At 39.4% G+C, this 72,089-nt stretch overlaps 1 protein-coding gene across 2 annotated transcripts; it reads left to right on the forward strand.

Moving 5' to 3' along the window:
- Nucleotides 1-360: 360 nt before the first annotated feature.
- braf (B-Raf proto-oncogene, serine/threonine kinase) lies at nucleotides 361-33,131 on the forward strand. 2 transcript variants are annotated; one of them, XM_084710518.1, is made up of 20 exons: nucleotides 361-554; nucleotides 11,894-11,995; nucleotides 12,086-12,373; nucleotides 13,931-14,034; nucleotides 15,587-15,689; nucleotides 15,774-15,922; nucleotides 17,714-17,833; nucleotides 17,977-18,136; nucleotides 18,891-18,930; nucleotides 20,540-20,659; nucleotides 22,427-22,563; nucleotides 22,657-22,774; nucleotides 25,582-25,666; nucleotides 25,778-25,954; nucleotides 26,045-26,091; nucleotides 27,005-27,123; nucleotides 27,251-27,382; nucleotides 28,684-28,818; nucleotides 29,712-29,865; nucleotides 30,756-33,131. In XM_084710518.1, the coding sequence occupies exons 1-20, from the start codon at nucleotides 399-401 to the stop codon at nucleotides 30,776-30,778; spliced, it is 2,469 nt and encodes an 822-aa protein (XP_084566644.1). In that variant the 5' UTR covers nucleotides 361-398; the 3' UTR covers nucleotides 30,779-33,131. The 2 variants fall into 2 exon arrangements, with proteins under 2 accessions (XP_084566644.1, XP_084566645.1); XM_084710519.1 differs by lacking the exon at nucleotides 20,540-20,659 and having other exon boundaries at nucleotides 362-554.
- Nucleotides 33,132-72,089: the final 38,958 nt, after the last annotated feature.

The following is a 72,089-nucleotide window of genomic DNA, read 5'->3' on the forward strand; positions in this document are numbered from 1 at the left end:
GTAGGCATCAGATGTATTATTTAATAACATTTTGTATTTTTTTCAAATGTATTTTTGTCGTCATTTTTGTTTTTTAATATCACGATTCTTCTTCTTCTTAATAAAAATAATAATAATGTTAATATTATTACGAATAACAACAACAACAACAACAACAACAACAATAATAATAATAATAATAATAATAATAATAATAATAATAATAATAATAATAATGGTGAATTAAAATCAGCAATTTTAGTGCTAATAAGTTGGTAGTGAGGAGTAGCTGTGTGCCAGCCATCAGTCCAGCACAGAGGCTGTGGGTCTCCGTCCTGCGTCTCTGTCTCCCCCTCCTGTCCTCAGCAGCAGCCTGCGTTTCCCTCTATTATTTTCCACTCAGTTTCTCGCAGTTTAAAATGGCGGCGTTGAGCAGCGCCGAGTCCCCACCGCCCGTCTTTAACGGAGACACCGCGGAGCGGGAGCCGGGCAGGGAGCGGGGCCTGGAGGAGCTGGGTGCCGGCCTGGACTCGTCGTGCACGTCGGGGATCCCCGGAGGTCCGCAGGATGAGGAGGTAAGCCGGAACGGCGGCGGGGTAGCGGCTCTGAGCTGGGCAGGGGACACGGGCTCGGAGCGGAGGTAATTGGATGTAAATGTTCAGGAAACACCGGCTGGAACATGGATCGTGGGGGATGCAGTGCAGGGGGAGGACGATGCACGAAATGTGACCGATTAATGCGAGCGAGCCTCGGCCTCCGCTGAGGGGAGAAATGCGACAGAGTGATGGGAGCAGGAGGAAGCTTTTATCGGCGGAGCCTGTGTTTATTTCGGGCCTGCTGCTTTATTCCACTCGCTCCTGGCTTCGTTTTCCAGGCAGGCTCACTGCAGCTGCAGCCTGCAGAGCACACACACATACACACGCACACACACTCACATACACACACACGTACACACACACACCGCTGTGTGTTGACGCAACAAAGACACGCAATTACACCGCTTTCTAACGCACTGTAGTGGATCCTAATGTGGCCAAAGTTTGATTTTCACCAACCCGCTGAGCTCCTCCACCTCTCTGGGCTGATGGTGCTGATGGAGGTGGAGGCTAACTCAAGTCGTGCTTCTGTTTTTTTCAGGTGGAATTTAGCCTCACAGGCTACTTTTAGTCATATTAACAGGCTTTACCATCACCGCCCCCACGTCCACAGACACCCCCATCAGTCCCCGTGTGTCCCCATCCTTTCATTCAGTGTCCATGTAGCCTAGCCTGGACATTTGTCTCCAGTGTGCAGGTCAGAGGCCTCACTGCTGGACCATGACAGAGGCTCCATCACACCAGCAGTTGATTTACAGTCACAGGCAACATCATCTTTTAAAGTTCCTACCCCTGCACAATAATAGAGCTAAACTATCATCTATTTCTTATATAAAATGACTAATGTCTCATTTTGTTACCTGTCTGTTTCAGGCTTATGTGGCCCCATTTTAAAGGGATAGTTTTGATTATTTGAATGTGTTTGTATGAGGTACTTATCCATAGTCAGGATATTACCTACAGTAGGTGGATGTCAACACACCCCCAGTTTGGAGAAGCAGCAGGAGTAATGATGCAGGAAGCTAAGCGATGTACTACTGTGGACAGGGTCAGCAGCAAAATGTGTTTTATCAGTTCAAGTGTGTATTATATTTAGCCAGACACCCTTTTCCAATGGGAAACCACAGCTATATAAGCAGCTATATAATTGCCCTCTCTCGCTCAACCAAACTCCATTGGTGAAATCAGAAATTTTACCTCACAGACCACTGGAGTAGCTGGTCCACTGCTGCTCTGATCACTTAGCGTGTTTATGCTACTGTGGATCTTAGTGAATCTGATCTAAAACACTGCAGTCAGACAATAACATAAACTAACCAACTGGTTGGGCCAGTGGTAGACCAGCTAGTCCTGTGTAATGTGAGGTAAAATTACTGATTTTGTCAATGGAGTTTGGTTGCTTTGCAAGTAACAATATTTGGCTTATATAAAGGCAGTTTGCTGTTGGGAAAGGCTGTCTGATGACAAGGTAAAACAGTGATAATATTCAAAATATAGCAGGGTTTGACATAAATAATGGCCCTATGGCCTGTGGCCGCAGAAAGATACTCTGTGGCAACCATATATTCCATGTAGGTGGCCCCCTGTGGCCACCAAAGGTTATTCCACACTGCAAGCCATCACCAATGCAATGTTAGAGTTCTACCAAGATTCATTTGTGCCTTTTAGTTGAACATCCCAAAAAACAGTGAACAGTACTCGTCGTTGTCTAGCTGCTAATATGTGGGGACTACTGAAGTAAGCTTTATCAATTATATGACACCAATTCTTTCAGGTGACGATATTATATTTGCTGATATAACAAAGTCTACCATGATTTTGATTTGATTCAGGGGTCTGTGATAAATATCATGTCTATTTGACACATTCGATTCCATTTATGTCAACTTACAAAAAGCAACTGAAGTGTGATTTTATGACGGAAATCTTCCAGACATTTGTGACTCAGATATTCAATCAGAATTTCAAAATAAATCTATATCTTAAAGACCAAGAAAAGACGAACATTCCAGAAGAATCAGAAACACAAAAGGTGGGCTATGAAAAAACAAAATTGTTACAAAAGTTATGCGACATAATGTGCCATGGTGTTTGCTACCAGTTTCCTCAAATAGATGAGAGGCCAGGCTTGTTCTTCATCAGAAGCAATAAGGAAAATGATGGAAAAAACACACCACAATTCACAGGAAACACAAGTGTCACAGTTAAGGAAGTAAAGCTGTGCTAATTAGCCTTTTCTGTATTGTCTTTATATATCTTTAGATTTAGGCCACTAAAAATGCATTTTGGCCACCAAATTTAGGGATTTAGAGGCTGTTGTGGCTAGCGTTTAAAAAATTTAGTGTCTGTACACATAAATTTAAACTGATATTGATATTTTTATAATTTGAACTATCCTTAGTCGAATAATTGTTGTCATTTAGATTTTATTTCTTATTAACATGTCAGTTTGACAGTGGAGTAATTTTCTTGTTTTCAGAAGCCTTAGCAGTGTTTTCCAGGGGGGTTATATAGAAATGCTGATATACATACAAATGCTGATAACACATTTAAAAGGCAGTCCAAATGCTACAAATGTATGCTGCAGAGGTTGAGATATCCTGACTTTTAGTGTAGTATGGTCCAGGAACACTGGATCCTACATTTCTCACTAGACGCTCCCTGTCTGGTAGATGCCTTCAATTTTCTAACTCCACAGCCTCACTTTGTAACACAGACTATTCTTATAAATTTGTATTTTTTGAGACCAACCTGGGATACCCCCTAATGACATCACTATGACATCACTGGGGTTATTTTGTCAGATTTTACAGAGCATGTTGGGTTAAATGTTTGGCCTTTCCCTTAAATGTAAGTTTTGGTTACTAATGTATCAAATAAATCATGGTCATCATATCAGTCTATTGTGTCTGCATATAAAACTCATGACCTCATCAAAGGGTTGTTATAGTTTTGAGTTTTGCTTTTAAAGGCCTCCAGTGTATTATGTCCTCTCTCTTATCCTTTGATTAAACATTAAATCATAACTCCAGCTGTTTCAGCTTGGCTGGGATTTCTAACCAGTTGCTGCCTGGATGGAAGGAGAAACACATCTAGGATAGCTTCAATCTACTAGAGGCTGTATTGGATCATAACAGTTTGTTGACTTTGCTCTTCTTCATAAATTATTAAAGGGCCATACATAGTGTTAGCTTTGCATGTTTTAGCCCATAAACATGTTGTCAACACTTCACCACTGGCCATTTTCCAAAGCATTGTTATTAACTTGATGTCCTTTCTTCCAGAGAGCCATTGGCTTTAATTCTTTTGAGTTTGATATGAAAATCTCAAAAAATGTTTCAAGTGGATAATCTGTCACACTCAGCTGTACATATATGTGTGTGTGTGTGTGTGTGTGAGACATATATGACATCCTCAAATGTCTTGATATTCAATTTATTGTCATAGTGGAGATGGACTGAGATGGACCAACCAATAGTAGTTCCTGACTGATCAGTACTGAAATATGGATAAGCCTACTGCTATTGGTATTCATGTACCATTACATAAACAGCGCACAGGGTAAAATGTTCAAAAGTGCTGTCTCACTTTGCTAAAGTTACTGATGAAAATTCTGCGAAATGGAGTAACTCAGGAAACACTTCATTAACTTCCTTAACAGTAAAAGTATATTATGGCCAGTAGTATCAATATGTAACAGTATTGATAAGCAGTTTTACTATCAGTATTGGTAAATGAAATCCAAACTGTACGCATCCCTAATAGAGGCCCAAGAAAACCAGAAAATATGTACATTTGAGAAGCTGAAATCACAAACTATGGACTTTTTTTTTCTTAAAATGAATCAAAACAATGAATTTATTATCAAGCTATTTGCCAATTAATGTAATAGTTCACAACTAGGCTGATTGATTAATTATAGAGATGCACCGATTGCAATTTTCTTAGCTGATTCCGATTTCCGGTTTTTATAAGGGTCTGACCTGCCGATTCCGTCTTTTCCGATTTTCAGTCTTTCTAAGAACTGTAATTGACAGCATTCACAAACATTTTTGCAACTTTTCTTGTAAAAATTAAATTGGATGTTCATAATAAGACACTGGCTATTAAATATTCATTAAATACTATTTAAATTTTCTTCAAAGTCCTCCAGGTTACAGCCAGGGCTTATTATAGTTTTAAGATTATGAATCAGCTGAATGTGATCTCACGAGATTTCGCGGGACGTGATTTCACGTGATCTACTGTGGAGGCAGATGTAAACAAACCGGAGACGGACGCTGTGCAACAGTTTGCTGCAGTAAAACTTTGCCCTGAGAAAAATAGATACAAACATTAAATGAGTCTGAATGAGAAAATGTTTGAGGAGACACATCAACACAGGTTGTTTATTCTTCAGCCAGAACAGGAAGTGCGATTTTAAGTGTCCCTCTGTGAACAGCAGTCTGCTGCTGGCTAACATTAGCATGAAGAGCTACAAAGTTTACAGCTGTTTTGCGACATTGTCAGCTGCTCTGTCACATTGTAGACTGTCTGTCTTCTCTTTATCCTGTCCTTCTTGGAATCTGTTGCATCAACTTCATGCAAGCATGTGTGTGAGTGTGTGTAGCTGTTATCAGTGCTGTGTTGATATCACGGTCAGTTTGTCTGCTGCGCGTTTGACGTGACCATCGTGCAGAACATGTACGTGACAATGACGGGCACACAATTGGATATGTGACGCTGACCGGCCGGTCACCGGTCAGGTCCGGTCACGCTGAAAACCAGCCGGTTCCGGTCTCTGGCTGGTGATCGGTGCATCTATAATTAATTGACTAATTGTTGCATCTCTTTTGTCAGTAAATAGTAGAAACAGAAATATACAGAGCGAGTTTGCACAAAAGTGTGACTAGAGAAACTATAGCCTGAGAATGTTTTGGTTTTTGTTTATGAAGATAGTTGGTGGTAAATTTTCTGTGCATAAATGAGGCTAATTGATAACACAGCAGCGCAAAAGTCCAGGAAATTTTTACCAGAACTAAAATGCTCCTTTCAACTCATTTCTCACAGCATTGCATATTCATTTCATATTTAAAGCCCTGAGAATATTACGCAATCAGTAGTGCGATAAACTTTTCTTGCTCTTTATCAGTATTTTCTCTCTTTTTCAGTATAGCTGATGCAATGTCTGATTGGATGTTTGTTACCATGGCAATGATAGAAGCTTCAAAGCATTAGTTTGAGCCCATTTTTATTTCCTGTGCTTGACCCGGGACTTTTGGAGGGGTTGCAGGAGCTACGTATTGACACTGGTGCATGCAGCTGAAACTGAGATAAAGTTCCAAAAGTCAAGTTTCTGGAAAATAGTCATCCCGGCTTAGAGACCATTTTAATGGTACTCAGGGTTACATCTTTGATAGTGTTTCCCCTATCCTGGTCCTCCGGCCTGCATGTTTTAGATGTTTCCCTGCTCCAACACACCTGATTCAGATATCAGCTCATCATGAAGCCTCTGCCTGATAGCCTGAAGCCTGATAATAAGCTGATCATGTGAATCAGGTGTATTTGAGCAGGGAAACATCTGAAACATACAGGGCAGTGAGCTCTGAGGACCAGGATAGGGGAAACACTGATCTAGAATGCTTCAACACCAAAAGTTGAATGTTGGCTTTCAAAACGGTCACAAACGAAGTAAAGCTGAGTTATGTTTAGGATTGTAAAATCCTGGGATCTTTCAAGGTGGAAACTTTAATGGGAAGTAACGAAAATAACAGGAATATAATGGAAATACAGGGGTTATTTGCTCAGGCCGCATTTACCATACTTACCACCGGGCGGCTGATGTGATTTGTTTGCACAACTCAAATTTACTGATGCACCTTTATGTTGTCAGTGAATCACATCCCCTGACACAGATAAAAGAATTGTGTAAGCAAAAAGAAATGGTTCCTTAGATGGATGTGGTTGCTCTGCTTGGTCAGTTGTTGGAGTGTCCATGAACGCATCAACAAGCCAAGTTTTCGGAACTGTGTCTGGAAAAATAAAATGTGACTAAAGGTTCACCATGCTGGATTATCTCTTGATTGATTTTAAAACTGTGCCTGCCAATGTTGGGGATTGACTTAAAATATATCCACAATCAGTATTCATTCATCAGTGAAACAAATTCCTTATAAATAAAAGGAATGATGAGTCTAACTGAAGATAGACAGGTTATACCATGCATTTAAAAAGTAACTAAACCTTGTCTCTGACTGCATGACTCTGGATTAGATGTGAATCACATGCTTTAATCTCTTGTTTCTGTAAGACCTGATCAGATATAGTGATACATTTTTTGAGTCTTGTTTTGGGTCAGTTGGGATTCTCTTCTTGGGCTTCATGGCCTTATGTTGATTTTATTTAGGTACTATGTATGATACTTTTTTATTAGGATTCCCCAACACTTGGTACTTGTGGTAGGTCAATACTGGTGTGTTCACACAGAAAGTGTAGCAGATTTTCACCTCGTGCAGACACTGTGTTCAGTTCGGCCTCTGACTGAGCTGAGCACTCCAAGTCTTTCTGTCCTGTCACTCCAGTCTCTCTCAGTTTTCCCCTCTCCTCTCTGTACATTCTGAAAGTACATTGGATGAGATCAGAATCTGATGTGACTCAGGTTGTTTATTCCTCCAAATGTCTGACTCTAACCCTGGCTCTGTCCCTCCACTCTGAAATGCCACTGGCGACACTATGTTAAGCTACAGTTATTTGGGGACTTGTTTTGGTGCTTTTTAAAACATTTAATAGCTGAATAGCACAGGGCAACCAGCACTAGCTACATGTCACTTCTAACTTTTTACAGTGGCTGTACAGCGGTTATAGTGTCAGACAGAACAACCAATAAAAAAGGCACACTGGCTCCCACTGTAAATTTAGGGAACATGACAGTGCCTATAGTGAACATAATGCGACTGGCTGCTGGTTGCTGGAAGTGTTGCTTGATGTACTGAAATTTCAGCATTTTTTCCATACTTTTTGTTAAAAACAGACTAGTATTAGAATTTCACAAACTTCAGTACCTGTGGTAGGTCAATATTGGTGTGTTTACATAGAAGTTATAGCGAATTTTGCGTCATGGAGACACTGAAGGTGTGTGTTTGTGTTCAGATCAGCCTCTGACTGAGCTGCACACTCAAGAGACTGCATGTCTTTGTGTCAGTTCCCTCCAGTCTCTCTTTGTCTTCCCCTCTCCTCTCTGTACATTCATGAAGTAAAGTCCATCAGTTAAGATTAGAATCTGATGTAACTGGGGGTGTTAATTTCTCCAGAAGCTCCAGTTCTGCCCCAGGTTCTCCGGAGCTCAGCAGCTGTCTGCTGGCCAGCGGCAGCTCTGTCCTACACACACAACTCTCTGCAAAGCGATACATGCTAACTTTTCGCTCAAGTTGAGTATTTTCAACTCACACTTTCAGCTGGTGGGTAACACAGTGTTGCATTGTATTATAATGTAAGACATTGTATTAAGCTTGTGTTATTTTTGGGTCTTGTTTTGGGGCTACTAGCACTAGCCACGAGTCACTTCTAATCTATGGTGGGTCTGTAGTGTTGGCACACTGACTCACTGTAAATTTAGAGAACATTAGCGTTCCTTCTAGTGATACGTGGAAGAATGCAAGAATTTTTTTAAGGAAATAAATAAATGTAAAAACCTCAAAATACGGCAAAATTTCAAACGAAAATAGATGAAAACATGACATCACTGAAATGAAACTCAACAAAAAGTTTTGTCTTTCCTGTATTTTTGTCTCAGTATCTGCCTGTTATATAATGACAATGCATGTAGTGTGTACATATGTCATGATTATTGGTAGTTATGAGCTAAACTGTGATGGCAGACAGTCTGCAGATGTAAAATGAAAAGACTGAAAATAAATGCTTCACAAACACTGCAGTAGTGGCAGGTGCTCCGGGCTAATGGTTATTGAAGAAGTGCAAGTGAAGTGTCGACAGGACCTGCTAGCACCAAACGTCACCAAACACTAAGTCAATACTTGCAGAGTCTAATATTTTCTGAGGTGATACAGGGTGTAAAAAGTTTGAGAAACACTGTTCTGCTCATGTTTTGGTAGAAATATCCTGTCGGGAAAATCATGGTTTGTAGCTTTGGAGCTATTCATGAAATGATATGCATTGTGCAGGACAGATCTATAACCATAGATTGGCAATTTGTCCTGTGCATGAAATTAAAATGAAATAGTTCAGTTTGCAACAGTGTTCCGTGTGTCCAGGGTTAATGCCACCTGTGGAGTATAATTGTTAAGACTTTATTAATATCTGCTGAAAATGTTCAAAAGGTACTGATCAACACACTGAAATCATTTCATTTTCAGTTTTCAGAGTGTGACGATCAAACACGGTTTTAATAATAATTAAAATTTGAATCGGTTCTAACAATTCTCAGAAATGTTATGCAGATTTATTTAAACTGGTAGGCCTAACCTCATCATTTCATCCCTAACCATTTCGGAGTTTTTCCTCAGATTCTTGAATGTCTTGGTATATCTTACAGAGTACTTCTAGCAGCTCTGTTCAGACTGTCTGACTGTAGAAATGTCAGTTGAAGAGGACATAGCTCAATGACACTACAATAGAAGAACCATCAAACCTTATTTTTAACAAGTCGTTCCTACTGAAGTTTTCCATTGTAATTCAGTTCTTAAAAATAGTTCATGCAAACCACATAGTTAAACTCACAGCTGGTGATCTATGAGATAACACTGTACTGCTCACACACCCAACAGTGGTAAGCTGGCAGCAAATATGACAACATGTTAGCTCACTAGCTGTAGAACTGGCTCGCCTACCCCACCCATGACCTTCTGTTACAGGTTGCAGGTCATAGCAGTCTGTGGACAGTCTAGGGGCTTTGATGGAGTCTGTATCAAACTGTCCACTTACATCTGGAGAATATGATTTGTGGGCCGGGGCATCTCTGTAGCTGCTATAATGGTATGTTGTGACTCCTTTTACAATTATCAAAAAATTGTAACTCCTGTGATTTAGACATTGGCCAGCGATTTTGTTAATACTTGGCTTAATTGTGTAGCTCCAGTTCGTGAACAACTCCGTACGTCCCCATGTTATGAAAGACGGTGAGCTCTGATTGGTCTGTGTCCAAAATGAGATCTAGCATAGAGGACTGCATTGGGATTGGGATAAAACAGGGCCTGCAAGACCCAATGTAAACCTCACAAAAGCAGACAGTCAAAAAAGAACTGCAGGGTTTTCACAGGAATTCCTTTATGTGTGAGTCTGTGATCACACTGTCTTGAAATAAACAGGTTTATTAAAGGCCCAGTGTGTAAGATTTGGTGGCATCTAAAGATGAGGTTGTAGATTGTAACCAACCATATACTTTTCACCTCACCCTCCCCTTCCCAGCATGTAGTAGAACTTATGGTCTGGAGCCAGTGTTTGGTTTGTCTATTCTGGGTTACTGAAGAAATGTGGTGGTTCAACATGGCAGCCTCAGTGGAGGAGGACCCGCTCCCTCTGTAGATATAAAGAGCTCATTCTAAGAGAGAAAAAAGACAACAATTCTTCTTTTTAGGCAACTGCAATCTAACAAAAACATACTTATAAATATTATATTATATTCCTACCATACTCTGCCAATAAATAAACCCTTAAAACTGACACACTGGACCTTTACATCATGTGAATGGATCAGACACAGAACTGTGAACTAGATGGAACCTGAGTATAGTCATTGGTGTTCCCATGAATTAGTGTTAAGTGTTGTCTACGGATTTGGCATGTCAGAATGTCCACAGTGTAACATCACGATGGAAGGTGATATCATTTTACTTTCTTTTATACCATGTTGATGTATGTATGTCGGCTATTAATTACTATTTGGGCAGTACTTTATGCTGTTTTCCCCTCATCTTTGCTTGCTCTGACTGACACTCCTTAAAATACATATTCATCAGTTGTGTGTTATGATAGTAGAGGCCTCAGTGGTTGATGACTGTCAGCCATCACCGTCCATCAGCCCAACCCTACTACAGATACACATACAATGTACGGTGGCTCATAATGAACAAACGTAGCAATCATTCAGCCAAATGATAAAAATCAATACTTATGGTAAATGTAGAGGAGGAGAAAGTAATTTTGGTACATTATTATATGCCTTGGGAATGGGTGGTTCAAATTTTGCTGCAGTTGGTCTAACATTGTGGGGGTGGGTAGTAATGGTCAGAAATTTAATAGGGAGTGGGATTAAAAAAAACAGTCTGACAAGTCTGTCAGCCAGGTCATGGCAAGAACTCATGACCAGGGTTTGAATGGACCATCCCAAATTCTACTTTCGGCTGTCTGGCTGACATAACAATCATTGTTTTGAACTGAAATTCGTTTTTCCATATACATAATAAGTAAGTTTAAGAACTTTGTTTCAGTAGCATCATTCATTGGCTGACTCTGGACCACCATGGAAGGTCTGCTAGTTGTTCCCTGCACTCATATCTGAATAAAAACTTGACCCAAGGTGTTTGGCTGCAGTTAGTTTTCATTATTCTTTCACTGGTTGTGTTACCTTGTCTTATTAATTTATAACTGCAGGTGTAACATAGAGATCATGCAGGTGCCAGCAGGGTTGGGCTATCTCTACCTAACTGACATATGACCATGTCCACAGTGAAACATTGTGATGAGCAGTGGTATCATTGCTGGGTCTAAAAGGGTCTTTGTCTTAGCACCATTGTCATTTCTTGTCCATTACTTACTTGTGTTTAAAAGGAAATATTAAACATAACATGAAGCTATAGTTTAATCAATAATAGCTACAGCCTCTTTTTTATTTTCTCTCCCACATGTCAATAACTGAACTTAGGCAACAACCTTATGATAACACTGAGGAGACCTCAGCCTCAAATACAGAAGACTTTTAGATCATGGTGTTACGATGGTAGAAGACTCAGTGGTCAGTGACTGACCCTAGGTGCCGCCTCACATTTTTTGAGTTTTTACACTTACATTTAAAATCATAAATATTCCATGACATGTCACTGTAATATTTTTGTAATGATACATTTCTCTGCTATCCGAAAATTGTCCCAGGCTCTGTATCTTTGTGTCCTAGGTGCTATTTTTATTTTCCCCGGGACACCCTTAATTTCGAGTCCTGCTTTTGAAAGACATGTCTGGTGTAGTGTGATGTCGGCATTAGTTAGAATCTTTTGGGCATCAACAGTGCCCTGCCAAGTCAATCTGTAGGTTTCCAACTGTGGTTGTTGTTCATTTAATGAAAAAAATATAAAATTGTTAACATTGTTTTGTGTCCTTTACCACAGATCTGGAATATCAAACAGATGATAAAGTTGACACAAGAACACTTAGAGGCTCTTCTGGACAAGTTTGGAGGAGAACACAATCCTCCTTCCATATATCTAGAGGTAAGATCGGTTTGGCTTTAATGAATATATGAAATAAATCTTGTGAATGTGACTTTAGTTTTTGAGTCTGTGCTGTGTGGTCTCCATCAGGCCTATGAGGAGTACACCAGTAAACTGGACGCCCTGCAGCAGAGGGAGCAGCAGCTGCTGGAGGCCATGGGCAACGGTACAGACTTCTCCTGCTCTCCTTCTCCAGTGCCAGCCCTTCTAGAGGTCAAGATGGGAGGTTGCGGGGTTGGTGGGGGGGCTCAGGCTTTTCCCTCTGCTCCCAACACCTTGGCCGTCCTGCAGACCCCTACTGACGCCAGCCGAGCCAACCCTCGCTCCCCTCAGAAGCCCATCGTCCGGGTCTTCCTGCCCAACAAACAGAGAACAGTGGTATGTGTGACCGTCTCTCTGAGGAAAGATGGTGGACATGATTTAAGGGTTTTGGACTTTGTTTGTATCATTGTTAGAAACAGGGTTGTTTTTCTGTGTGGATAAACCCCATAGTTCAGCCTGCATATAAAACGCGGACTAAATGTAATCACCATAGTGTGAAATACAGTTTTTTTGGTTTGTATCACTTCTTAAAGGAGAAGTGTGTGATTTCCAGCGGCATCTAGCGTTCAAACCTTAGATTGCAACTAAGAGGATTTACCCCGACACCGCCCCACTCTCACCAAGAGTACGGTGGCCGTCAGCGGACAAAATGGCGAACAAAAGCTATCTCACAACAAACTACAATTATGTGTGTAGGATGAATTACCTGTCCAGCAGAAAACAGGCAACCTCGGCGTCACTGTGAAAACGTTTGTCCTCCATCAGCAATTTCCATCGTGTAAACGCTATGCCGATGTTGATTCGTGTTTTTGCCGTTTCCTGTCATGCTTGTGTTTACTTTCTTCGTCTCTCCGCCTCTTGGATGATGGGGATTCACTGTCCGCTGCTTTTTGTTCTGGTACAGTGTATGTATGATCCTCCATTTGTCAAAACTGTGCCAGTCAAGGTTCACAACGCTAAATGGTCTGCCAGCAATCACCCGCGTCTTCTGCATCAGCCCACATCCTCCTCCTCAAACCCCCACAGAACAAATACAGATGTAGTGGTATCTAACAATTTTGTCTGGAGGTAAAGTTACTGCAGCTAGTAAGCTAGAGTTAGTTAGCCAGACATGCTAATGTTCACAGCGTATGTTAGAGCAGATGAAGACAGTTTAATCTTTGCCACACGTGTGTTTCACATTTTTGAGAGACAACAAAAAGACACCACCGCCCAGACTCATGAAACACAGAGCATCACTTTTCTCAGAGCCTCCTGCACACCTTCAACATGGAGAGAAATGGAAAGCTTGACAGCTTTAGTTATGGTTGCTAAGCTATGATTGGATGGTTGCTGTTTGGAGGCAGGGCTTAGCAAAGTGCAACCTCTGTGTGTGACATTTTCCACAGATTGTAAGACTGTGATATTTATTGAAACTTAAGCAATGATCCAGTCCTTGACTGATATGATCTGAACCATGAACCATTTTGTGACCTGTTGTACTCCTAATTAGAAACAAAACATATTTATTTTAATTATGGTTGTAAAAAATTTGCAAGCGAATCTATATTTCAAATGGTGTCATTGCTGACCACCATAAACTAATTTGATATTGAATGCATGTGATGGTACTGGCATTTTGAATCTAAACAAAATCATGACAGAGTTTTTCATCGTGGTTGAACTGAAGGGAAAAAAGAGGAGATTAAGGTAGTAAAAGCCCTGCTACCAGTACACCTGAATAAACTATGTTCACCAACACTGATAGCTACAAGGAACATTCTCTCTCCAATGCTGCAGTTGAAAGTTTCACCATCCTGCCCTGGTGTGGTTGTGTCAGCTCATTTCCTCTCTGATGTCAGCCGACTCTGCTCTACCATGTCAGCTGAGTGAGTGTTGTTGTGCTGTGTTCAGGTCCCGGCCCGCTGTGGGATGACTGTGAGAGACTCGCTGAAGAAAGCTCTGATGATGCGAGGCCTCATTCCAGAGTGCTGCGCAGTCTACAGGATACAAGACGGGTGAGTGTGTCACATACTAACACTCTGTACTGCAGAAAGAGGACCAGAACACACTGTGCAGGAGACAAACTAATCATTTCTTTAAACTGATGCACAGGGATGGAAAGAGTCCTAGAATACTGGTCTCAAGTACAACCCCAATTCCAAAAAAGTTGGGATGTTGTGTAAAACATAAATAAAAACAGAATGCAATGATTTACAAATCCTTTTTGACCCATATTCAATTGAATACAATATAAAGACAGTTTTTTGCAAATATGCCCTCATTCTATGCCTGCAACACGTTACAGAAAAGTTCCAGAACTGAGGACACTTATTGTTGAACTTTTGAAAGTCTCATTCTTGCTTGATATACAACTTCAGGTGCTCAACAATCCGGGGTCTCTGTTGTTGTATTTTGTGCTTCATAATGCACCACACATTTTCATTGAGAGACGGGTCTGGACTGCAGGCAGGTCAGTCTAGTTCTACTGCAAGAATTAACCAGAAACCAGGACAAAATTCAGACAGTTAAACAAAAAAGTGACCAACTAAATGGTGTATTGACACCACAGAGAGTGCAACGGGCATTCTAATGCCATATACATTAAACAGGCTGACACAGGCCATTTGAAGCTGTTAATCAGAAATGCTGCTGAAATCTGTGGCACTTTGCACTGTGCACATAACAACAAGTCACTAAATAATTTTTCAGACTGAACAAGATCGCAGTCTCTGTGGGTTTATGATATGATTTACCCAGAACTGACATTAGCTGCCGGCCTGCTACACAGTATTACTAACGTTAGCAGTGCTAGCAGCAGCAGCTGCTCTGCTTGCAGGTTAATGTCTGTGTCTGTGCTGAATGTGGTCACATGTTGCTCCAGTGGAGTGAATATATACCAGATTATTCTGACACAGTCTACATTCAACATTATTTTCATTTTCTAGATTAAAACACTGCCAAACCACGCTGGTTTTACCAGCTGTCATCTGACCGACTTTACTGATAAAAAACATTGGAGGTTGGGTGGGCCATCAGGGCGTATGTGTTAGATGAGAGGGGCTTCCCTCTGATGGGGCTGCAGCCTCTAATAGTGGCAGGCAGCTGCAGAACATCTTAGAGGCAACAGTTAACTGGAATTGTGCATGAATAAAATGATGATAAATAGTTCAACCGACTAGTATTTCGGGTACTGACTAGCAGGGGTGTCGATGTTTAATCATATAGTCGTCATATTGTTGCCCTTTAATTTGTAGACCATCTAAGATTGTTGTGATGTTACCCAGATACTGTCATGTACTGTAGCTGTAGACTGGCTTGTGTATGTGAACCTGCTGCCACATTATATGTATTAAAACTACAACTGTAGCCCGATAGAACCCTGCATGTCCTGTCTGGACGGTATCTGTCTGTACTTATAAATGAAACCTTGACACTGTAGCTGTAGGATGTGCTGGTTTTCTGCTGCAAACCATCATGGTTACGTTTGCACAACTTCCCATGAGCTGGTTAACCCAACAGCAGTGTGTGGCGGAGAGAGTTCCCCTAACTCTCCACTTCCTTTTTCAGAGAGAAGAAGCCGATTGGCTGGGACACAGACATCTCCTGGCTGACAGGAGAGGAGCTGCATGTAGAAGTGTTGGAGAATGTGCCGCTCACTACACACAATTTTGTAAGTACAGTCAGACCTACATATAAACATACACTCATAATGGTATTGTTTTGCCTGACCAGGTCCTGTTTGTGTGTTTGACAGGTGAGGAAGACCTTCTTCACGCTGGCTTTCTGTGACTTCTGCAGAAAGCTGCTCTTCCAGGGTTTCCGCTGTCAGACCTGTGGCTACAAGTTCCATCAGCGCTGCAGCACGGAGGTTCCCCTCATGTGTGTCAACTATGACCAGCTAGAGTAAGTTAAACGCACACACAAACACACGCACACACACAGGGATGAACCATGGTGCTGTCACCAGTTTGACATCAGATCTACTGTACTGTACAACTCCGATTCCCCTGCAAAATTGGGATGCTGTAAAATGTTAATAAAAGCATAATGCAGTGATTTTTTAAACAAACTGTGTTTAACAGTTTTATGAATGTTTCTAAGCCCGTATAGTAATATCCTTTTATATCACATGTCTGCAGCCTGCGGCTTCAGAGCCTAACACGGCTCTTTAGCCCCTTTCCAGTGGCTCCCTGTGACTTCGGCAAAAAATTATATGGAATGAATAAAGGTTATATTCCAGTGTTTCCTCTACATTCATTTAGGAGTGGCGGCCCACCACTCCTAAATCCTTGCCGCCGCTCCTTCAAATTTCTTTTTTTTTTTCTTTCTTTTTTTTTTTTTTTATTGTTGACGCAAATACACCACCTCCGCATCTCTCCACCTTCAAAACAGACTCCTGTCGGGTACTTGGAAGCACTAAGGTAAACTGCAGATAACTATCTTGCTCAGTATGGAAATAGACTTGCGCGTGCTCATTTGCATGATGCTAGCGTTGTTTGGGGGGCGCGGTCGTCAAGCACGTCAAGCACCTAGGCGACAGGGCAGAGTCAGAGGAGCGAATTTCAAATGAACAATAAAGCAGCGAATTACCGGCCGGAGAAGAGGTAGACATAAGTTATTAGCTTGAGATAACTTGACATAGATTTTACAAGTTAAACAGACGTTCACAATATGTTGATGACCAGCTAACGTTACGTAACTTATCGGTAGTTTAAGTTAATTTGGCCCGGTGCCAACTCAGTGTCGTTCACGTGAGTAAACTAATTGATAGTATTAGGCTAACGTTAATATCTACACGCCATTATGTAACAACTGACTGCATTTTTCAGATGAGTTTATTGAAATATTTCTCTAAGAAGAGAAACGGAACGCCTGCCCCCGCTGCTGAAAAAAATCCTAGAGGAAACACTGTATTCTAAACATTTTTAATTTTCATTTATCATTGTTGCAGGCCTTTGAAAAGGTTGAGACAACTCAAAATTCTGAAAAAATTTTACCAACAATTAATATTTTGTTGAGGTAATTTACTTTTCGTCTTTAGATAAACTCTTTGAGTCTTAGAAACCCAAAAATGATTCCAGTGGATGGGTCGGTTTGCTGGTGTATGACACTGAAGTGCATTCACGCTGCATGTTTTATTGGTGATGCCCCAAGTTTTTCAACAGCGTCAAAAAAAACCCATCACCCATCTGTTTCATGTCAGACTTTAGTCAGTCTAAAGCCGGTATTCCACTGCATGATACGACTCAACTCTACTTGCTTCTTGTACCAGGCACTTTGTTTTCCACTGCAGACTGTACTCCCTCAAGACAGAGCTGATTGTCATAGTGTTGCTAAACTGTACATTTACTGCCAGATGGTCAGTTTTCATTGCTTCATCTTTCTCCTTCATCACTCTCACTCACTCAAACATACACCCACTACCGTACGCTACTCCCAGTTTGCACACCTAAGTTTGAACTTTTTGGAGCATTTCCAGCAAAACAAATTGGTTTGGAACTTGGAAAGCTGCGACCAAAAGATCTATTTTGCAGGTCGTTGTTCATTGTGCAACACACTCCATTAATTATGTATCTTTGATCGGAATAGTTCTGCTAAAAACTGGCAGAAATGCGGGCTGGTTTGACTCCAGCCTTGAGTCAAGTTGTGCTTTGAATGAGTTAAATTAATTAAGCAACCTTTAATGTTCTGCAGCTTGTTGCTAGTGTCCAAGTTCTTCGAGCATCACCCGTTCACCCAGGAAGAGGTTTCCTCAGAGGGGACCACCCCCGTGTCTGAGGCTTGTCCGTCACTCCCCCCATCCGACTCCACTGGGTGAGTCCCCCACCTTCAGAGGAGGAGTCCTTTGAGTCCATTTTTGAACAACACAACATAGAGGTTCATGCATAAACATGAGCAGAAATGTCTCCTAAATGTCTGTTTTATCATGTTTTTACTAACACATTTCTTCTCTCCAGGTCTATATGCCACACCACTGTGTCCCCATCCAAGTCCATACCCATCCCGCCCAGTTTCCGGCCCAACGAGGAGGACCACCGCAACCAGTTTGGCCAGCGGGACCGTTCGTCCTCCGCCCCAAATGTCCATATCAATACCATCGAGCCTGTCAACATTGATGTGAGTCTGCTGGACAGAAGCTGATGTCAGTCATTAACACTGTTAACTGTTAACATTAACATTAACCAGAGATGAAGAGCTAACCAAAACACACTGCAGGTCTGTTTGGCTGATTGTTGAGCATTTAGCTCACCTTCAGAGAATTTGATCTGTCATTAGGTGCCATTTCATCTAAAACTTGAAAAGAGCAAAAAATTAGTTGACAATACTCTATCCTCGGGCTGGGTGATATGGACAAACTTGAGGACAGCTTGTGTTTTAATCAATTTTTTATGCCTCTTTGCCAGCGACAGCCTTGCCTGGAGGATAGAGATTCCCAGATTGATTGGCCAGTGATGATTGTCCTTGATATTCAGTAACGTACATTATCAAGAGATTGGAATTAATGTTGTCTTGTCGCTGATTGTGAAAACCAATCAATGACCCAACTGAGATGGTGTCATTGTCTTTGTATATCAATAACTCATCCCAAGCTATCAGTATTGGTCGATATGACTTATAGACAATCGGCAGTTAGGATCAGCACCAAAACAATGTGATTGGGGCATCTCTACCCAAGGCCTTGTGTTTTTGGGTTGTCCATCTGTCCTATTTCCTTAAGGGAAGCAAACATGCACCTCCAGCCTCTACACTTGATGTGAAAATAGTTACTGAGGGTGCTGCTACAGTAAATTGTACAGTATAAAGTGTCCAGTATGGTGAATGTTGTTTGTATAAAATGTTCTTATTAATTTCTCTTCTTCCTTCCTTTCAGGACCTGATTCGAGATCAGGGCTTACCGAGGTCAGATGGAGGTAAGGATCACAGCAGGAAATGTCTGACTCATTCTGTGGTTTTTTTTCCCACCATCCCGCGTCTGCGTGCTCTTGGTCTTTTGTGTGTGTGTGTGTGAAGTTCAGACCCTAGAAGTTAAGTCAGTAGCCGAGGACACACACAATTTCTTCAGATCTGTGGGTCAGGGTTTCTGGAAGAACAAAACTTCCACTTCAGCAGACCTCGTTTCCTTTGTTCAGTCTGACTTTGAGCTGCTCCGCCGAGTCAAAGCTCCTCGTCCGGAGTGTTGGGAGGAAAACATGTAGCTGATGAGATGTTCAACTTCATTACAAGAGTGAAAATTAAATCATCATCTCTTTAGTAGGTTAAAACAGCCTGTCTGAAACTTTAGTGTGTATCCAGTAGTACGCGAGATGCATATTATTTCCAAATATCACATTATGTAACCACTGGACGCTACGCCAGCATTAATATCTCACAATGCAATGCAGCAGTGACAACAACAACATAACAGACAAAGGCAGACAGTGACTGAGGCAGCTCTATGGAACGTCAGAAACACTTTCATTTTAATATGGGTCAGGAATATATTTTTTAAATGAATACATTGTTGGCACTGGTTACCACAGTTACACGTCTCCAGCCGGCTAATAGGCTCTGAAGAAGTGATATGATACCTGCTGACCAATGAATTTGACAAAGATACGTACTACTGTTTATTAAACAGTTCACAACTGAAACAATAAATGTGTAATGTGTGATTTTGGACACAGGTGTCTTTAGTGTTCTCTGGTTCCTGTCCTTCGATCTATGAAATACAGGCTTCAGGACCTATAAAAGTGATGCACAGTCACACCTTAAGTTAGCTGATGTTACTTAAATGTTAGATAAGTAGCGACATCAGTTGTTAGATAGTTACACCTTATAGCTAAAGTTGGCAAAACACTAGCAAGCAAGCTAATCTACAATCAATGGTTAGCTAGTTTTAGGATTTTGCTGAACTATAGAGCCTGACTGACACTGGATTTTGAGGCTGATGCTGAATAATGATCGATTATATATTGATATATTTATGCTATTTATACAGGATATATACATAAATACATTTTTTGTAATGGTCCCTCAAATGTGGTGATGGAGGCAGAATATTTAACAGTTGAACAATATATATATATATATATATAATATTTAAATAAAAACAATTATGTACGTAAAAAAAAAAAAAAAAAATACCCCCACAAAAGTTTATTAGCGTATACTGGACAACATGTACACCAATACAGTATAGACTGATACAACTATGATGTCAGGCTCAAAGTTTTCCCTGCTAACACACATGAGATTGACATCAGTCTTCTTATCTCTTGTCCAAAAAGAAAGCAAATCAGATTATGTCCCAAAATGTTGACACTGACATTTCTTTCAAATATGCCAAGTTAAATGTGGCTGCGTGAAACCTGCAGATACCCTGACAAACAGAGCTAAGCTAACGTGCTAAAAGTTAAGTGTGGCAGGTGGACTCTCCATCCATCCAGACGCTGAGTTGTAGCCATGGTCAGTAGGTAGTTGGAGGTCAGAGGGGCAGGGTGAGTAGCAGTGATGGTCTGTCTGTTTCTCTCTGCCCTGCAGCCCCCCCGACCCACCCCGCCCGCTGCTTGAGGAAGCACCGAACACGGACCTCAAGCCCCCTCCTATACTCCTACCCCAATGACATAGTGTTTGATTTTGAGCCCGAGCCTGTTTTCCGAGGTAGTTAGGCCTCTGTGTGTTCCTGTGTCCTTCACCCCTCCTCACCTCCACCTCCCCCCACCCTCCCCCACACACCACCACCCCACCCAGCCCTGTGTCACATCCACTGTGTGTCCCCCTCTTTCTCTCTCTTTATGTCCTCACATGCTCACTGTAGCACACACCTGACAGCTCCCAGGTTACACACACTTCTCACCTCCACTCTGATCACACACGACGACGTCTCTGGATGGTGCTTTGATTGATGAAACACTCCTTTTGATCAAGTCATGTTAACTCTTGTCAATAAATGAAAAATCAATAATAAAATTAAAATGAAATATCTAGTGCAGTGTGGAAGCACGCACATAACTGCATTTGTTTAGTTGGCTGATAAATTTAAAATAGAACATAATCAATATGACTTTAAGTATTTAAAGGGTAAGTTCACCAAAAAAAAGATAGTGTGTTTGATAGTGTTTTGTCAGTTGTGACTTCAATTCTGATCAAAAATGTGATTTGCGATTTAAATTGCAATTCTTTAAATATATATACTGTATAATATATTGTATATATATGTATTCATCATAAATTAAAGTTGCAATGTGTAAGATATGGCCAGAACTTTGATCAAACGTTCAAAAAATGAACATTATCAACAGAATATGAAGAAGTAACAGTTATGATCTTATGTTAAAGACCTTGCAGAGATGTTAGGGCTCAACAATAATGATTTCTCGCACAGGGCAAGTAAAATGCCACTTAGGGCTAGTAAATCTAGCAAGTGACTTGTTCAACCAGGCAAGTGGTACAAAAGGATTTAAACCAACAAACTGTTTTGATAATTGATTAATCAATAAAGTAATGTTTCATGCAAAAATGGCAGAAAATGCTGCTTTCAGCCTCTCAAATACAATGTATATAATATATTTATCTCTCTGTGATCATATGAAATTGGATGTCGTTGGAATTTGGACTAACAAACCAAGAATTCACCTTTGACTTTGAAAAACAATCACAGAATATTATCTGACTTTTTTTAAGTATTGAAGCCCTAAATTAAACATTACAAATAACTTAATTCTTTGTTGTTGTTATTTGGTGACTGCTAATAAATAAATAAAGGGGCAACTGTCTGACTCATTTGCCAGACCAGACAAGTGGAAAAAAAAAACAAAATGTGAACCCTGGATTGATGGTTTCTGAAGTTAACATGTTAGCATGCATTTCTCTCTTTTACCAAACTAAAATTAGCTTAGTTACCGTGTTTCTTTGTCATCCCCTGGAAACAGAGTCCTGGTCGGAGCCGCTGTAATTGACCTCAGTACTGTATTCTCTGTCATCAGACTGGTCTCTGTTGGTCTCGGACGCTGTGTTCGGCCCCAGTCGATCTGCGTTCACTGATTAGCCTTTTCCATCAACATTTGTCCAAAGATAGTTACACATATTTCATATTTTACACATTGCTCCTTTAAGCCAAAAACTGAGCAGGTAATTTGAAATAATAAATTTAACTAATTGAAAGTGTTGTTGAGCTAAGCCAGGCTAAATCCTGGATCCTGGCATTGAGATGAAATCATTAACTGCCATCCAGCCAAGCACCCCCCACTTCTCCTCTGCATGTGACCAAACACACAAACACAGATACAGATAATCAATCCCTGTCCTCCTCTCCTTTACTCCTCTGCTTTCTCTCACCTTTTTTTTTTTTTTTACCAGTGCTTCCTCTCCACCTCACCTCTTCTTTTTTTATTGTTTCCCCTCTTTCCATCCCTGATCCCCCTCCAGGCTCCACCACAGGGCTATCGGCCACGCCTCCCGCCTCTTTACCTGGCTCTTTGACCAATGTCAAGGTTCCGCAGAAGTCGCCATGCCAACAGAGGGAGCGCAAGTCGTCGTCCTCGTCTGAGGACCGCAATAAGATGGTGAGAGTTTGTCGTAGTTGTTGTATTCCTCCTGCAGTTCACTGCGTGTGTGTGTGTGTGTGTGCCTGTGCTGACTGAGTGTCCTGTGAACAGAAAACCCTGGGGAGGAGGGACTCCAGTGACGACTGGGAGATCCCCGAGGGTCAGATCACTCTGGGTCAGAGGATAGGCTCTGGATCCTTTGGAACTGTCTTCAAGGGAAAGTGGCACGGTAAGACTAATATTATAGTCTATTGATTCATCAGTCAAATATTTTAATGATTAAACATTAAGTTTATAAAATAGGCTTGGGTATTACAGTATAGGGAATGATTTATGATACCTAGTAGCAGGTACTGAAAATCAGTCTTATTGAAGGTAGGTATTAAAAACCTTTGTTTTATTGAGTGAAAATAAAAATATAAAATTATTGGGGGTAGAAAATAAATAATTTGGTGGTCATTTCTGCTCTGTAGCCTAGGCCTCCTTGCTAATTAATTAAATGTAACTAAATATGGGATCATGAAAATATTGACACATATAACTTTATTTTGACATGACTTCTTCCAAGTATAAAAGCAGTCTGTTAGCCACATGATGGATGTGTGAACTATATGATGTGTTCTGTGGTAGCAAGTGTCATCAGGTCCCTAAGCAAGAATCTATGGAATAATGGGGCGTTTTTTTTCCTCTATATTCATTATGACTGGGTTAAAAAAATTGATTAAACAATTCAAATAGATTTTCCTTTGCCTGATCTAATATCCATTCAAAAAAAAACAAAATCGGTCTTTTGGTAGATGTCTTTTCTCCTGCAGACGTGTGGTACAGTCTGCAGTTTTAACCCTGTTAGTCTAATGAGTTGTTGTAGCGCGATGTTGGTTAGGTCATGTTTAATAAAAAGTACATGATTAATGTAACTGCTTTGGGGTCAATTCTTAATGTAGACGTTAATATTTTTAAAAATTCACCAGGTTAGAGAGTTCCTTGTACAGTTTACAGCATTAGTTCTCTGATAATATCTTTCATATCCAAGCAAAATTGGTATTGAAATGTCACAAACCAAATTGATGTCGAATTGAGCTGAATTGTGACTCGAATCGAATCGAGACCTTTTGAATTGAATCAGAATGGGAAATCTGAATTGATATCCAGCTCTAGTATTCATTTATCTACGGACCATAAGCATTTAAACCCAGCAAGACTTGTATAAGAAGGCTTATTGCATATTACACATGTATAGACAGGCGCTGACTTGAGTTGAACATTGTGAGGACAAAAATTGTCGGCCTATATTACATGAAGGTGTGAGGCAGTGAGGGGTAGGGATTAATGTTTTACTGAAAATTACACATTTTCTATCCTGGAAACAGAAGCACACTATCCCAGTGTTTGTGGGTTCTAAACCTGATCACTTTAGTGTTCTGTCTGCTGATATTATTATTATTGAGGCAGAAGAACATCATTAATCAACATTATAATAAACATAATATAAACTGTGCAGGGTCCATGCAGCTTGACCTTCACTGCAGCTTCATGCGAAGATGAAAAAAACAAATCCAGCCTCATGGGAGTGAGATTTTACAATTCTTCATATTTTAATCTTAAGAAAATGAATTAAGTCATTTCAAAGCAGGTGTGAGACATCATGTTGTGTGTCTAATTCATGGTAGAGACTAAAGTTACTGTATTAACTTGATTAATGATCAGAGTGTTTGAATTCATGGCATTTTGTGATTTCTATTAGTTAATTAGTTAAAGTGCTTGGTGTGCTCAGCTGGTAACACATAACAAAACACACACTACCCTGCATGAAAATTAAATAGAATCATATATGTAGCACATGCTATGACTGTATTTTCCTTTCCTGTCAAATGCCAATTAAATGTGTTAGTCTATGGCTATTTTACAACTGCATTTTTTCCTGCTTTGCCTCAAGACTGGGGGGTCGCTGCAACACCACCTTCAACTTTGGGAGGGTATAAAATCCAGTGGCCCCTGTAGATGGAGCCTATGCATGTGTACTACAAAGACTACTATCACCATTTGTTTTTTTCACAAAAATACCTGGAGCCCAAAGTGATGTCTTCAGATGTCTTCTTTTGTCCAGAACCCAGAGACTCTTCATTTACTGTCATAAATAACAAAGAAAAGCAGCAAATTCTCACATTTAAGAAGCCGGAAGCAGCAAATATTTATTCTTTCAATCAACTAATTGATTAATCGACTGATCATTGCAGCTCTACACCAACTCCATCCCACATCCACAGTCAGAAATACTCACCAAATATTTCATCTGCCTCTGAAAATAGACATGCTGCAAAAATCCAAAATACAGATGTAAAATGTGACACAAACTGAGAATAAATTAATTAGAGTTGAACGATTTTGAAAAAATATCTAATTGTGGTTATTTTGTGTATTTGTGATAGTACAGGTAAAGATCATTTTTCCATCATTGTTCTTATTTTGATTGGGAAAAAAAGTCTGTAGAATCTGATTTGTAGGACAGGATTCAGAACATTCATTAGTTTAAAAGGTTTTAGACACACATTTTGCCTTTAACAAATATTGTACCTACTGCCATTTGAAAATTGTAGAAAGCCATATTATGATTTTGATAACATTTTGATTAATTGTGCAGCCCTAAAATGAATAAATTAAATGGTAAAGTAAATAAACAGGGACATTTACACAAATACATATTTTATGTATTGTGTGATTTATTTTATATGGATTTTGGCACTTTTGGTCGTCCATACATGTCCTCCTGTTTGATTAGTAGCAGAGAGAGTGCAGAGGCAGAGGGGTTGTTTACTTGAATATGTTAGTCTGGTCTGTCTGACTCATTGATCCTTTCTCAAACTGAGGTATGTAACAATTCCAACAGTATTATTAAAAAGTACACAACCAAAAGAGTTAGTTCAGTAGTCATGGGTAAAAGAAATAAACCAGGTCCATCCTCTTGTTAAGAATGAACAAATCAGTGAATGTGAAAACATCTTTGTTCAGTCTGACATGTCCTCGGCCTCTTCCCAGGTGACGTGGCGGTGAAGATGTTGAACGTCACTGCTCCCACACCACAACAGCTCCAGGCTTTCAAGAATGAAGTGGGAGTCCTCAGGTAACGTCTGCCCTCTGCACTTAACATTAACATCATATCCTCCTTTAAGAAAGCGAGTCGCAACTGCGGCGGTCCTGTATTTTCATGAACCTTTGCGTGTGTTTGCACCAGGAAAACGCGTCATGTGAACATCCTGCTGTTCATGGGCTACACCACCAAGCCTCAGCTGGCCATCGTGACCCAGTGGTGTGAAGGCTCCAGTCTGTACCACCACCTGCACATCATCGAGACCAAGTTTGAGATGATCAAGCTGATCGACATCGCCCGGCAGACCGCTCAGGGCATGGAGTGAGTCCCTCCACAGATACAGCAGCCGTACAATCACATTTCACCGTGTGTGTGCTGTCAGTCTAATAACTTTCTTCTTTTCCTCCTCAGTTACCTGCACGCCAAATCAATCATCCACAGAGATCTGAAAAGCAACAGTATCCTTCTGAAACTGTCACCCAATCACATCATCTCTCTGACTGTCATCTGTTGACGATGTTGGGATTTATTTTGTATGAGCTACTTATCCATAGTCAGTGTATGAGAGGCAGCAGGTGTACTGCTGTAAATCTGTGTATCAGTTAAATGTATGTTGTATTTAGAACATTACCACCACTTTGTCTTGCTGTCAGACAGACTTTTGATGGGAAGCCACTGTTATATGAGCCAAATATTACTTTCTGCAAAGCAACCAGACTCATTAAGCAAAAACAGTGATTTGCTTGAAACAGGAGACAGAAGAAGTCAAACAGAAGACAGGAGCTGCTGGTCTGCTGCTGCCTCCATCTTAGTGTGTTTGTGTTGTTGTGTGACTTTAGTGTCTTAAAGGTTAGTTCAAATTTACCAGAGTCACACAATAACACAAGCTCTTCTACTTACTCTTCTTTGTCTTCTTGCACTTCTGTTTTTTACTCTTCTTTTCACCCTTCTTCTTCTAACTCTTCTTACTCTCCTTTGTCTACTTACTCTTCTTGTTCTTCTTCCTCTTCTTCCTGTTCATCTTCTTTCTTTCCTTCTTCATCTTCTTACTCTTCTTCATCTTACTTTTCTCATTCTTTTTCTTACTCTTCTCTCTTCATCCTCTTCATCTTCTTACTCTTTGTCTTCTCCTTACTTTTCTTCTTCTTACTCTTCTTTTTCATACTCTTTTTCTTCTTACCAGCTGACAGCAAGTTAGCAGTTTGTAGTATGTTTCTCTAAAGTGGGGGTGTGTCGACTGCCATTGACTGTAGGTGACACACTGATTATGGATCAGTTCTTCATACAATCACACTTCAAAGAAACTCATAAAATGATCCCTTTAAGGGACTGTAGAAGAAGAGAGTGTTTCCTTGACCTCATCTCCTCCAGATATTTTCCTCCACGAGGATCTGACAGTGAAGATCGGTGACTTTGGTCTGGCTACGGTCAAGTCCCGCTGGAGTGGCTCCCACCAGTTTGAACAACTGTCTGGATCTATACTGTGGATGGTCAGTGGTCATCTGCTGCCACTGATCCTTCAACGAGTTTTCACTTGAATAAAAGAAAGAAATGTTTAGTCTTTGTGAGGATGAGTGTGTAGTTATATTCGTCTGTGTAACCTGTTGTCTCTCTCAGGCACCAGAGGTGATCCGGCTGCAGGACAAGAATCCCTACAGCTTCCAGTCAGACGTCTACGCCTTTGGCATCGTGCTGTACGAGCTCATGTCAGGAGCACTGCCCTACTCCAACATCAACAACAGAGACCAGGTGAGAGGAGTCTCCAGTCACACTCACACCTCATGTTTTAATAAACCAAAACATCTGCACATTGCTACAGTGTGTTTTATTTTTTCATAGCAGTCAGAGCAAAGCTCAGTGCGTCCCTGGTTAGACATGTACCAAACCCCTTCACACATGATTAACTGTGCAGTGTGACGTCTCAGACCAAAATAACCCCAGTGAGGAGAAACATAGGTACCCTGCCCCTGTGGGTCACACCACACATTTGCATGTGTTTTGCCACAGAAACATCTGCATGCACCAGCAGTGTCACTCTCAAATATAGAAACAGATTTCCCCCAAACCAGCTGCTGATGTTGGTTCTGAGGGGCCGGGCAGCTCTGCTGTATTTGCTCTTCTTCTTCTTCTTCTTTTTTCTTCTTCTTCTTGTTCTTCATCTTCTATATCTTACTCTTCTTCATCATCTCCTTACTCTTCACCTTCCTCTTTCACTTTGTCTTTTTATTCTTGATCTTCTTACTGGTTTTCTTTTTAGTCGTCCTTGTCCTCTTACTATTCTTCTCTTTACTCGTCTTCTCATTCTTACTTCTAGTCTTGTTACTCTTCTTTTTTGTCTTCTTGCTCTTCAGCTTCTTACTCGTTTTGTCTTTTCTTCCTCTAACTCCTCTTTGTTTTACTCTTCCTCTTACTTGTCCTCTTCCTCTTCTCTCTGTTTTTACTTTTCATCTTCTCACTCTTCTTCTTGTTCTTACTCTTTGTCTTACTCTTCTTTGTCTTTTTACTCTTCTTCATTTTCATACTCTTCTTCTTTTTACTCTTCATCTTTTCTGTGAAGATTCTCAGTCATCTAGGTCATTCGTAGAAGGGATATTGTAGGCGACTTGGTTGGAGAACCCAACAAAGTCCAGTTGCCTACGATAACCCTTCTATGAATCTTCTTCATCTTCCTCCTCTTTCACTTTTCTTCGTCTTCTTACTCCTATTATTTTTCTTCTGTTTCTGCTTGCTCTTCTTCTACACATATAGCTTTAAAGAACTAGCTTCAAATCTTAGTAAGTCATCAAAACAAAAAATCCATTTTAAGTTTTAACTGTTACTTAACCTGAAGGAAACAATATTATTAACAGGCAAATTATATGAAATTATATTTATTTTGTGTTGATCAATGCATCAATGCACCTAATTTAATAGCTTTTTATAATAAATTCCTAGCTTCTGTGGTATTCTAGGGGCACAGTTCAGTCTTGTATTCTGACAATTTGTACTACAGCGCTACAAAAAAAATCATCCTGCAAATAGAAACTGTAATGACATATCTGCTCTCACAGATCATATTCATGGTGGGGCGAGGGTACCTGTCTCCTGACCTCAGCAAGGTGCGTAGCAACTGTCCGAAGGCCATGAAGAGACTGATGGCCGACTGCCTGAAGAAGAAGAGAGAGGAGCGACCCCTCTTCCCTCAGGTGAGACTAATAAATGCTAATGTTTTTATATTTCATTGCAAGGCAACAGATGCATGTGATTCATACATTAAAGACGGAATGAGCACCAATCTAATAAGTATGTTAACATATTATTATTATCATTAACAGCTGTATACAGCTGTATCTAAATCTCATTGCAAATCTGGTCATTATTTATTCTGTATTTCTGTTTGGTATTGTTTTTTTCTACATATACATTTTATTTTTTAAATGTAAAATGAATCAAATCAAGTCAGAAATGTTAATTTGCAACTTTTTGACAATATAGTCGTTAGTAAGACTTTTCCTTTTAATGAAAATTCAACATTTCTTCCATGTTTTCCTGTTTTCTTGATATGTTCAGTTTAATGTCCATTAACACAGCACTCATTCTTTCTTTCTGTGTTAAGTTTCCTCCAGAGATATTTCACATTAAAAGCCTTCCAGCTGCTCAAAGGGCATAATCTCTCCTTACATGAAAATGTAAAGTCACTGCCTTCAGTATTTTTCCTTGCCTGTATTACTGACTGGCCTTTACTTGTTCATGCCGACCACATCGACATGCCGATGGTGTTTGAATCAGTCAGTGATGACTGGAGACTGTGATGCAGCCCCAGGAGAGAGGTTTGATCTAAAATGTTTAGAAAAGTTTGCCCTATTTCCTTTTATCCACTTTCTGTGAATTCTATGTCACATACATATTTGGTCCCAGTAGCTCACAGATTTGATCAGCTGCGCCACCAGAGGGCCTCAGAGGCTTCTGAGCTGAGGAAATCAGCTGAATGCAGCTGTGACTTCAGACACAGCACACAGCATTGTTCATGGTTGTGTTTAGTGGTGAGTGGTGACCACACTGATGCTGACTGCTGTGGCTGTACTGTGTGTTCCGTCAGATCCTGGCGTCCATCGAGCTGCTGGCTCGCTCATTACCCAAAATCCACCGCAGCGCCTCAGAGCCCTCGTTAAACCGAGCCGGCTTTCAGACGGAGGACTTCAGCTTGTACGCCTGCGCCTCACCCAAAACCCCCATCCAGGCTGGGGGCTATGGTGAGCTAAGACACACAAACATCAGTGTCAGCAGTACACGAGCAGACATTTTAATTTTCATTTATTATTGTTGTAGATGTTTGAAAATGTTGAGACGACTCACATTCTTAAGTTTTACCAACTACTAATCTTTTGTTGAGCAAATTTACTTTACTTCTTTAGATAAACTTAAATCTTTAGTAGAGACCCAGAAAATTGTATTTAAAAAACTATAGAGTAAATTCATTCAAGTGAAAGTTAATGATAGTTAAAGTTTTACTATTTTTAATTAAAACCATTTAATTTTCAGGCACTAAAATAAAGACAAATCAGGTTCACAGTCAATGTGACCAAATTTTGAAATACATTTTTCTGAGTTTCTAAAACTCAAAGATTCAACTTTATCTAAAGTAAATTTTGGATTACATGTTGGATTATAGGCCGGCAAAACTTTTCCAAAATGTATCTCAAAACTGAAGACTTGGGCTCACAACTCAAAAATCTATTGCAGGTCTCTTTTGTTTATTTGTTAATTAATTAATTTATTTAACAGGGACAGATTACAGCTACTTAGCTGCACCAGAGTTAGCTATAAGCTAATTTTCGTCTGTAGTCCCTGGGCAGGAATCAGAGAATAACTTCTCTGACACAATCTTCAGGGAGAAGAGAGTTTTTTTTCTTCTTTTGGCCAGAAATGGCCCTTTTCGTCATAAAGGTTGCAGACCCCAGCACTGAAGATATAAAACTCCAAGTATACAAATAAAAGTTAACACAGGCACACTTACCTGTGCTGAATTTTGTCACTAATGTCACTCCATATAAGGGGACACCTATATTGTGAGGACATTTCTGCTTACATCGTTGGTTGGGTTGCTTGACTAATTTTCTTTTTTATCTCTTTTACTTCTCAGGGGAGTTTTCGGCATTTAAGTAAGTGCTGCAGATCCCACCAGTCCATCCCTCGTCACTTCTCAAAAGTCTCGTGTCCATGCGGTGGATTCATTCATTACTGAAAAAACAAATAGTCTCAAAGAATGTGCTTTTTTCTTCGTCTGTCAACCTGAAGAAGGCAGCCTCATTGGAGTCCTTCCAACAAACAGCTGTCCAGCAGGCAAACGGCCACCGTGACAGACAGACAAAACTGAATTTGGGAAAAATAAAATACAAAAAAAAAAAAAAAAAGAAACTTGAATGACACAAAAGGAAAAAAAAGAAAACCAAGACACAAAGATATCCATACCAAAAGAGTTTTAGGAGGAGATGGCAAACTCCACAGATTGACTTGCCTGCTGGAGGGAAAAGATGAAGGCAAAAGGAAGGAGAGACGGAGGTGAAATGTCAAGAGAAGTCGAGGCTTTGGGCGCCACTCGTCCCTTCATTTCCTGCGCGGGTGTGGAGGGAGGCCGGTTCATCAGCCGGGCCGCTGAACTGCACTTTGAGCGACGGGCAGAACAGGACCTGTGGAAGGAGGAGAGGCCTCCCGTCCGTCCGTCCGTCGGGTGAGATGAAGGCCAGGCGTTAGCCCGCTCCCGAGACGAGCTGGAGGTCACTCAGCAGGGTTTAACCCCCAAGAAAGATGACTTGAAAGACAGATCTATTTTTATTTTTTCATATGTTCCTCATGTTTTAAATATTAGCTAGCACCTTGCTAGGAATGCTGAGCTTTTTTTGTCATTTGTTTCTTTTGCAGCACAGGCCTTTGCTTTTTGTGTTTTTGGGCTTAATGCTGACCAAATTCTGCAGAATACTGTATTTTGCCTTCTGGTTTGCCCCAAACAAAGTCCACATCTGTGACGAAACGGCAGCAGCTACTGACAAGATTCTGCTCTACCGTTTCAAAAATTTAAAAACCTTCCCATGAAAGCTAGTGAAGCAGTTCTTTCTGTAGAAAAGTCTGGAGCCGGCCCTGTTCCACCAACAACAGGAGCTGTTCTTTGGAGGCCCTTTTCCACCAAATAAGCTTTTGTTCTTGAACCGTTTCTGTTCAAGATTCTGGCAGCCTTGGTGCTATCTTGCAAACCAGACTGCATCAAGGATGTCATCAGCAGAGGGCGTTGCACAGTGTACAACAACCTGTACGATATGATACGTCCACTTCAGTTCTCAAGGAAAACCTGCTATTTTTTGGTTCCAGTTTGGAATCAACTTTTTGGAACAGTTTAAAATTAGGTGCACAAACCCAAACGGAGTGGGTCCCATGTTGGTGGAAAAGGCCTAAATGAAGAAAAATGCAAATATTTTTTGTAATGAAGCGACAGGAGATGGGTTTCTCATTCCATTTAAAAGGCCTGGTCTAAGCTAAGAAATGAGGTGCGTGTTAATTAGCGAGCTTTAGAGGATTTAGAAGATTTTGCTCCTGAGATGCTCTACCTTTCCAAAGGATTTCATGTCTGTGAAAGCAGCAGAATTGGTTTTATCCCAAGGTCTGTGGTGGGAAAAGTCGAGAGCCTGACATGGTGTCGCGACCAGAGAAGCTGTTCGTATGGAGGAAAAATTCCGATTTGTTTGGAGGGGTTTCTTCTTCTGTTCAAAGAGCCTGGTCGAAGCCAAGCTGCTGCCCAGCATTTCCACTGAGCTGAGGAGTGTGTACAGTACTTGTGGCTCCGAGCTTCGAAGTTGTTACATGGCATCTTTGCAACAAAGCTTTTCCAAGTGCATGTTGTGTCATCGTTCTTTTCTTTTTCTTTTCTGTTGTTTTTGTTTTTTTTTGATCATGTGGCTTTCATATTGCACTCGGCTTAAAATAGGACCTTACCTGTTGCAGCTGCTGACTGATGGGCTGCAGCGTTACCTGCTGAAAGGACCGGTGATCCTCCGGTTCCGTTAGTCTTGAAATGTTCTTTCAATCACACCTTTTTACTTTCTTTACACACATGCACCTGTACTTTTTTCATTCCAGCGTGTGTTAAGGGTTGTAGGTGTTATTATTACAGGTTATTTTTATTTTATCGTCGATGTTTGCCTTTTTCTGTACAGGCAGGCCTGCAGATATTTACTTATTTATGTGACTTTTTTTGTTTTGTTTTATGGATTTATTTTCAGAACCGCTTTATTTGAAGCTATCAGTCTTTCTTTTGACGCTTAGTCGTTTTAGTCTTTGCGACTCGTGTACTTGCACTTTGTAGAGATGGATCGAAGCAAATGAACGACTTGCCTTTTCTTTTTTTTTTTTTTTTATTGAAGATTAAATTGCGACATACATGAGCTGATGACCCAAAATTCAATTTCCAATGCACGAGTCATCTGCAGAGGCTGAACTGTGAATATTTTGCTGGGAAGGCTCAGTTGTCATCTATGGACTGTCTTTGATGAAGTATGTCGCCATACCTACAGTGATGAGAGCTGAAGGAATGAGACTGTTGGCCTGATACATGGATGTTATGGAGGTAGAGCACACAGCTGAAGCATCCAAACACTGACAGACTGGTTCTTCACATTCATCGAGGATCATGTACGTCTTTCCATCACTAACCCCCAGGCACCCCCGCCCTACAACAATGCTACTGCATGTTTTGTTGCCTAACCTTTACGGAACCATCTACATTCGGAAATACTCTTTATTATTTTTACAGCAAAGGCTTTTGTCTAACTTAGCACGATGTCTTGAAGCAAGAGGTAACCGCTCGCCCTGACCCTGGACGGTCTCAAGCTGGTGTAATACTTTTCATGTCCTCTAGGGTCTGTGTGATGTACATTTCGTTAGAGTTGTATGTGTTAGTGGACATCCTCATACCCCCAACTTGTTGTTACTGCACAACCTTATCCACAGACTTGTCAATGTGGCCACTACAGATGCTGATCTACTGTAAATGCATGGAAACCAACTCCAGAAACCTGTAATCAGGACTAATAGGTGTCCATGGTGCCTGCAACTCCCTGTGTACGTGTCCATTTAGTACAGCCCTTACTCCTCACCATGATCCTGGATCACCACCTCATGTAATTTAGACATTTCAGTCATTGTACACAACTCACAGAAGCATGTTCAATATATAAACTGTCAGGAAATCTCTGTAGCAGTTTAACAAGTGGGAAAAACTGTGTCAGGAAGGTGCAAGGTAACAAACATGATCTCCAAGTCAGTAGTCAGTAACGAGACAACTTGTGCTCCATCTTTGAAAATGGCTAAGAAGACCGCCTCCCACTCAGTCTTCCCCTGATAAATTTTATTAGCTGTTCAGTGATTTCCCAAGGCAGTCTCCAGCCCTGGATCCATCTGTGAGACCTACAAACACTACTACCTTCTGAGGTCTGCTTGATGGACTCATTCCACACAGGCATAGTGACTTGCTGTCTACAGGATCGGGGTAATGGCAGCATGGACAAGTCCACACGGGTATGAGGATGTTCAGTTCCTAAACACTACATTAGTGTAGTACACACACTCACATGACAACATTTCCATCACATGGACCCCACCGAACCCTTGCACACTTGGGGATGTGGAAAGTAAAATACCGGCTTCAGGGCTGATTGGTTAGCCTAGCTTCATCAAACGCTGATAAAATACACCTTCAAACAGCTCCAAAACATTTGACTTAAAATCTCTCTGGACTGGACACAAAAGATGAAAGTTATGTCCTCAAAGTGTGATCAATATTTAAAGATTAACAACACCCAAATATGTGTGAAGCCTGATATCCACTGGTGAAAGCAAGGTACACAATGTCCATCTGCTATTGGCTGGTCATTGGTGATGGTGATGTCATTCTGTAGATGCAGGCGCACTTGCAATCAATCAATACTCAAAATTCCATTCTATTGTGGGAAAACGATATATATGTAATTTGAAATTATGTTCCATTTTAAAATTCACAGTGTACACAGTGTTCCAGAATGGTTCATAAAATGTATTGCCCCTCTTGTCGCTGGCAAGCTAGGCTATTGTTCTTTTTGGTAACATGATATGGAAAAAGGGTAGACGCCAACCTCTAGGTCACATGAATTTATTTGGTCATATTATTTCCCAGACTGTCAGTTGTAAATAGTTACTGTACACTACCTGTCCAAACACCAGATGGACAAAGTTAGCCACAAGCTAGTAATAAAAGTGGAGCATTTAGCCCCTAAAGAGCTTAGCTTTTTCTTTCTTTCTCTGATAGAGACCAAAACGGAGCTAAAAGGAGAGTCGATGTTTAACTCAACATTCATTCAAATGAATGCTAACATTGATATATATTTTTCTGGATGAGTAAATTGATAGTTGGCTGCCAGCAGGTTGTTTGCTAACAAGTGAACCACCATAGTTAACGACCACAAACTACATTAATGCAACTTGGCAGCAGCAGAAACGAGCTGTGAACAAAACTTATGACATGACATATCATTTTTTAGGTCAACATAGCAAACCTGTTAGCAAACATTTGCACATCTGTATGTTTTGGAGCAAAATTCATTTACAGCTCTTCTATTGGCAAACCTGCCTTCTGTGTCCAGTGCAGTGGATTCTCTTGTTGAACACAAACTAGTGGTTTCTTTAGTGCACACTCCCAGAAACAGCTGGTATCAGCAGGCACTAAAGACCAGCCAATAGCAGGCAGCCTCTTCAGTACATCGTTTCACACAGAGATTTTATTGGAGCTCCACAGAGTTTGGTTTGGTTTCCACTAGCACTGATCCATTACCAATATTTGATTCCCACACAGTCTGCAGGTTAGGGTTTAAGTCATACATAGAGGCAATGTTGGCCTTTTTTTTTTTTTTTTTTCAATCGTACATATCATATAACTTCACAAAACAGCTGAACCGACATGTTACTGACCCTTTCAGAAGAGATTTGAACTTGTTTGTTGTGAATGAGACCAGACTAGTCAGTAGAGATATAACTGCTGTGAACTTCTTGATGTCATGAAATTGTAAAGTTTGAAAGATAATGAAGATGCTCTGTCATCAGTACAAAATACTAGAGCAGTGATATTGGCACCTACTGAAGAGGATGAGCTCATGTGGGAAGAAAAGGATTCTGAGATTAAAGTTTAATCCTTGAATTCCACAAACTCAGAATTTGGATTCTATTCTTAGTTTGAACCTCTTTTTTTCCAATAATTCTAACTCAAGACAAGAATTATAGCTAGAACCTCAGACTTTGTTCTCTACAGAAGACTGTTAGTGGAAGGAAGTTTTGTTTTTTAGGCCTATTAGCACCCAGGTGGCTGTAGCCAAGAATGCTATTTGCACCTGGGCTGTATATAGCCAATGTCACTATTTACACTTGAGTTTATGTAGCCTAGCTCGGTAGAAACAAACACCCAGGTGTGTGCAGCCAACAATGCTGTTTGCACCATGCAAATAGCGCTGGGGCAGAGACAAACAAAGACAAACATTTTTTCCTGAGAATAGGCGAGAAGTTTTGTTTCCTAAACCCAACATAGTCTAAAAGCTAAAAGTTAACACTGACTTCTAGTTTCACATGCAACTCAAAAGCCAGTCTCTCAGGTCAGGACTTGAACCCTGGTCTCCTGAGGGACAGTTCTGTGTTTAACCAAACTGTGTGTAAATAGCTGAATAGCTGTTGTGTGACTATTGCTACCTGGGTGAAAATAAGCACTCCATTTTTTTTCCTTTCTTAGAAGAAGTCAGACTTTCATTTCAGGTTTTTTTTTTTTTTTTATTAATTTTTGATTTATTTTTAGACTTAATTCTAAGTTTGACCAAATTTATTTTATTGTTTCTTATGTCTGGGACCAATACTGAAAGACTCAACATTTAGCTGTTTTTTTTGCAACATTTTGACATAAATCTCAACAATTTGCCTTGTCAGTTTGCCCGGTCCTTATACTGTTCTGAAAGGAAGTCAGTGTTAGGACTTTAGTTTTGCCTGTTTGACAGTGAAATAGACGAGGACAAGAAACATGGAAAGAGGAAACAGGTTACATGATATACATCTTAAGGTCGGAAATATACCTGATGTTTGTATTTGTGAACACTTAGTGTTAATTTCTGAGAAAGAAAGAAACCATCGCTCCAGATGGACACAGGATCCAGATGGTTATAAGCAAGTATATCTGCAGCATCAGCCACTGGACCAATGAGGGATATTGATTATTGACTTTGGAAAGAGCAGTTGCCAAAACGGTCTCAGTTCAGGGGTTACTTACTCCATTGTTTAATCTTCACAGCTGCTGTTTCCAAAGTGAAGAATGAACTGTCCAAAATAAAAGCTATAGTTGAGTCCCTCCAGCCTCCCGCAAGTTCCCCCAATCACAGCAGTTCCCTGTGCAAACATTATACATGTACGTCTTAATGAACCGGCTCAATGTTTTGTTTTATTATTCACAATTTTTTTGCATTTATATATTCTTTAAATTTGTCACAGTTATGGAAAAGAGCACATATTGACCATTTATCAGTGTTCTGATAATGTCCTATTTTGACTGAGTTTGAGCTCCAAAAAAAATTCTACTTCTGAAAATTGCAAAAGAAAGTTGCTTTCTTTAATATAATGCATTAAAGCAACTTGTTCCAGAGAGAACAAAACAACACTATATTCTGAGTGTAACCTCACCACTGGACTGTGTCAAAACTGTGTGAAACAATTACAAATGCTGTGTTCTTTTCAGTACCTTTAATAAAATTTTAAAAATATATATATAAATACAAAAAAATAAAAAACCAAAACCTTGAGTCTGGGGACTGCTGTGATTGTTGGAACTTACAGGAGACTATGATGAGGTCAAATTTGCTGAAAAGTAGTTTGGACAGAATTGCAAGGTCACATGCTTCACTGGGATTGGTTGAATTTGTGTGAACTGTTGTGACTGCAACATTACAACTTCCTGGAGGGACTGACTTTTTGGTAATGTTAGAACTCAGAACAGAGCGCAGGTTTGTTCTCCCTGGAACAAGTTGCCTTTGATTTTTAATGAATTTTACCAAAAAAAACTTTCGTCTTTCTTTTTTAATTTCCACTTGGTCCTGCAATTTGCCTAAAAACATTGCAACATGTATTGTAATTTTTTTTAGAAAAGCTGCTGTGAAATCAGGAATTTTAGGCCGCAACAAAACCCAAAAGGCCCGTGAAAAGTGATTATTTCCCAGGTGAAGAATGAAGTGTCAGCCTCACTAAAAGCGGCACATGTCCTTCATCCTCTTCCACAGGCATCAGTATCATCCTGCTCACTGATCACATGACAGGACATAAGGAAGTAAAGAGTCATGTCTTCACGGCGCTGTATTTAATTTCCTTCCAGATCTTTGTTTTCTCTGAGAGTATTATCACAGATGTACGTATATGTGGCAGAATGGACAGGAGTAAACACTGAGCTCCATCACTGAGGCTCTCCTCTCCACCACCACCCCACACATCCTCACTCCCCTCCTCCTCATCCACAACTTTCTGTTCAACTTCCTCTACTTTCATTTTCCTTTTTCTTCTTCTTGAACATTCCTCCCCTCTCCTCCTTGCCTGCACCTTAAACCCAACGATTCCTTTTCAACTGAGAACTATCATGAGAAACTTTATGGAGATTTGTTTTGTTTGTGTTGTTTCTTTTTTTTTCACCTGTAAATAGTTGTACAAAGGAAATACTGTCAGTTTGCTAGGAGGCATGGAGACTACAAATGTAACAAATTATAAAATGTTCAAAATAAAGAGACAAAGATTAAAAGACATTTTGATAGGCAGACTTCTGAGAAAACCGGTTGAGTGTAAAAATATTTAAGGCTGTATCATATGGAGAAAGAGCTTAATGTATTTGTTGTGAATATGAAAAACTGATATATTAAAGAAGTGCATGAAAACTGTAGATTGGCTCATGTGTCATTTGTGTGTGGCTGTGTTGGAATCATGCAGTGGTGGAGGAAGTACTCACATCCTTTACTGCAGGAAACTAATACAGAAAAGTTGAGAAAACTCATTTCAAGGAAACTGTCTTTTAAATTCTCTAAACACTAAATCATGGTATAATCTCAAACAAACTTTTGTTGAGTTAATTAACTTTTCTTTAGATAAAGTGTAATCTTTGGGTTTTAGAAACAAAAAGATTCTTTATTTCGAAAGTTGTTCACAGTGAGCCGAGACCCCTGTTTGTCATCTGGGTGCTTGAAAATGAAATGGTTGCAATTGAAAATATGTAATTATTAGCTATTTTTCATTTTAATGAGCTTACTTAATTTTTGATTCAGTGTTTGGGGGTTTCTAAAAGAAGAAAAATATATGATCTCAACAAAAGATTATGAGTCAGCAAAACTTTTCTTCTAGTTTATTTCAAAACTTAAGAGTTTGAGTTTGATTCAAAACTGAAAATTAAATAAAACAGTTTTCCCAACCTGAATTCTTTATTTGAGATCATTTACTTTTCTTCCTTAGATAAACTTGAAACCTTGAGCTTTAGACACCAAAAAACGGATCTATTTCATAAATTGTTGACAGTGAGCTGTGAACCTGATTTGTCATTATTACGGTGCTTGGAAATTAAATGGTTGCAAATTGAAAATATTACATTATTAATTTTATTTTTCCACAATAAATTTTCTCAGTTTTTTTGGGTGGATTGAAAACTTAAAAATTAAATAAATTAAAGAAGAAACAGATTATTTTAACAAAAGATCATAGGTCAATAAAACATTTTAGTTTATTTCAAAACGTTTGAGTTGGATTCAAAACTAAAAATGAAATAAACAAACAAACAACAACAACAAAAAGTAGCTTAAGTTTGATCTTTGAGTTCTAGAAACCCCCAAAAAATCTATTTCCAAAATTGTTCACAGTGAACTGTGAACCTGATTTGTCATTATTACGGTGCTTGGAAATTAAATGGTTGCAAATTGAAAATATTACATTATTAATTTTATTTTTCCACAATAAATTTTCTCAGTTTTTTTGGGTGGATTGAAAACTTAAAAATTAAATAAATTAAAGAAGAAACAGATTATTTTAACAAAAGATCATAGGTCAATAAAACATTTTAGTTTATTTCAAAACGTTTGAGTTGGATTCAAAACTAAAAATGAAATAAACAAACAAACAACAACAACAAAAAGTAGCTTAAGTTTGATCTTTGAGTTCTAGAAACCCCCAAAAAATCTATTTCCAAAATTGTTCACAGTGAACTGTGAACCTGATTTGTCATTATTTGGGTACTTTATTTATTAAATGGTTGCAATAGGAAATTATTAGCCACTATTCACTGAAATAGGTTTACTCAGTTTTTGAAATACAAAATTTTAGGGTTTCTAAAAAAATTTCTACAAACAAAAGTAAATTATCTCAAAAGAATATAGGTTGGCTAAACTTTTTTGTTTATTTCAAAACTGAAGTTTAATTTAAAAACTCGAAATGAAATAAACAAAAAGAATTTACTTTTTTTCTGCTGATTTCTTCTCGACTTCTTCTGTAAACCTGACTTTTTTGAGTTTTGAGTTTTAGAAACCCCAAAAAATGAATTGTTCACAGTGAGTTGTGAATTTCATTTGTCATTATTTGGGTGTTTGAAAATTAAATGGGTATGACTGAAAATATGAAATTATTAGGCATTATTCACCTCATGAGTTTAATCAACAGATTTCCAAATACAAAATGTTTTATGTTTCTAAAATTCAGAGATTCATGTTTTTAAAAGTAAATGATCTAACCAAAAGATCTTAGGTTGGCAGAACTTATTTTTCTGAAATTTTTCAAAACTTAAGAGTTTGAGTATGATTCAAAAATAAAAAATAAATCAATAAATATTGAAGTAGTATGCTGCATACCATTTCATAAGAATACTGGTATAAGTAAAAGTCCTGCATCAAAAATGTTTAATTTAGAGTATTTAATCTGTAACATGTACTCAAAGTATTCAAAGTAAAAGTACTCAGTGCAGTAGAATGCCACCTGTAACTATTATACTGATATATATGTACTCATCAGATGAATGTGACTTTGCATTAATGTAAAAGCAGGTTTTTACTGTTGTAGTTGATTGAGGTGGAGCTAATTTTGAACTGTTTTGTGCAGGACTGTAACTAATGATTATTTTCATTATGGATTCATCTGCTGATTATTTTCTCCATCAGTCAATAGATTGTTTGATTTGTAAAAATTCAGGAATGCCAACACAATGAGCCAAAGAGACACCTTCACAATGTTTGTTTTGTCCAACCAACAGTCCAAACTTCAACATTACAATCATTTCAGCTGTACTTAATACACTGTTGGGTAGTTTAATTTAGGAGAAAACATAATATTTAATAAACTCTTAAATTCTTAATATGTAAAATATCTACAGCTGTCCAATAAATGTAGTAAAAAGTACAATATTTCTGTCTGAGGTGTGGTGGAATAGTGTAAAGTTACTTAGTTCTTAAGTAAATGTACTTAGTTACATTCCTCCATTGGAATCTTGTTGTGTTGACTGAGTAGAACATCCACTGACTTTGCCCACATGGTGGCAGCATCTCACACTGTAACACTGAGCTCAGAGACGTGTCCTGCCGTGAGACGAGCAGCTCCCAGTTACAACACAGTCACATGAGAAGTGGAGATCTGTCACCTTCACATTCTTTATATTCAACACATACACACCTGCACATAAATCTGACATATTCATACATACATGACTGCATTAGTGGGTCCTCTCACATCACAACAACCTGTCACATGTATATTTAAGAAGGGAAAATGCACATTAATATGAACACATTAGTCCTCCATGTAAATGTGCCACATTTATCTGTACAGGCTCATTTTCATCTGCAGCCCCTGGCAGGTTGATGGCATCTAATAAACATGAAAACAAAACAGACGAGAGCAAATTAGAACAGACAATGACATAACTAGGACTGCAACTAACAGTTATTTTCATAATTGATCAATCTGCTGATTGTTCTCTTGATTAACAGGTGTTTGTCTTAAAATGTAAGAGAATGTATTCAGTTTACTGTCAGAGAAGAGAAAACAGAAAATCTAAGAAGCTGAAATCTGATTATTTTGACTTTTTTCTTTAAAACAATGACTGATTATCAAAACAGTTGGCGATTCATTTAATAATTGATTAATAATCGATTAATCAGTGCAGCTCTAGACATAACCATATGACACCATGTTTGATTGTTCAATAATCACTGCGTTTATAGATCTGAAGAAGAGGTCTATCCCTTACAGAAAAACCACGTGAATTGAGAAACACGTGTGGCCACATGTTCTTTGCACACATGTTGTAACATGTTTCCCACATGAGGCCACATGTGGGAAACATGGGAGATTCATGTGTTTCTTCTCTAATTGATGGGTGTGGTGTTCCAGGTATGTGCTGCTCGATAAGAAAAGACTGCCTGAAGATGTTTTTCTCTTTAGTATTTTACAGTCCCCTCTGGTAGCAGCTCTGTCAGAGGAGGTTTGATTTTGTTTAATGAATTCACTGAGGGGAGGCCAGATCCTGGAAAAATGTAAAACACTAGTAAAATATCTGCAAGTTTGATCATGTTTTCCCACTTAAAAAAATGCTAAATAGCTAAAATTTTAGGATATGAATTTCATTAATCATCCAGGGTTTTCAAAGCCTGTCTGTGTCCAGCTGCTCAGACAAGAGTTCATGTGTGAGAATCATGGCATTGATGTTCAGCTCTGAGGCCTCTGTAGTGAAACTGTTCCTATTGTATCTAAAATTTCAATTTGATTCTGGTTGCATCTCTTTTAAAGATCATTTGAAGCAACAATAACTATGTGTTCTGAGTTTGTCACAGCACAGAAACGTGTTATTAACCACCCAGCCAAATTTAAATTATTAAAAATGGCTAATTATATAAAATTAGGTCTCAAAATCATGAAGAAATTACCAGTTTTCTCTGCTCTGAGACTCATGTCCAGACATGTTTGAGCCACCAGAGCCAGAGGACGGTGACAGGATGGTATTTTTTTAAATTCTGTGTTGGGTTGTTGGACTTGAAGTGAGCTGAAGTGAACTGCTGGGCTGATTTGGACTAAGAGAAGCTCTCATAACTGACCATTAGGGGAGGGTGAGGTGGGACTTATATGGTGTTGGGGGACCACGGCTCCCGCACGTCACAAAGCCATATTTTAAGACTGCCCAAAAAATCCTGAACAACACTTTAACAGTCTAACTCCACAATTCAGTACTGCATAGTTCTCAGTGTTTTCACGTTTTCAGCAACTATTTTTTAACATGTGTACTGTGTTTTGGAGACTGTTGCAGAGTCATTTTCATCAACTAGAAACAATATTGGAAAATCTGGGGATAAAAAAAAGTCATGTTGAAACTTACTAAAATAAATAAAGACAACTTTTGCACACGTGTCCTTCAGGGCTGGAAGTTCTGGCAACTGCAAGATCGACATGTAATCAGAAGAACCTCACTACAAGTGTGTAATAGAGACTGTACACTCAACCCATGAAAATATAATCAAGAATCATTTATTAACACTGACAGAGCAGCGCATTTTGCTCAGCGCTCCATCAGGCTCATGAAAATGTGCAGTGGGCCAAAGGCTGAAAAACTGCAAACACGGTTTCTGCTGTAATTATAAACGTCATACAGGCATGCAAATAGGCACATCCATCTCATACAATCAATATCCATCCAAACATCATACAAAAAAATGAAGCGATACACACTGGAAATAAACAAAAAGTAAAAAAGGCATGGAAAATAATAATCTGAATACAATTACATCAAATTAAATCGACTGAATAATTATACTATATATAAATATCAGATAAAGTCCAATTGAAATTGTTCTGCTGAACATGAGGCCAGTGTAGAAATCAGTGCTTATGAAGAGTATAGGTTCCAGTTATACATTTTACACAGAGCAGCTCTCACATCTAACTAAACTAACTGCCTCACAACTTTGTTTCTATTCCACCTTAATTTATACCAAATTACACTTCATCAGACTTCCTAGGAAATCAGTTTGAAATCATGGACCAATAAAACCAGCCATTATTGAAAATTACATTGAGAACATGGTTTAACACACAGTAGGATTTTACATTACAACTGACATGATTTAATTAGATCTATTTATTTTTTTTTATCTTTTAATTACTGTGGGTGGGGGTGGGGGGGTGAAAGGGGATTTGTTGTTTTTGTTTTGTCCCTCTATGTCGTGTTTCTGCTCATGCAAAAATGGCTATTTTGCTTAAATAAAAATATCTTTTAGAAAGAAAAGAATATGAAGTTTAACAAGCATGTTTCTGCTTTTATTCTTTTGTGCAAATGAAAATTACAAGCTAAACTTAAGCTTAAACAGTTTGGGCCAAAGTGTCACAGTTTTTAGACACAAAAGACACACAAGGCTCTCCTGCTTTAACCTGACACATCAGATGGTTTGTTGCACAGAACCATGTGGAAGCCACTCATAGAAACTGTTTGGAAAAGGGCAAGTGCTTTTGAAAAAAACTCTGACAGGTGATTGGATGACCCATCTGTGATGTCTAACACAAGCTTACTTTAACCAGATCAACTCACTGAACTGAAGCCAAAGTTGGCCAGAAGAGGAGTGAAAACTTTTTTTGACAAAAGCCCTCAGTATCGTTCTTTGCTTTTCTTTCAGTGTGGAATTACTCAGTTGTGATATATCTGATGCTATCACATAATCTATGCTAACCTCTTCAGGAGCCACCATTGTTTGTTTGAGATGAGTCACTTCTGTGGATGCTTCTCACCGTCAGCACACCTAAAACCACGCCTGTAGATGCCAGCAGTCCCTCCGAGGACGCTGACTGGCTCACACCACCTCTGGTGCAGACAGAAATGGATAGGCTGGAGCCTGGCAAGACGGATTCTCGCATGATCTTGTGATCTCCAAGAATCCAGCCTCGAAAGGTAACTCCTGCCTATAACCTCAAGAATTAGTGCATCCATTGATTATGGTAAGATGAGGGGAGGCAGACTCTGTGTGAACGGATGGATGGATGGATGAACACTGGATCAACCAACATCAACTAACAGCAAAAAGATCCATCAAGCAGAACCAGGTAAGTATCTGTATTTATTTCCTTTTAGAAATCCTTGTTTGTGTAAATTCTATTCTAGTAACCTGACATGCTAGATGGTTTGCTACACAGAACTATTTGGGAAGTCATCCTTAGAAATTGTTTGGAAAAGGGCAGGCACTTTCAAAAAAATACTTGGCAGGTGATTGAATAAGCCATCTGTGTCTCACGTCTAACATGGGCTAACTTCAACAAATGAGATCAATGCTTCCATGGATGCTTCTCACTGTCATCACACCTAACACCCATAGCTGCCAGTAGTCCCTCCTAGGATGCTGATTGGCTGCACCACTTTTGGTGCAGACACAAATAGATAACTTGAAGCCTGGCAGGATGGAATCCACATGCCTCGAAAGGTAAATGTTCTAGAGCTACAAAATTATGGTCTGAAGGCATTAAAGGATAGTGTGGTTGTATGAGATACTTATCCACAGTCAGAATATTACCTACAGTAGATGGAGATCAACACGCCCACAGTTTGGAGAGGCAGCAGGAGTGGATTAAGCTTGACGATGTACAGCTATGGACAGGGTCAGCAACAAGGCAGATTTAAGACAACTAAAAATGTGCATGCTTAGGATATATTCACAGCTTTAACTTATTTTTCCGATTAGAAACTGCCATTATACAAGACAAATATTGCTCTCTCTCTTTCAACCAGACTTCACTGTTAAGATCAGTAATTTTACATCACAGACCACCAGAGTCGCTGGTCTACCGCTACTGTGATTTGTTTGTTTGTTTGTGTTATTGTGTGACTTTGTTATTTGAAAAGGTCAGATTCACAGAAGTCACACAACAAACCAATCGAGGCAGAGGAAGACCAGCAACCTGTGTTCTGCTAGGTAAAATGACTGTTTTACCAATGGAGTCTGGTGGCTTTGGAGAGAGCGATATTTGGCTTATATAACTGTATTTTCCAGTTGGAAAAGATTGTCTGACAGCAAGCTAAAGCAGTGAAAATGCATACATATTGATCTTTTTAGGCACATTGCTGAGCCTCCTACAGTGGTACTCCTGCTGCTTCTCCAAACTGGGGAAACACTGACCACCATCTACTGTAGGTAATACACTGACTGTGGATAAGTCACTCCCTCCAGGAAGTTGCAATACGCAAATTCAACTAATCCCTGTGAATTCTGCACAACCTTGCAATTGTTTTCAATCACTGCAACTTTTCTGCAAATTTGACCCGTCATCCTATCTTCCCGCAAGTTCCAACTCTGAAAAGTACACAAGGTTTGTCATTGTTATTGACATTTATCAATGCACTTCTATATTTTGTAATTTATTGTTTGCTGTTTTGCCTGAGCTTTATTGCCAAAAAGACTTTGCTTCTTTGTGGAATACCTCCAAGGTGCAACTCTTAATTTACAAATAAAACATATTTTGTTAGAATTTTTGTAATACTGAGCCTTGTAGGTAAGGTTTGGAGCAGTGCAGTTTTATTCTCCCTGGATTTGGGGGGGAATTTTCACTTTCCCTGCAAAAAACAAAAAAAAGCATAAAAAGCATCGCAACATGCATCGCAGTTTTTGAGAAAAGTTGCTGTGAAGTCAGGCGTTTTAGGCCGCAACAATCCCCAAGACAGCCCGCAAAATCCTGGAAGGACTGATAAGAACCTCAGTACACCTTTCAGTGACTCCAATGCGCACACACAAAGATACATAAATAAACATAAATACATACTAGATGACTTGGAAACTTGGCTTGCAACTGAAAATGCGATCTAGAAGAAATTTAATTTCACAATTTCACAAGTTAGATTTATTTGTCTGTATTAAATAATTGTCGAACACAGGTTCCTTCTGAGGAAGGTGTTTTTAAGTGACTTCATCAGTGTGCTGAGATATTGCACACACATGCATGAAAAGGCAGTGTGACTCATGTGGTTCAGTAGATAAGGCTGCGGTAGATAAAGCCAAAACACACTATATCATACTATATTGCCATATATGTGTATGTAATGTGTTTGTCTACAGAGAGGAGCAGAGCATCACACCATGACCTGACTCTATCTCAATTTCCCAGCAGTGTTCTGACTGTCTCAACCTCTGAAATATGATAATGCACACCATTAAACATATTTACAACCTTTCATAAAATCACAGAGGCTGCCTGTCTCTCTCATCATATTTCCCATTTATCACCACCCTGCTTACAATATGGATACCTTTATTTATATGACAGTATGTAATAGCTATAAGATCCTAATCCTCCCACACAGTGCAGCAGTCTGAAACATCTGTCAGGACAATATGGGAGGGGAGAAGGTGGATGAATTACCCTCTCCCCTCCCTCATCTACGATGGAGGTGCCCTTGTACAAAGTAGTGAAGCCCCAGCTGCTCACAGACCGGCAGTACAAGGCTGTGCAGAGAGTGGTGAGTTCATTCACAGATGCCCTATCTAAGGTCTTGTCCTTTTTCACTTCAGTGGATATTTTTCTTCACTGCAGGTGGGGCCTGAATGGAAAGAATGGCAACGTTGGTAGCTGTGTTAAGTCTATCTGTCTAAGATATCTCAACTGCATCTCTGCAAGTGCAAAGTTACCCAAATAAGAGATTGTGACCAATCATTAGTTTGAGCATGGTAAACCTTTTGCAGTGTAATGACACTAGTCTCACATAGCCAGACCTCTCACCCCCACAGTGCTCAACACTGGAGAAAAGTCTAGCTCCACACATACATGATCTGCTGTAGGGGAAAAATGTTGCAAATGTCTTGGAAGGAGCCAAGCACAGGATGCGGATTTCCAACTGTTCTTGTGGTGGTGGTGATAGCGTACAGTAAGATGGGGTTAACTGTCAACACCACCAAACAGAAGAGGTCGACCATTGTCCCACTCACTCTGCCTGCCTTCGCTAATGGTGATGACCAGCTGTCAGTGGTGCCATCCTTCAGATATCTGGGAGGCATTCTCTCTGAGGACAGCAGCGTCGACGATAGTATTCAGAGCCACATTAAACAGGCATCAGCTGTCTTTGGGAGACTTTGTCATTGGGGTCTTTCAGGGAAGAGACGCTTCAGTGTTTCACAAATGTCGCTCTATTCCAAGTGAACCATGTCACCAGCCTCCTCAATAGCTGTGAAGTCTGGGTACCCTGTAGTCATCACATTAAGTCCTTAGAGCACTTCTGCATAAGCTGAGAATGTATGAGCATGTGCCTCACACTGAAATACTTGTAAGGAGCTGTGGTGGTTGGGGCAAGTGATAAAGATACTCTTCTTGCCAGAGTATTATACGTCTAGCTACATCATGATTGATGCTCAGCTGGAGGGCCAAAGGAGCACTATGATCAGATGAAGAACACATTGATGAAGAACAAGATCGGACCAAAAGACCTGGAGGATGCTGGTGATAACCATACCACTTGGTAGGAGCTGTGTAGGGATGGAGCTCAAATGATGGCAATCATAAAGGAAATGGGTATTGTTATCAGATTGTAGTGACAAAAGTAGTTTTGACCCAATCCCACATACACCATCCTGCTGCTAGAAGTACTCACTGAAACCCCCAGTGTGGATTAATCCGCCACTGAAAATAGTCCCTAGCAAATGCACTCTTTCTACCTGTTTGAGTAGTGTTTGCTGGGGAAGGAAATTACTGAACCTTTTTAAAAATTTAAATTATATATTTGTGTGCTGTTTTTAAAGATTTGCATCTTCAGTAGGAATCAATGGGCTTTCAGTCGAGAGCTACGGACAAGCAAAGGAAGTCAGAAAGTACTGAGAGATGGATCAACACATTGTTGGTTTTCGTCTTTTTATATGGTTTGTCAACAACAACACAAATATAGAATTACATCACTTTCATCCTTTAAAGAAGGAAACGAGAAAAATAAGAAAAGGAGACCTAAATTCTACACAGAAACACAATGATGAATCTCACATCTTCATTAACTGTAAGTCCAGTATTTGTAGTTGGCATACACTGTTCCAATAAGCCCATGTAAAAGCAGCGGATTGGCTTTATGCTGACTACGTTCTAAATTCGAGTACAAATTTTAATAAAACAGTTTGTTGCTCAGCACATTTGTAATGAGCAGACAACTGTTGATCACTTGTGGCTTAAAAAACTCCGGTCAATACTGTCAGTGACAGCCAAGGAGCTGCTGCAGGGAGCTTTTATTGGTCCAATCTCTGGCTTTTCTCCCATGAAGAGCTGCGGCTGCTTGGCTAAGCCTCGCCTCTCCTCATATGGCTTCAGCTGCTCAGTTCAACCTGGGTGAAAGTTCAAGTAAATTGGTGTTTAGACTGGGAATGTGCAGTGGGAGGATCTTTAAAAAAGGTCCAGTCAGTTGGTGCAGTGAGATGTGCAGTGAGAATTTGAGCTTGATTGATTGTGGCAGCCCATAGTGCCCATACATTTGTTTGGCTAACAGAAAGGAAAAGCTGGTATTCTGAGCCTTAAAATGCCAGTAAGGGCAGCAGTCTACTACACACATATTCAAACATGTTCTAAGACCGGCGGTGAAATCAGCCCCTGAAAGTTTACATTACATTACATTACATTGACTGTGACTGTGGGGCCAGATGTATATGTATATGAATTTGTATTCAAGAACTAGAATGTGCAGTGAGTCTATGCACACATCACACATAAGAGTAGCACATACATGGTTCTCTAAGATGTAGCGGATATGATGAGGATACGGAGGTGAAATATAATGTGAGAAACAGCAGCCTAGTGACAGTGGTTAATTTTGGATGTGCAGGGTTTCGTGGTCTAGTTAGCATTAATGAATATGGAGTATACAGGTAGATATACAGGCACAAAAACTACTTGGTTAAATTTAGGCATCAAAACTACTTGGATAGGTTAAAATAATTCTGTTATTTAAGTAAATTCAAATTCATAACATACATCACTTACGTACATAAGTTATGTCACTTACATTATGTCATAAAGGTCAAGTGTGTCAGGTTTAGGGCAACTCATTGTTAGAATATGTCAGAAATGTAATATAATATTCATCAGTATGTTTTCATTAGTGTGTAATCAGCTGGAAATAAGAAATGTGTTTTTGCTACCTTAGAATGAGCCTTTATTTCTACACAGGGAGCGTCTCCTCTTCCACGGAGTCCACCATGTTGCACTTTCTTCGGTAGCTCAGAATAATCAAATCAAGCACTGGCTGAGGCCAACATATAGGGTCTTTTACACATTTCGAAGGTTAAGGTGACACAAGGTGTTTGCAATCTGCAAGCTCACTACAGGATGCCACTAAATCCTACATACTGATCCTTTGAAAAGAGACTGACACTGACTATCGGTTTCCAGTGTTGGGCAAGTGACTGAAATTTAGTAATCAGTTACACTTAACAGTTTTCACAAAAGTAACTGAATTCTTGCACATGGTTTAGCCAGTAGGAATTTGTAGAAGGAGATCACAGACAGTGTTGGATGTACTCGTTAACAAAGCATTTCTGCAGTAGTTAATGAAAAATTCTATGATGAACAATGATATATTACAATAAAAAGCAAGCATTGCTTGAACTGTCTTGTTCCTCCACAAGGATGTTAGATCACCATTGTTAAGTTCTGTTTGATCCATTCACCCCACCTTTAACTAATACAGACTTTCTCACTTTTTATACCTGACTTTGACAGCCAAGGTTGGATATTTCATGCCATGGTTAGTGGTCACTCATGGTGTGGCATGAGGTTATTTCTGCTGCATCTTCGTTTTCTTCCACCCTATATCTTGTTCTCCTTCTGTGTTGTCTTCAGGTTCTTCTGTTGCCTGTTTCTGCAAAGTTTCAGAGTGAGAGAGACATAGAGTTCTTATGAGCATAGTAAAAGATTGGGTCTTGGGTGCACGGTGTGAGGGAAACGAAGAAATACTGTGCTGTTACCAGAGGAGTGCTGACCAAGATTACATGGGAATAATTTACAAAATAATACATAGGTGTATATTTCTCACTTTCACCTTGATGGTGTGAATAACTCTCTAGATCAGAACATTAAAACAAGACACTAGAGGGACGCGTCCATACAGGTGTACCTACAGCATCATAGTTTGACACATAGAGGCACCAAGCTTCTGTACTTGATGTGTTGGGAGGAGCCAAGCCCAGGCTGAATATAACATGCTATTTATTTATTTATTTTTTTTACTAATTCCTCAAAAGTTGTAAAAACAGCTGAAATGCTGCTGATTGAACTAAAATTGTGGGGAAAAAAATCATTGTCTGTGAAATGTGAACTGGGGACTGTCCATATCAGTCAGCTTGTATCTTGACCACATCCTCCTCTCTGCCTCCATGGTAAACAGCTTCTTTCTGATTCCTTTTGTCCTTCTCTATCTTTATTTCCTGCAGTAAACTCCACCTCTCCTCTTACCACAGCCGTGTCTGTTGTTTCTCCACCTTTTCTTTATGCACCAGTGTCTCCCTGTCCTTCATCAGCTATGCTGTCCACAGTGCGTGCTTTGCAGCTCGGGCCCTCAGGCGTTGCTTCTCCTGAGTGATTTATTGTCTTTCCAGGCTTCTTTGAATGCTCCAACCTCCTCTGTCTGCCTTCAACCCCCCCGACAAGAGAGAGGAAGAAACTTCCACCGCTGGGACATCACTGTACTGTTCAGCGGCCTCACATCCACACATCACTGTACACTACGCTGGGCTGGGCTGCCTGATACTTGAAGGCTCTCTGCCATGTGCTCTGGCAGCAGGAATCAGGGGTTTGACAGATGTGGGTTTATGAGGACTGACAGGATTTCGGTACAAAAGCAACAAAAGTTTCTTTCTTCTAACTGCAGGGTTGTTGCATGGTAGAAAACAACTTTGAGTCAATCAGAGAGTGCTCAAATTTTCCTTACACAACCAAACTCCCACTCCATGCCCAGAAGGCCTGTTCTTGCAGCATGTAACTTGGGGGCTGAACAGGTATAATCTCTGGTGAGCTTCAGGCACAGTGTCACACACCATCAACTGAAGGTCTTCAGATAGCAATAGAAAGAAGCTAGCTCAGTGTGGACATAATAGCAGAGGTGAAGAGGTGGAACATGATGTTTCCTGATTGGCTGTTGGAAAGTACCCCTGTATTCTGATTGGCTGTTGTAAAATCCTGCTTTATTCTGATTGGCTGTTGTAAAATCACACTTTATTCTGATTGGCTGTTGTTAAATCCCCCTGTATTGTCATTGGGTGTTGTAAAATCCCCCTGTTTTCTGATTGGCTGTAGGAAAATCCCCCTGAATTGTGATTGGCTTTCATAAAATCCCCCTGTACTGTGATTGGCTGTTGTAAAATCCCCCTGTATTCTGATTGGCTATTGTTAAATTCCCCTGTATTCTAATTGGCTGTTGTAAAATCCCACTTTATTCTGATTGGGTGTTGTAAAACCCCCCTGTATTGTCATTGGCTGTTGGAAAAACACATCTGTGCTGTGATTGGCTGTTGTAAAATCCCTCTGTATTGTGATTGGTTGTTCTAAAATCCCCCTGTATTGTGATTAGCTGTTGTAAAATCCCCCTATTTTCTGATTGGCTGTTGTAAAATCCCCCTGTATTCTGATTGGCTGTAGGAAAATCCCACTGTATTGTGATTGGCTGGCATAGAAAAAAATCTGTGCTGTGATTGGCTGTTGGCAAATCCCCCTGTATTCTGATTGGCTGTTGTTAAATCCTCCTGTTTTCTGATTGGCTGTTGGAAAATCCCCCTGTATTCTGATTGGCTGTTGTAAAATCCTGCTTTATTCTGATTGGCTGTTGTAAAATCCCCCTGTATTCTGATTGGCTGTTGGAAAATCCCCCTGTATTCTGATTGGTTGTTGTTAAATCCTGCTTCATTCTGATTGGCTGTTGTTAAATCCCCCTGTATTCTGATTGGCTGTTGTACAATCCCGCTTTATTGTGATTGGTTGTTGTTAAATACCCCTGTTTTCTGATTGGCTGTTGTAAAATCCCCCTGTATTCTGATTGGCTGTTGTAAAATCCCACTTTATTCTGATTGGCTGTTGTAAAATATCGTCATTGTCTGTCAGAAAAAAATATCTGTGCTGTGATTGGCTGTTGTAAAATCCCCCTGTACTGTGATCGGGGGGCAACCCTGGCATCTCTACTGACAGTTCCTTTCAGTGGTGAGGAATATGAAGCCATCAACCAGTGTCTAGCAATTTTAAGGCCATTCCATCAGCAACCACTTCCTGGTTGAACCAAAGGTGTGTCTGAGGGGTGGGGCCTCTTAAATATGAAAGCCAGTTCATCAGACCAAACCATGTGCTGCCAAAGTGGGTGGGGGGGGGTCAGACTTTAGTTAGTTTTTGCCTTGTATTTGTTGTAGTTGGTGTCCATCTTGTTTTCACCTTGTGTGTTATTTGGTTTGATTTGGTCACTATATATGTTCACTGCTGCCTCCACACTCAGCTACAGAGACAGCTGCTCCATGAGAGAGACTTTTTATGGACTCATGTTTAAGAATTAATGAATTAATTGTATAAAATGCATATGCTTGTTAATGCTAGTGGTGACAAATGGAGGATAACCTCTTTTACTTTTGTAGTTTTCCCAAATGTTATTGGTTCTCTATCCTGAACTCATGTGTTTATTTAAAGTTTTTGTCCAGTCTGCACAAGACAGACTTCATCATACTCTAACGTCTCGTGCCATTTAGTTTATTTGAAGTGTTGTTTGAAGTGTCTCATGTTTGTCTCGGGCAGTATAAAATGACATGTTCCATCATTTCCTGTAGTCCACAATGTCCACATCACCTGTAGCAGGTTTATACATTCATTTCCTGTTGAAACCAATGAGACCAAATGTCCTCCTTTCTATTTCTACTAATTTCTCTCATTTCTTCTACTTTCCTTTGAATGCTGTAGTAACTCATGTAGACTGAGGTAAATGAATGACACAGATTCAGCGAATGTAACTGTTTTTTCAAGATGCTGTTGTGAACATGAAAGTGTTAATAGTTCATTCTAAACACTGTAAATTTATCTTCAGCACATTAAGTCACATTTATAACTTCACTTCTGAGTCTTGGATCATATATAAATTATTAGATTTAAAGCTTTCACTTAACAATTGGAATATAACTGTCTCTGATACTGCCTGTTTCACTGACATCAATTGTGTCAGTTGCCATGTTGGAAGTAGCTAATCAAGTAGCTTGGGGGTTGGACCCCCCTTGCTGCCGTTTTTTTATTTATCTTTATCCAAAAGGTCACAGGTCAACTTCACTGTGACATCATAATGTTCAGCTCTCTATCAGTCACTGTACTCCTCTGTTAAAGGTTATTAGAACATTGATCTGTTGTTGAAGGACGTCACTGTGGCATCAAGTTTTGATGTTTTGCCATGAAACGGGAAGTTGTTGTAACTTTGTGCTTCATGAAGCAAAACATGTTTGACAAGATACCCAGCCTAAATCCATCTATAGGACAATATTTAGTTAGTGTTGTAAAATGGCTCCATTGCACCTACAATATTTAAGTTAGGTTTCATCAACATGTACAAAAATCATTAAGCACGTTTCATGTTCAGGTGCACAAAAAAGCCTCTTGGAGCCACAGTCTAAACCCAACAGGAAATTGGCCGTTTTTGAATTTCATGGTCAATTTTGGTTCTTTCCACACGTTGTATTGTAACAAACTCCTCTAAAGAATTGATCACATTGACTTCAGTTTGTCATCAAAATTAAGATTTGGATATTTTTGAAGGGTGTGGCATGGTGTTGAGTTTTGATGTCTCGCCATGAAACAGGAAGCTACTGTAATTTGAGTATAAATGATCCAATCAACCCCTTCACATGTGTGATAAGAGTCCCTTCATGATCACATTTATATCCCGGTCAGGAGTTATACTCAATGTACCAACTAATGGCAAACCTCATGTGACAGTTGACCAATTTTCACTGGAACATAACATATAATTAGTGGCTGTGCTGTAGTGCCACTTAGTTATTTTTAATGCTGTTGCCCCCCTGGCTCATTTGTTTGACCGTACACATATTTCACTATGTGTTTTACTGACAGATTTGATTGTCATGTGCAATTTTGTTCATAAATGAAGGGTAAGAAATCTACTATTTCCGACTTACAGTGTCACCTATCTTTCTTCCATTTTCTTCACTCCTCCGTTCAAAATGGGAATCTGCAAAAACCAAAACTGCATCGCTATTTGAATCTGGTTCTCTCATTTTTCATTTTTTGATTCTGACAACAAAAATGGAAAAACATCTCTGTTTTTCTACTTTTGGTGTAAAATGAAAAAGAGGAAGAAAACACTCCATTTCTGTTTTCTTGCTGCTGCTGAACCAGTCAGTAATATTAACGGCCTGCTGTGTCTTGTGTTGTTGCGCTTGCTTGATGTTTGGCTGTTAGCAAAGTTGTTGACCTGCTAGTTTTTGATCATAAGACATGTAATCAGAACAAATGCACATGTACAGCTGTTTATATTATGACAGTGGTGTATAATAACGTGAAGAAATCAGACAGAAAGGGAAAGAACCAGACAAATCTATGAGCTCATGTTTAGTTTGTTCTGGCAGATGCGTCAGGCCAACATCCTGTTCAGACTTCCACCAGTCCTGTCTCTTGTTGGACCAGTCACAATTGTTTATTTAAAATGGGGTGGGTTTGATATGATGACCGTCACTGGTTGAGGTTGAAAAGTCAAGTGTGACATATTTCAAAGGCTGCACCCCAGGCTCACAAAACTCAGATGAAACTCTCAAACTAGACACAGTTGATCAAAAAGATTGTTACTGCATTGTCTATTTTTTGCTTCACAGAAACACATACACATGTTCTGTTGTAATGCTGCTGTAATTTTAGAAAGTCTGCGACCAGGTTGCCATTTTTTCTTGCTTGAAAGCAGACCAAGCACTGTCAAAACTTGCTATGCCATGTCAAATGTTTCATTGCCCTGATTGGTTGTACGTCTATCCAACTGCACTGAGAGGCATTTAGGTCTGCAAATGCTGTTAACGCCCTTTGAAAATCAAAAATGAACTGAGGTTCCAAACTAAAACACATGCAATAGGGGCAACAAACTTGCAAAAAAAAAGAAAAAAACAATTCTTGCATAATGATGTTTTAAAAATCTTCCCACATAAATTCCAAATGCATATCTCAGAGGGTTCTGTTTTAAATTTAACCAGGGCACTCAGTTATGTCTGATGAATCAGTCTGTGCTGTGGGCTATTAACCTGTGCACAGATTTTCTTTGCAGTATTTCTTTCTACCATGTGACCCCATGGATTTTCAAAATGTTAGAATACTGTAAAGGCAATGATTAAATATTTTACAAAAAAAATCTTTACTCAAGGTCTCATGTTATTGTAGACATCAGAGCTGGGATGAATACACACATTAAAAGTACACATACTTTGTGAAAAGTATAAAAGTAGAAGTACTGATTCGACTTCTTTACTGCAGTTAAAGTGAAAAAGTACGGGCTCTGAAATGTACTCAGAGTTTAAAAGTAGAAAGCTGTCCTCTGAAGGACATTCTTTCAGCTCACCTTTTCTCCACAGTCTCCCTCTGTGTGTTTCATCATTCATGTTGCATCTTTTATATCGTCTTCTCGTTGCGTATGTCGTGTGTGATATGCGCTGATGGATACACCAAGGAAACACATTTTCTATGTCAGCGTTATGTTGTTGGTCCAGGCTAAAATCAGTCTTGATGTTGGAAAGGCAGAGTGCAATACAAAAAACTAAAAATATTCAGTAATTTCCCTCAAATGTCTTAAAACTGAAGTAACGAGCCTGTTTTAAAATGTAAAGAGTAAAAAGTATGAGTATTTGTTTTCAAATGCAGAGAATAAAAGTACAGTTTTCTACTGGTGCTCATTATCTTCTCATTATTTAATGAAAAAGGAGATCCTCTGAAAATGTTACAGGATTTACAGAAAAAAAAAAAAAGTAAAACAAACATTTGCTGCAATTTAATCACAGAATGAAAACTGTTTGTTTACCTTCTCTCAGGGGGAATACATCATCTTTAACAGATGCCCACATCTGTACCACTTGAAACTGAATCATTTACAATATTTTATTTTATTAATAGACTTCATTACCTTGTGTGTAAGTATGAATGAAGTATTCATGTAATACTGAATATAAAAATGTATTTTAGTCTGTAAGTGAAAAACAACAAAATCAGAAATACTTTAATGATCCATGAGGGGAATTGTTTGTGTTACAGTTTGTGACAGTAACAGTAACATTATGTAAAAAATAAAACAATATAAAAATTATACAACTATATACAACATAATAGTGTAAAACAACAGTAATGCTAAAGATGTGTATTAGGATACACGTATTGTCAGTGGTGGACAAAGTACTCAACCCCAGTACTTGAGTCAAAGTATAGATACTCCTGGTCAAATATTACTCAACTACAAGTGAAAGTTCAAAATCTCAGTCAAAATTTTACTCAAGTTAAAGTACTAGAGTACTTGTTTTAAAAAAAAAATACTTAAGTGTTCAAAAGCACAAATTACAAAGTACATTTTCTAATATCAATACATGTTGTCATATGATGCATTTACAGAAGCTTGTAACTCTCTGAAACATCTAATGATGCACTGACCTGCTTGTAGAACCACTCTGCTACACAAAGACTATAGAAACACCTATAAAAACTTCAGTATAGAAATACAATCAAACACAAAAAGGACAGCTGTTGTCAATTTCTGATGTAACTATTAAAATCACATCATAAAATTAGACTGAAGCCAACTGTAAGGAGTTCTCCAAGTCTGTTAAATAGATTTCTTCCTAGCTTCGGGGGCAGTATATACATGAATTATGTGGTGTTTTTTTTACCCCAGCAAAACAATCCAACTTTAAAAGCCTACCTGGAATTATTTCTCTGTTTCTAATTATAATAAACATTGAGATTTAATTTTGTCTTTCTCCTGCCGTCACCATTATTGAGTTTTGTTTGAATGAAAGAAGGAGAGTTTGCTTGTTCTTGTTACAGAGCGCCTGAATGACATATTTCTGCTTTTACATCAGTCCCAGTTGAGAGTGGGTACTGCGATTGGTTTCCTTCTGTGACGAACACAGGGTGTGGCCAATTGTATTTTAGAACAGAAAAAAACAGCAACAGCTGACTTCAAAGCTGTGCTTAGTCTAAAAGTAACAAGTTACAACAACATTCATAGAAATGTAGTGGAGTCAAAAGTACAATATTTGTCTTTGAAATGTAGTGGAGTGAAAGTTTCCAAAAAAATAAAAAATAAAATAAAAAACAAATACTCAAGTAAAGTACAGATACTCAAAAAATGTACTTTGTTACTGTCCACCACTGCGTGTTATAATAAATAGATTCAGTAGTGATGCCAGTGGAAGCAGTTTGTTGCCTTATTGTAACTGTATTAAACAGTTGAAATGATTGCACATATAACCATGTTGTTGGGTCAGTTTTGCACGTATGAAGATGTAAACAAAATCTAAATAATAATCATCTTCTGATGAGTTGAACACAATATGTTACAACCTACCTGCTATCAAAAGGTCTAAATGAAAACACATTTTCACAGTTGTATTGGCATTCAAGATTAAGATCTGAATATGTCTTCCACTGCTGGAAAGACTGACTCTTTAGTGACAAACCAGAATCAAAAACAGTAACAGGTTGACAGAACCAGAGGATGTTGATGGAGCTGCTTGAAAAGAGTTTTATTGTGTAGATATACACAGCACATGTTCAACAAGTTACAGTCTCTCCTTGTCTCTTCAGAGGATCTGTGGCAGCGATGAAGAAACTTCAGAGTTAACACCTGGGACGTGAGTTTCTTTGTCACACAGAGAATCCTGATGCAATGTAGTGGCAATACTGTTCCCAAAGTGTCACTCAGGTAGACCTCATTTGCTTTTTGGATTCACCAAAAGACAAATAAAAGTAAAGAGGAAGAGAGTGAAGTGAAGTAGGACTGCTCAAGGTCAGCTGTAACTTTTTTGTGTTTTCAAAAATGTTTCAGAAAACAAATATACATTGCAGTGGTGGACTCAAGCTGTCTGAGGGACAGGGACAAAAAAGGGAACCAGCTGGAGTGGTGGAGCACCAGCACAGCGGAAGTTAATAAAACGTGATGAAGTTCATCACATTTTGTCCACTGGAAAGAGAGGACACATTGTCATGGTTTGTTCACTTAAAGGGAACTCTAGAGGTCACTTCATCAGGTTTTGTCCACTCAAAGGGCACTCTTGAGGACACTCTGGAGGAAACTTTATCATGGTTTGTCCACTTAAAGGACACTCTAGAGGGCACTTTATCAAGTTTTGTCCACTTGAAGGATACTCTTGAGGACACTCTCTGGAGGACACTTTATCATGGTTTGTCCACTTAAAGGGAACTCTAGAGGGCACTTTATCAAGTTTTGTCCACTTGAAGGGCACACTTGAGACACTTTCTAGAGGGCGCAATGTCTTGTCCACTCAAAGGGCACTCCAGAGGGCCCTCACTTGAAGGGCACTCTAGAGAGCACTTTACCAGATTTTCTCCATTGGAAGGGCACTGTAGAGGACACTTTTGCCCACTTGACAGGTACTCTAGAGGGCACTTTATCATGTTTTGTCCACTCGAAGGGTACTCTTGAGGACACTCACTCAAAGAGCACTCTAAGGGCACTTCATGAAGTCCATCTCATTTTGTCCATTGGAAGGGAACTGTAGAGGTAACTTCATCATGTTTTGTCCACTTGATGGGTGCTTAGAGGGCACTCTCTAGAGCACAGGTCATCATGTTTTGTCCACTCAAAGGGCACTCTGGAAAGCACATCATATTTTGTCCACTTGAAGGGTGCTCTATAGGATACTTTAACAGATTTTCTCCACTGGAAGGGTATTTTAGACACTTTATCAACTTTTGTCCACTCTAGAGGCACTTTATCACATTTTGTTTTGTTCTTTCAGTTCCAGTTGCATTAACGGCAGTGGACACTCTCCTCTGTAATCACATCGGCCACACATGGCGCCAACTCAAAAAGCATGCACATATGAAAAGTGATGAAGCTATTTGTTTCTTTATCTCTGTTAGCAAGAGGTCCATCCTGTCAGAAGTGAGTAGTGATGCTGCTCTAACTGCCCAGAAATGGCCTGAGGAAAGTGCTGATGTCAGGGAGAGAGCAGGATAAACACCAGCTATCTCCCCTCTTCTCTACATTTCTTAATTACACCAACAACAGATGATACTGACATTACTGCAGGCCTCACAACACTTCTTTGTACACATTGCTTTGAGGAAACGCACAATCAAGTTCTTCTTCTATGGTATTATGTTTGGGGCAGTAAGTCACTACTGCCCTGTGGCACTTTCTAATGAAGTGCTTTGAGGAACTAGTTCCCTAGTACATAAAGAAGAGCATCCCAGCCAGCCTGGACACTCACCAGTTTGTGTGCAGAACCACCAGATCCACAGAGGATCTTCATCTCACTCTTCACTCACCTTGAAGAAAACATCACCTACGTCAGAATGCTGTTTGTTTGTGTATTTCCCAATACAGAGAAAAAAAATTCAGAAAATCATAGGTGCCTTTTAAAAACTTCCCATCAAAGCAAACCTCAGTTTTCACTATTGACAGATGATAGATAGCTATGATTGATTGGCATCTTCTTACTTTTTTCTCACCCACACTCCAGGAACACTCGTACTCGTTGTCTCTGTTGGTTTGGTATTTTTCACGGACCATTGTGCCTTGAGATTTTGGTGTACACTTTAGTGTGTCCTGGGCATGAAAAGTTTGAAAAGCACTGTCCTAGAGTTTTAAATTTCACACTGTTCATATTGTATATATATCGCTCATATTCATATCTACCCCTTGCTGTTGTCACACTATTGTTGTGGGCACTTTTTGCTCACTTTAATCTTTCACCGAATTCAACAATTTGTGGTATAAAAGATAATTATTGTAAAGAATTTGCACAAATATGAAACAAATGTTCATTCAGCTCAGCAAATACAAATAGCGCCCTTTCCATTTATTTAAATACACCAGTGTGATACCGTCTTACATGTTTGGTGGATTTTTGGTATAGCCAAAGAACTTGAAACTTAAAAAAGAAGGAAGTTTCATTACATCACTGTAGAATATTCTATACTCCAGACTTGTCAGTTCATGTTCTCCATGCATCTGCTGCAGGCTTCACTAGAACTGACACCGACGTCTGGCACCAAGCAGAACATAGAATATTCTATAGTAATGTAATGAACCATCCCTCCTTTTTAGTTTTCTTGGGTATAGGCCACCCCTTGGAAAAATGTACTGAGGAAGGTGAATGAAATTTCTAAGTTGCATTTATTAAAAACATTTTAGTCCAATCAGGTGAGACAAGAGAATGAAATAAAGGTAAGGTTTATTATAACAGATGATGTGTGATAAAGTCTTGACAGATGCTTGGACTGATGGGGAGGTGGAGGGGCGCGCAATCCAGCAGCATTAAGGACCTAAAGGTGAAGAGAAAATTAAACTTTTAAAGACTGCAGAGAGATGATCGACTGACTGAGGAAGGTGTGTCACTGTGTTACTGGACAGATGTGACCAGCTGATGAGAGCAGCTGATAACACAATAGACAACCCCAGACAATGATGGCAAGGAAATTATGAGTGAGCATCCATGAGAGGAGGAAAAGGCAGAATGAATAAGAAAACTACAGACCTAAACATGCAAAAGGATAATCTCCTTGACAGAACTTTTGCTATAGATTCATTTGGCTTAATCATTCATTTTGATAACTGTCAATGTACAGTCCAAAAACACTAATAACCTTCAACTTTTGAGTTTATGAAATTGACACAACTGATTGCCTTGATTTTTTTTGTTTTTATTTTGCGTACTGCTAACTTATTCATGTTTACAGTGCATTATTTAAATTTCTTGAAGTATTGTTTTGTATTGGAAATGATCTAAAGCTATTGGCAGATCATTTAAATTATTTTAGCTCATATTTTACACTGTAAAACCAAAATAACCAAATAAAAACCAAATAAATTAGAAGTACTCAAAAAAATCGAGACAATCAGTTGCCACAATTTTCTTGAGTTCATAAACTCAAAAGTTGGAGGTCATCAGAGGTAAAATATTTGGACTTCATGTCACATGTACTCTTTGATTACAGTTAAATTGAAATGATTAATTAAGCAAACTCAAATGTTTTCAGTAAATTCAAGTCAGAATTTTTATTCACCCCTGTCAGTTAAAAGAACTGAATAATTTAATACTATAGTTAAATATCATAATTTTATCAAAATATTTGTGTTTTAGGGACCTAACGACCATCATTAATCAAGAATTATTAGCTTAATAAACTTAAGAGTTAGGGCAAGTTTGTAGAACCTCTAAACAAACTTAAAGTTTTCACTACATCATACAAATAATTCATTTCAGCATTTGGTTTTACAGTGTATTTGATTTTTTATGGTTTTGTTAATGACTGAGTGTATTATGAGCAGAACACTGTAGAGCAGGTGTTGTCTAGTCAAGGTTAGGCGTTGTTTGCCATATTAATGTAGAAACATTGTCCACTTGTGCAGAATGTCTTACTGTATGAGCATGAAAACAAGCCACAGAGCTGAAGTAGCTTGTTAAAAATAGACAGAGCCACACTAGCTCTGCTCACTTCCCTGAAAGGTTGTCCTAACTGGTGCCAGTGTGCATATTTTGAGTGAAATATGTGAAGGCAAGATAAGCCAAAAATAAATCCTGACTGTCCAGTGATACGCAGCCAGGAATTATGAAATCACTGAAAACTTTGGGAAACTGTGTGTTGTAAAGCTGCACACAGCTGATAGTGCCTTATTATTTAGCCTTCCTTTTGTCGCTGCCATTTAAAGCAGTTGGTCCCCTAACAAGGCAACTTTTAAAACAGTCGGTTTGCAGGAGCAGAGAGCCTTGCAGATAATTCTTTTATGAAGTTTAGATAAAAGGGAAAGCAGCTGCCGCGCAGCTCTGTGGCTCTTTAAGCTCCTGTAAAATGCCTGAACAGGTCCATAACTTTGTTCCTTTAAAGCATTAAGCATATCAAATAAACAACACTGTTAGCTTTCACATCATGATTACAATAATGACTCTGCTGTATAATTCATTAGTCTACAGTATCCATCTTCAAATCAGGGATAATAGCAGCTGTCAGGGATGATGGCTGAATAGCACACATTTCCAACTAACGCAACAGACTCCATCACCAGGAAAGCTGTGTGTGTGGTGGGATAGGAAGTGATGTATAAATGATTAATAATGCATATCAACTGCTGTACAATTACATAATCAAGCTGTTAAAAGAGGCACTTGAGTCCAAACAGGCCTGCAGGCTGATATTTATCATGAGAGTGGATCAGGCTGAGAGCCACTCTGAAAACATGCATGGAAATGTTACACAAGCCTTAAGGCAGTCATCCCCTGGGTCGTGACCCACGTGTGGGTCACAGGAGATTGTATTTGGGTCCCCTAGAAATAAAATACGAAAAATTTAAGACTTAAATCTACAGCACACATTTTGTAAAACATTTAAAATATGTGTATTGTTTTGCTGATAAGAGGAAAAAACAAGAGCCTATTAATTCTGCCTAAATGAACTTATTTTTGTCTCATTTATGAAGTGACGTAGACTAAAATGTTCTATACTGTAAAAACTAAAAAGGCAACTTACTTCAGTAGATTTTAGAGTTTTGCTCCCAACTCAAACTCTTAAATTTTAAAAAAGGTTTACCAACTAATAGTGTTTTGATAAGATAATTTACGTTTCCTCTTTAGATACATTTGAGTTTTATTTAAAAAAAATTATGACATGTTTTCTTGATGAGAGGAAATAAAAAGATTGATCTGGCCTGTTAAGTCAGCCTGAATGCATTTCTTTTTTTCAAATGTGAATATGCTTGCAGTAAGATAATAAACAGTGATGTGGAAATGTTAGTAACAATGATCAAGAATGTTCATTAATGCATAAATTAAGTCTACAAAGATTTATTAACAAGGCTTGTTGTGAACTGGGTCATGATGGTTTGTCATTTTAAACAGTGCTGTAAAGGGTAACTCTGGTATTTTTCAACAATATTTTCCCATGGTTTTGTGTCTAGGTGACTGATGGGGACAACAGTTTTTTAAAATGGTCCACTAATGAAGGCGAGTGCTGCAGCTAGCAGAAGCTAAGCTGAGCTACAACATACCCTAATGGGAAACTGCACACCAACAAAGTACATCCACTGAAAGTGCTTGTTTTGGTACTGACAGACTCAGATTGTTATTCTAAGTGTCTGACAACATTATGGAAAGGATCCCTACACTGTAAAACCAAATACTCAAAGTTATTAATTCTAATGAGTTGTGGGAACTCAAAATTTGTTTACAAGTTCTAATAACTAAACATTGTTGAGTGACAGCAATATTTATTTAACTCATGTGGTGGAAAAAGTCAAAATTTGTACTAAAGGAAGTACTTTTATATTACTGAAATAATACAAGTAATCAATTGCAAGTAAAGGTACTGGTGTTAAAAAGTGAAGGTATTCTTCCTTTCATCAGTAAGTCATGGTTTCATTCACCTATTAAGCCATATTGGAAAAAAAACAAAAAACAAAGTCTGAATGAATTCAAATTGTACGCAGTACTCAATTATGATTTTAAAAGTAACTACATAGATTACATAGAGTGATGCATCCTTAAGTACCCAACAAAAAACAATTGAGGAGTTGAAATTAGTGACTTCTGCACCTGTTAAATTCACCATTTTTGATTAAAATGAACTTTACTGAACATGAATTTATGTTTTTTATACTTAAAATTATTCAGATCTGTTCATTTTCTGCAATGAGAGGGGTAAATCAGAATTCTGAGTTGCATTTACTGAAAATATTTGAGTTTGCTTATTCAACTTTAATCAAAAAGTACATATAACTATAACTCTAGATATTTAAGCTCCAATAACGTTAAACTTTTGAGTTTGTGAGTTGTGGCAATAATTGCCTGATTTTTTTTTTTTTTTTTTTTTGGACTCCTGCTTACTTATCTGGAATAACAGTATACAGAGGAAGATATTGTTTTGAAGAGTAACTTTTTTTTTTTTTTTAACCAGAAACAGCTTTTTTTATTGCTCTGACAAGACTCCCCAGACTTCCTTTGCAAAAACTGTGATTTCATCATCGTAAAATTAATTTAAACTCAGCAGAAACAAACAAAAAAACCTGCCACGTCAACTTTCTTTTCAGGGCAGAGCCAAAAACTAGATGAATGAAAGAAAAGTGATGAATATTAGTTCATACCAGAGATTTATGCAAGTTCAGTCTAAATTATTCTGTAATTAAAACTATTCAACATAAAAATGCTGTTGCAGTGTGCTTAATATTTTATTTTTTTCACTGTTTAAAAGTAACCAGAAAGCAGTAAACAAAAATCTCTGAAATTCAGATCTTTTGGTGTCCTCCTTCTCCCTGTTTTTGACATCTCAAGGCTGGCCTCCATTTCGCTTCTCCCCCCCGATATTTTCACATTTTATTTCAACAAAACCAGAATGAGTCATTTTTTACTTTTTTGACTGGAGTGAAGCACTGACTTATGCAGGTGTGGCATGAAGAACATGCATGTAAATGGACATACGCACATGCACATTAATGCCATTTCTCATATCTACTTTAATGACTAACATTACAGTATCTCACAGTTTCTTATGAGTGACACCATACAAATATGACATACAGCTTCTATACTTTTAAGTCATCAGAAAGAAATCTTTCCTCCTGCTGTGAGACACCTGAATGCATCCATCATGAAAAACACTTACACACTCAAACAGCTGGTTCAATTAAGGTCCCGCCTCTCACTTGGCAGATAACCAATCATACTTGAGAATAATGGGAGGGCAGTTGGGGTGGCCAATCAGCTTTCAGGGGTGGCCTGTGCCCCCCTACTAGAAACACCCCTGTTTTTCAAAGAGAAGCTAGTGAGTTTGGCGAGAGCAGTATCACAGCTAACCTGACACGCCAGATGGTTTGTTACCCAGAACCATCTGGGAAGTCATCCTTAGAAACAGTTTGGAAAAGGGCACACACTTTCAAATAACACCAGCCAGGTGATTGGATGAACCATCTGTTTATCACATCTAAAAATGGTTAACACTGAAGTTACCCTTTATGGATACAGGGGGCCTGTTTTTCTGAATGCAGCCTGTATTTTAAGAGTGACTTGACACACTGTTCTGTGCTGTCACATCTGAGACTTACATTACAGTGTGAAGTCTTTGGCCTCATGGGAGATGCTGTCATCCCTGATATTCCACTCTAATCTCATCTCGTGCCTTTCGTGGGAAAACTCTCTCTCTGTCAGTCAGTGGGGCAGGATCACTGCTGACACCTGGGAATGGTAAAGCCTGTATATAAGTGCAGGTTTAGAGCAGGATCTCAACCAGCGGCCTCCTCTGAATGAAAAGCAGGGATGATGAGGCTGCTCAGCTCCTCGGTACTGTTTGCACATCAGCTACAGAGAGAATCTGAGCAGGCTGCTGCACCACAGCATGACAGACTAACTCACACTCAGTTAAACTCTAAGGTTAGGACATGGATTTAGGATCAGCTTTGGAGACTAAACACTTAAACCTTTTCTGTCTCTACTCATCATATCATTATATACAGGAGATCTGGTGAGTTCCAAAGTCCCAGATTTGGAAACATTTTCCACCAATATAGCAAGGATCTTTAACTCGTACAACCGTAACTTCATTCACAATTTATTGTATTTTCCTGCAGATACACTTGACCAATAACTTACCTGTTCCTTGTTGGTATTTAAGTGGATATCTGCACATCTGGAAAAAAACTAACATTTATCTATCCAAATGTTTTTTTTAAATGTGAAAAATTTGTATCTGGGGACAGACACACCTTATGAACCAGTGCTGGCACAAAACAGGCAGAAACCCACAAGTGCAACACGAGGTACTACACAAAGTGCAAAGTCAAATCTTTATTTCAAAGCAAACAGAAGTCAAACCATGTGTAGGGCTACAAGGGAGGCAAACTTAACCAGGCTAGGGGCAGGCAGAAGAATCAATTACCATTTTCACACCAAAATTATCACGTACTGTATGTGCAGGTTTTTTAAACCAACTAAAAATAGGGTTTCCAGCCACAGCGACGCAGTGCCATAACGTCATATACAAACAGACTATTGACCCTTTCTCACTGCCAGTATGAGTTCGCCTTTCTGCCAGTTTTTTTCTGATGTGTGCTGGAGAGCTGACAGTGAACTCTTGTGTGCAGGAGAGCAGATAGGACGAGGTTCTTCAAAGTGTCTGTGTTCAGCTCTCAGTATTTTTGTAGCTTCTAACTGAATCTCTATGGCCTGAAGTTTAGTTTCTTTGCTGTGGGATTGTCTGTCATAAAAAGAGCCAAGACAGAATTGGACTAAACCTTTACAGTGGCTCTGACTTAAAAGTCAATCTATGTGCAACATGCATGTACCAGTCAGATGGCATGACTCTACTCTGTTCTTGGCTCAGCACTAACTTGCCTCCTTGTTCCATGTCTCAGTGAAGACTGGCTTCTTAATTGAACATCTCCTCCCATGAGTCTTGTCTACCACTAACATTTTAATGGAAAAGGACAACTTATACATTAACATCAGGCCTGATGTTCCCTCCACTGCATCATCAATAAGAGACAACAGGCAGCAGAGAAAGAGCTCAGGCCCTGATGTCTCTAATGGATCTCCATCTACCAGAGCACAAAACACAATGACTATGGACAGATGGAGTTACTGCTTTATTAAAGAATTGATCAGGGGTAAAACTGTTGATTATCTTTGCACACAGATCAGTCATCAACTCCCTCAGGTTTGTCTGAGTTAATGCTCATTTTCGATATGAATAGGCTAGAGAAGGAGCTAGTGGATGTTTCAGTGTCAAGAGATACCAGAGAAAAAGAGGGACGACCAATTCTGGGGATTTAGAGAAAGATGAGAGGTTCAGTCTGCTCATAGAATTACAATCTGAATTGACAACCAAAGTTCTTTTTTAAAGTTAGAATCCCTGAAGGAAAACAAGCATTTTTTTTTACACTTGGGATAAATTTTCGTTATTCTGGCCATCGGCTCTATGGGTCTTTCTCACAGCAGATATAGTGAAATGTCACTGTAGGAGAAGCTTAGGTAAAACTAATTATGTCAGAATTCTGTTTCAGTGTTCTGGTTGGGGCTGTACAGAATCTGTACATTCTGGAAAATTTCTGGAAATTTTCTATGGGAAGTTGAGCTCTGGTTTAACAATGCCAAGAGACAAAATTTCCCAAATTCCAGTTTTGAATTCCATTGCAATGGGGTGTTATCAGGGGGTGCAGACCAAAATACCTCTGGATGCAATTGGACAGACCTACAACCAATCAGAATGAAATGGTCCATTTTCAAGCAGGGCACAAAATCAAGTTGCGTGGTACTTTCCAGTACTATGGCATTTGAGGTAAAAAAAAATAGGCAATTCTGTAACAGCATATTAATCCAGAATTGATCGGCACTGCCTAGTTTGACAGTTTGATCTCAATTTTGGGAGCCTGAGGTGTTGCACTGGATGGAGAAACTAACAATCAATCAGAGCAGGGACACGTGTGACATGGGACTTTTCAAATCTGGACCTGTGGCGCTCCTCCTCCTCTGTGTATAGAAACCACCCCATGTTAAATAAATGGTTGGTTCTGTCTGAATGGAAAGTTGGACGAATCTGCCTGAAGAAATCATGTGGTTCCCAGGCTAGGTAAGTGAAATGGTCAAGACATTGTTGTCATAGCAACCCATGCGTAGCATTTCTTTTCTCTGACCACAAGCGCCTTGCCAGTGGTTTTCTGTCAGATGTGAATCCATCTAAATTCATGTAGTGCATCCAAACATTGTTTAAACCCACAATTCTTTTGAATATTGCAATCATTATAAATATTATATTGCTTCATTAAGGAACCAGCTGATATTATCTGTGTGGAAATGACTTTTCTTCCTGAACAAACAGAATCTTACAGTTTAAAAGACATAATGTGGTGGATGCTGCTGCTTTACTTTGTAAGTTTATTAAAGGGCACTCTCTTGTTCAGCACTTTGAGTTCCAGCTGCTAAAGAAGCCAAAACCTAAATGTTGTGTACACGCAAATTCCCCAGCGGCAGCTCTTAAAGCTCCGCCTCTCCCCCTCAGAAATCAATACAGGCATTTGTTCTCAGATGTCTTCATCGTGACATGTCTTTGCATGCTTAATGAACTTTCTCTGTTCACTGTCCAAGGCTATATTGATCGTGAAAATGGCTGGTATTCAGTGGAGATCTCCATTGGGTCTGGGCAGAGCTGAGGCAGAGAGCTCCATAGATCAAGCGGACAGACAGAGCGCATTATGCTGCTTTTTCCGAGCCGGACTGTTCCAGTCACTTTTCGGCGGCCGGCTATTTATCCACTGTCTTGTGCAGACAGCTGGTTAAGAGAGGTGAAAAGGGGAATCGCAGTGAATCTTAATCTAATTAAATGCAGAGAGCCAGCGGGAAAGTCTCTATCAGCTGCGTACTTTCTCTGCAGATCTCTCTGTGCTGATAGCAGTGAATAATGAGCTCCAAGGTCAGCAGTCACACACTAGGCCTGGATTTACTCTCTCCTCTGCTTTCAGCTCATCCTGCTCCAAACACACTCCCAACATCACACAGCCAGAATAACAAGACGCTAGTCAGTGAGGGTTTGGATAGTTATTTTTTCAAACCTCTTCACCCCCATCACCTACCAACTTTATTGACCAAGTATCTTAACATATACAAGGAACTTGACTCTTTTCTCTGTTGTTCTCAGTATACTTACACACAGGGCAGAGAACAAACTACAGACATGCTATATGCTAAACAAAGATAATTAGAGCTGGGGAAAACGAGTGATTGCTGTGCACAGTGACTAGCAAGTTTTTTTGTATAACCATATGAAAACTCGTTGACCTCAAAGATGGGTTGGGCAGTTAATTTTTGCCATCAAATCCCATGATAACCTTTAAGCATAGTGTGATTCAAGTGGTCCAAGAGAAAGAATAGACTAGCTCTTCATCTTTGCTTCAGGCTTTAGACAATCTAGCCTGTGACTGGAGACTTTGGCCAATCACAAGTCAGTAAGACAGTCTCATTCAAGTCTTCAACCTTCAGCAACACATACTCTGACAATAGGAAACACACGAAAAAAGTGGACTTGGCATCCCTGACAGTATCCAACCAAAAAACTCCCACCATCTCCCAAGCAGGTTACCATCGATGATCTTCTCTGTAGACCTAACTGTCCAGTGCTGCCTGTCCTTGCTTCTTTTTGGTGGCCAATTAAAAGTATGCTGTGACCAATGTGCAGAGAATAGACTTAATAACTGCTGTGTAGATCTGGGTCGACATGGCAGGTTAAACTTCCTCCTACATCAATGAAGCCAAATTATATCTCTTTTTTAAGTTTTCCTCAACACTGTTCCAGGATCTTAATGGCAAACATTTCAAAAGAAGGATAGAATAATTCATTAGGAGTCGGGAGAGGGCATCATGCTGCGCTGGCTGGAAAAAAATGTATTTAAATATGTTACAAGGGCATAAAGATCATAATCATACTGTCCTGTGCTCAGCATCCACATAAATCACCATTCCTAGAAAGGGGAGGTTAGCGCACTGCCAAAATAAGTGAAACATTTATTAAGAAGTTTTATTCTCTGTGTCACAGACCTCAAATAATAACTGATTCTAACCTCTGAGACCCAGTGTATTAGTACTGCCTGTTAGATCTGTATCATCCTACAGAAAACACCTGCATTGCTGTTGAACTACAATATTTGTATGAGAAGTAGATAGATAAAAGAGAGGTAGATAAAATCAGGGTGAATGCCTGGTGTATAAGTATTCTACTGCTGCAGCAAGGACTTATGGAATAGCTTAATCTCCTTTGTTTAGATTATGGCTGCCAGCAGGATACATGTCAGTTCTAGCTAGATCTACCCTTCTCAATGATTCCCAATTACATTCCACTGCAGACTTAAGTGCTGGAGGCACAGCAAAAGCTCACCACCAACCCAAGATCTGTGACACAAACAAACCTGGGCTCCTTAGTCATTGTCCTCTGCAACTTTAACAACAGCAATTTCAGCTATGAATGAAGCCAAGTTGTGTTTGTCAGTATAGACCAGCAGACAGACATGGGACTTGAGTTTGGACTTGACTTACAAAGTTTTGATCTTTACTTGGGACATGACTCAGGACCTGAGTTGGAGCTTGTTAGTCTTGACGTGGGATTTGCTGGTCTAGATATAGGAAATGGCTAGAAAGTTGAGATGGAACTTGTTGGTGTGGACAGTGTACACTCTGCGACTGGGCTTGGGACATATGTTGGTCTTGACTTGGGACTTCTTGACCTACACTTAGGACTTGACTTGTGACTTGTTTGTCTTGACTTGGGACATCTTGGTGTAAACTTTCCTGAGACCTCTTAGTCTTTACTTAGGGCTTGACAGGGGACTGAAATAGATTTTGACTTGTTGGTCTTGACATGGGAATTGTTCATTTAGGTGTAGGACATGACTTGGAATTTGAGTTGGAACTTATTGGTCCCCACTTGGAACTTTTTGGTATAAAGTTGTAACTGGGCTTGGGACCGCTTTGTCTTTATTTGGGATGTGGCTTGGGACCTGAGTTGGAACTCACTGGTCTTAAAATGACACTTGCTGGTCTAGATATAGGACTTTACAATGCCTAACAAAGTTCTCTATTAGATTGAAACACTGCTCAAATAAAATTACTAGGAGCTATTAGTACAGGGTGCAGATCTTTTGTCTGATTTTTGCTTTTAGTTTGCTTTTTGATCCAGCACCTGTGGAAGTTTTTTGGTGTATGCCATGTTTGGATTTGCTGGACTTTACTTGGGACACAGCTTGGAGCTTCTTGGTCAAGACTTGAAACTTTTGTTTGAAATTGTTGGTCTTGACTTGGGATTTCTTTGCGTAAACTTGGTGCCTGAGTTGAAACTTGTTGGTGTTCTACTGAGACATGTTGGTCTAGACCAGGCATGTCAAAACTATTCCATGAAGGGTCATGTGGCTGCAGGTTTTCATTGCTACAAAGCTGGAGTACCCCAGGCTTAACTCATTTAATCACTGACAAAATAACTAATTTCAGTATTCAAACAGCTGATTAGTCGAATCAAGTGTGCTGTTGGTTGGTTGGAACGAAAACTTACAGCCGCTTGGCCCTTTGTGGAATCATTTGGACATGCCTGGTCTAGACTTAGGACTTTACTTAGGGCTTCCTGGGCTTGACATGGGGCTTGATGGTCTAGATGTGACAATACCTGACAAAGATCTCTATTAAATCAAATCATTGCTCAATAGAAA

Source organism: Lutjanus erythropterus, chromosome 22 (assembly GCF_056507025.1).
Source record: "Lutjanus erythropterus isolate fLutEry1 chromosome 22, fLutEry1.hap2, whole genome shotgun sequence".
Classification (NCBI taxonomy): Eukaryota; Metazoa; Chordata; class Actinopteri; order Lutjaniformes; family Lutjanidae; genus Lutjanus; species Lutjanus erythropterus.

Coding starts and splice junctions, on each gene's coding strand:
- braf (XM_084710518.1), top strand. CDS start 399: ATGGCGGCGTTGAGCAGCGCCGAGTCCCCACCGCCCGTCTTTAACGGA. Junction 555..11,893: donor GAGGTCCGCAGGATGAGGAG/GTAAGCCGGAAC, acceptor CCTTTACCACAG/ATCTGGAATATCAAACAGAT. Junction 18,931..20,539: donor CTTACCGAGGTCAGATGGAG/GTAAGGATCACA, acceptor TCTGCCCTGCAG/CCCCCCCGACCCACCCCGCC.